Genomic DNA, 64,881 nt, shown 5'->3' on the forward strand with positions numbered 1-64,881 from the left:
AAAAAAAAAAAAGCATGGGTATTGGAACCATGCAGAATCTAGGTTTTATTCTGACACTCTAACTCTTTTTTTTACCGCTAGCTATTGCCTTCTTAACACCTCTGAACTTCAGTTTTTTCATCTCCACAATAGCGTTAGTGATAGCCTTTCACAGTAGCTGCTATGATAAATAAATAAGGTGACCCGTGAAAGTGCCTTGCACGTGCTTACCATGTAGTAACCACTCAACCCATCTCTCGTTCCCCAGCAGGAAGTAAAGAGACTGATTTTGAGGTGATAATTTTGGAAGTTATCCTCATGAACTTATTGTTCCCTATAAATCTAACACTTTAAATTTATCTAATTAACCTTTAAGTAAACAAGAGACTTTCTGATTCAAATATTATTTGTCAAGCTCTTCTTTGTGTTTTTTTAAATCTAGATAGCTAGGTAAAGCTTTTAAAATAGAAACATTAGTTAAAAATGAGGTTAGAATTTTGTCTCACAGTTAGCAATTCATTTTTATTGTTTCCAAAACTGTTGTCCTATAAATACTCCCAAGTGGAGCCTAGGAGACAAAATGGGGAAACAATGTTTCCATGACATTTCATATCCTCTAAAGTGTGAAATGTACATTAAAATTATTGCAAATGTAGAAGAAAGTGGAAGGGAAAAGAAGACAAGCTTTAATATTAAATAATATAAACATCATTGATTCTTGAGGTCATTAATGTTGTAGAGACAGATACTTTTCTATTAGATGAAGGTGGACAGAGAATTGCATATGAAGAAACAAATTCCAAATTCTAGAATTTTAAAAAAAAGGAATGAAACAGTTGAGTAGCTATGGAAATGTGGCCAACACAGAGCTTGCTGCTACCTCAGTTGACCAATAAAATGATAACTAATAGGAAAAGAACTGGGAACATTTCTGTTCACCTCCCCAGAAGAGTGGAGTGAGAGGTGTGTGTGTGTGTGTGTGTGTGTGTGTGTGTGTGTGTGTGTGTGTGTGTGTGTTGCACAGGGTGAGGGGAGAACAAGTGTAGTAACTAGAAGAGGACAAAGGGTTTGATATCGGGAGCAAAAAACATGGCCAGCTGTGAGAGCTCTTCCTCCTCAAAGATGGCAGTTTAGGGGCAAGCAGATGTGTAATAACCAGTTATACCTTTTCCCACCTGTCAGCATCACTGACTTTAGGGCACTTTTTCCAAACTGGAGCACCTATCGTCAAAATACTACTGGCACTACTGATAAGGTGCAACCGGGCAGGTGATGAGATCAACAAACTAGGGTATGACAACCTCTGAAGGCTGTCATGAAAAATATTTCCCATGAAAATAGTTCCTAAGATATAAGTGACCAAAGATGCTGATAAGCATTTGAGTAGACTTAATAGTCACTTGTTACGTACTCCACAGTGAAATTTACATGTTTGTCATAAGAATTCATTTCCCGGAAAGGCGGATGAGAAGATCATCTAAAAAGTTCACAGTGGGGTTAATAATAAGCATAATAGAAAAGTATTTTTAAAATAAATTAGCAGGAACCAAGATGCTTATTACTTTGTTTGAGGTTATTTAAGAAATCAGCACTCCCAAAGGAAAACTGGTGAAGGACCTCTGAGAACAGCCCTCCGTATCTCAGAGACCACACGAGAGTCAGCAGCTTTTCCTTCTAGCCTGGACAGCGGTGAGATTGCCCCACGGCTCAGACTATTCTGTTTGTACATGGTGAATGGAGGCCAAAGAAGGCCATTTCCTCCCTGTTTTAGGGTCTGCCCAACCCTGTGACATCTTTTTATTTTTTTTTAATTCTGACCCCACTTGATCTATAGCATAACAATAGAATCACAGAGAGAGGCAGCTTGCTCCCCAAGTCATTTGAGGAGGCAGGGGAGGTGCTATGGACTGTGAATCTGCCTCTTCTTTTTGACACTCATCTCTGTCACTCACTGACAGCCGCACGTAACCCCTGCCCTGGCATAAGAAGAGGAGGCAGGGGGTGCGGTCCCAAAACCAGACATTATGTCTACTTTCATTCCTGCTTAATGGGAGCATTGTCTCAAGACGCACCACAGGAACTCCAATCAATGTATCATTTCTTTGGGCACGTGCATCATTAAGAGATTGCCAATTCACGACTCCTTCTCACAAATATTTTAAGGTAGTATTGATTTGATCATTTATGTTCTCCCAGTGCCTCTCCTGGTGGGACTCCCCAGAAGCATGTCCTGGGATGGATTCATTAGGAGGTGTTGCCAGGAAAACTGATAGGCAAGTGGAGCTGTAGGAAGGAAGCCAGGGCAGGGTGCCTTACCAGGCTCAGTCCCTCAGAAGGTGACATTAACTCAGGGAAACAGTGACAGTGAAGACCACACCTCAGAGCTGGAGGATGTTTCCATGCACCTCCCTGTCATTGGTTATGGGCTGCCTCTGGAGACAGAAATTTCTAGGTGTTACTGTGGCCAGCAGGTAAGGCTGGTTCCAGCAACCTGAGGACAGTTCCCTTCAAAGAGATAACAGGCTGTTGGGAGAGAAAATGCATCTGGAGGCCAGTAAACAGATTTGCACTGGACAAACCTGCTGTAGACTGATGTTGTACTTGAGTGCCTTACCTCCGCTGGTGTGTTTTATTCTTGCATCAGGCCTAGGCCTAATAATCTTTCAAAGTGGAACCTACTGTTATCTTCATGATACAGATGTGGAAGCTAAGGCTTAGAAAGTTTAAGTCCTTGGTCAACAGTCATTCAAGTAGAAAATCATGGAGCTGGCATTTGAACCCAAGCGTATGTGAGCAAAGGGCCCAAATTATTATTATTATTTTGTGTGTGTGTATGTGTGTGTGTGTGTGTGTGTGTGTGTGTGTGACCAGTAAGGGGTTCGTAACCCTTGGCTTGGTGTTGCCCGCACCGCGCTCAGCCAGTGAGCGCACTGGCCATCCCTACATAGGATCTGAACCTGTGGCCTCGGCGCTCCCAGCACCGCACTCTCCCGAGTGAGCCACAGGTTCGGCCCAAAGGCCCCAAATTCTTAATCATGCTTACCTACTACATTATCTGCAAATAAATTTAGGGAATTCTAGGCTTAAAGTGATTTGTTTCTTGATCCTTGAACAAGTCACAATATGAGAACCTATATACTCATGAAAGTTACAATTATTTTCCAACAAAAATTTGTTACATAAACAACTTTTTTGAATGTGCTAAAGATGGTTAAAATGTCTGTGGCAACACTGCATGGTTTAAGAGATAAAACCAGTGTATGCACAAAATAAATTCATGACATTTTAGTCTTTGTAGTGTGATAGCAAGTTAAATCTGTATAGAGGCAGCTTCATATAAGTAGTAAAATAAATATAAAATTATATGCTGAATCTGAGAAGGACAGAATCGTTAAATTTGGAAGACATTTTCCTTTACTCATGGCGCATGAGGTGTTTTTTTTAGATTGCAATTTGTAGCTATTTAAGCTATACTCTATAATTCACTTATTTAATTCCTGTTTTCTGCCATATAAACATATTTACTGAGAACAATCAATTTGTTTTCATTTGCTATAGCACTGCACTGAGTTTTAAGAATGTGGGGGATTACTACTTTAGCAGCTTACTATGATGCTGCTAAAGGCTCCTCTGGCTTCTGGAGGAAAAATAATTTCTGTCCCTGTTTCTCATTCCAGTGACTAAGGTTTGTCTATTTGCTGGGTTAGATGTGGTTTTTGAACAGCCTGCTGGAGACATCTAATGCAATCCTGGTATGGGGACTGGAAATGTTCTGGAATTCAGGTCCTGCAGTCTGAGATCATTTTCATGAGACTGCCTCATCCAATTCTTCCTTCTCCAGAGCCGTCAGGCAAATATTGTGATATGTAGTACTTCATGGACCCAATTTTTTAGGTCCACCTATATATCTGTGCCTTTGGTATTGCACTCTGTGGCAGACACACTCCAGGGTGACCCCAGTGACCCATGCCCTAATATAATCTCCTCCCCTTGAATGTAGGCTACACCCGTGACTTGCTTATAACCACTAGAATATGGCAAAGGTGATGGGATATGGCAAAAGTGGTTATAAGACTCTGTCTTAGCAGACTGAAGAGAAAGACTCTCCCTACAGGTCTTGAAGCAGCAGGCTGCCTTGACGTGAACTATGGACAGGGCCACATGACCGGGGGCTGTAGGCAGCATCTATTTGCTGAGAACCTCAATCCTACAAACATAAGGAACTGAACTTTGCCAACAATCACATGAGTTTGAAAAACAATTCCAAGGCTCAGATGAGACCCTGGCCCCAGCCAACACTGATTCCAGTCTCTGAGATCTTCAGCAGAGGACCAGCTAAGCCATGCTCAAACTTCCAATCCACAGAAATTGTGAGAAAATAAATGTGTGTTGTTTTAAATTGCTAAGTTTACAGCAATTTATCAAACAGCAATAAAAACTTGATATACCTCCCACACCAGCACTGGGTTTGACCATGTAATGTGCTTTGGCCAACGGGATAGGAAAAACGTAGTTGCACATTCCTGCATTCTCTTCTCAACTCTTGCTACCACCACAAAAACATCTCTGGGCTAAGTGGCTGCAGAGATGTGAAAGACGCATGGAGGAGAACTAATTTCTCCTCCCTGGGTCTTTCTTAGACCAGCCAGACTTCAGCTGACCTGCCAGTTGACCATAGACCCATGAGGGAGTCTGGCAGAGACCAGTTGAGCTTGGCTCAGATCAGCAGAACAACCAGCTGACCCACAGACACATGAGAAAAAATAAATGGTTGTCATTTGAAACCACTATATTTTGAAGTGCTTTGTTATACAACACTTGTAGCAATAGAAAATTGCTACAGACACCTACCAACTAAAGCTGAGGGGTGCATTTCTGCTTCAACACATACATGATTGCCTGATTGGAATTTTTTAAAATCAATTGCTACAGGGACCTACCAATTAAAGCTGAGGGATGCATTAGACCTTACACATATACATTATTGCCTGGTTGAAATTTTTTAAATCAAATGTCTTAAAAGCATAAAAGGAGAAACTGGGTAAGTTGGTGACAGAATAGAGATGAGCATTTGCTGTAAACTCAATAAAAGAGAAATTATTTTCCAATAAAATTGAAAACACATTTTAAAAAATTTTCTTTAGCATTTTACAGAGCATATTTAATTAATAGCAAAAATAAAAGCTGCTTTTATCATTTATATGAATCTTTTATTTTTTATTTTTTGTTGTTGTTTTGTCTTGTTTTGTTTTGGGTGGCTAGCCAGTAAGGGGATCCGAACTATATGAATCTTTTAAAGAAGCATTCCTTTTTTCTTCTGTTCAGGGCCTCCAACTTCATGGTCATTTTTAAAGTCTCAGTATGCTCATGAAGAAAGTGTTTTGGAGGTTTTAGAAGGACAGAAATCCTGCACAGAGGAGTACTTCCTTCTGCCTTCCACATTGCACACCATTACAGAACTATGGAACATTCCCTCTGATAACACGCAACTCAGTACAGGAAACCTTTGTTACAATCTGTTCCTTGGGTAGGAATGGGAGGTGGGGATGATGCAGGACAGGAGAGAGACCTGTGTGGGAGGTGCTGGAACAACAACAACAACAAAATGCTATCTTAGAAACTAAGGGGGAAAAAGAACATTGAGGGTATTTTTGCATTTTGCAGGCACAGGCCTTTGTCTTGGACCTAGGACTGTCCAGAAAACAGAAGCTCTGGGCAACATGAGATTAGGGGCTTTGCTTCCTTTCAGAGGATGGTTCTGTCCTTTCTGATCTTCGCAGAGTAGAATACAGGAAGCATTTTAATTCAGTTTGGATCCACTGAATTGTCTGTAAGCAAAATGAACACAAAAGATTTTTTTTAAGTGATTTTTGTTTCCCAGTTTGGAAGAGTAAAATGATGGAATCTTTCCACAGCCTGATTATCAACTGGTTTACTTGCAAACAACTAAAATACCTTGTAGTGTTTCTTTTCTAATGTAGCTAAGTGCAAGTATATTCAAATCTGCCTGCATTTATCCATTTAAGTTCCACTTATATTTGTTGTAAAATTTGCATTATCAGACAAAGCATCTTGAGGCCATGGATGAATGATGGGGAACAAAATGATGATGGCCCCAGAGGCAGAACCACACTCACTTAATGGCATTCACATAATGAATGTGAATTAACCACATTCACTTAATGCTTATTTGAGGCGTCTAATGTCTTAGAATGCTTCATAGGGACCCTGTTCTAAGAATTCGGAGAACAGTTTAACAGAGAGCTTTTGGGGGCCTCTGCTACTGGTCTGGGTGGTCAACTTGCTGGTGACGGTGCCCAGCTAACAGTCCACCAGCAACTGCACGCTGGGAAAGGATCTCATCAGCTGCCTGCAGGAGACCCAGCAGCAGGAATCACTTGAGTTTCTGAAACTGTCCTTGCCAATCACTCACCATCCAGTGAATGGCCTGCTGGCTGACACCAGGAACTTGAGTCACTTGCCTTACATTTGCCACTGACTTCTCAAAGCACAGTTTTTATTTGGGGATTGTCCCATCTCCTTGAAAGGTCTTTTTTTTAACAAGTTGGGATTTACCTTCTGAGTACTCAGATTTATTTAACTCCCTCAGGGTAATGTTGGGCTCTTCCAAATACTTCATGGTTCCTTCATGACACAAGGTATCCCTAAACCAGCTCCATTCCCTCTGAAACTTACTGAAGTACGAGGTAAACACAGAGAAGTTGGAGGGCAAGGGTTTTAGCTAAAATTTAACAGCCATTCACAAGCCTTCTATTCTTTTTCATAATCCTGATTCAAATGGCCCTTGAAATGTGGAGCTAAATCATGGGTTAAAAATATCACGTGACCCTCACAGTCTGATTTAAAAGTGCTAAGCCCTTATAAAGCATTTGTTCCTCTTGTTTTGTTATTTCTGGCACAAACCTCTCTCTACTTCTTTTAGGGGAGCAGTTTTTCATATGTTTGCAAAAACTTTGGCTAATTTTCATTTGTAAGCTCACCATATCAATTCCAAGCATCTATCTGGACTTGCTGATTGTCTGTCAAAATGACAATCGACAGTACTTTTCCATAAAGACAAAACTATCTTTGTTCAAGGGAGACAAAGGTAAACTTCCAAATGATGGCATTTATACAGTCACATATTTGCTATAACACACTTCTGTTACCTCTAAATACAGTAGCTAGCTACAGTGCAAAGCTTCACAGTACAAAAAGAGAAAAATAAGGCAGTTTTTCACATGTAGAGGTACAACATTCAGTTTCCAATTAAGAAGAGATTTTTGTTTGTTTGCTTGCTTTTAGGATTAAAAACAATGAACTGTGTTTTAAAATGTTTATATCATTAGTCAATTGCTGCATATATGTAGTAAAAAATCTAACATACCTTGTATATCAAGAATGCAGCTGTGAGAATTGGGCATGTGATCTTCACTTAAAAACAACTATTGCCATGGACTCAGAGGACATGAAAATGGCAATATCCATCAGTCATCCCCATCAAAATCATAAAATCTTTCCTATCCTTCTTGCAAATCTTAAAACAGCAGCACAGCAGGACTATAATCAACCATAACAGTCATATTTACAATATGCAATTTAACTATAATGATACACATAAGAATTCCTTTACCTCAAAGTTGTTTCCCTGAGACATTTGTGTCTTCCTATCAACATGAAAAACAACATTCAAGGGTAAGCATACTATTAGCAGCACATTTCAATTAAAAAAACAATCTATCCAAAATAATGACAATTTCCACCAAAGGATAATTAATACAGTCTGAAATATGTCATATAGGTATATATAAAATACACTTATTATCACATTTAGTTGCTGAACATGAAGAATTTCACCCAAGAAGTCAAGGTCAATATACAGAAGCATCAAGCCTCCTTGCTTAGGAGCCCTTCATAGCTGCTTCATCTCCAAGCTGCTGAGAAGCTGTTTAAGCCCAGATTCCTTTGCACTACTTCTCCTGTTGATTTCAGTGCTCATTAATACCACCATAAAAAATGTAAAAGGCAAACAATAAAAGTCACTTAAAAAGAAGTTTTTCCTGCCTTCAGGCAGAAGCAGAAGCCATCTCTAAAGGAGCCCAGCATATTTACTGTGCATGGCTCCTTACCATTCCAAAAAAAGAGAGAATAGCAACAAACATATTTTGCAATTCAGCAAATCAAAAAGAAGAATGTGGGTTTTATGCATATTGATACTGATAAAATTGCCTAACCAATATTATTGACTTTAGACATCTTAAATATGAGTGGTGATTAATTGATGATATTGCTGGAGTTGTATATAATTAACCAGTTCTATATTTGGTTTTGAAAATCAAAATTCATAGTATTTAATGAGTCATAGATGGTATCTATAGGAAAACCTTAACTCCTACTCAGTTATATCATTTGAGTAAATTTTGTAAGTGTTTGTTAATTATGTTCTGCTTTAGAATGTCAAAACAGACTCTCTGCACACTGCCCAATGCCACACCAACGCTCATATTAAACTCAAGCAGCATTTCTCTAGGTTTCTGAAATTCATCCACAAGCAGTAAGCCCAAATGTCCATGTTACTGTTCCCTGAAAATCACCATTTAAAGATTACACATCTGGAAGAAGATAAAGTTAACAAACAGCAAGCAAATATCCTTGCTGTAATCACTTCCCTGAGAATAAAATATTTTGCTTTTAAAAAGTAACTTAAGGTTTCAAGCACACATATTCAGATAGAGCTGGTAGATCAAAACATAATTTTCTGAAGCATTTGTGCATCAAAAAGCGATCTGAAAAGATTCCTATTCTATCCCATACAAATATTTGGTCACTAGGAATTAGATGAATTCAATGAATTCAGAGCGATTTCACTATATAAACAAATGATTAAAAATTACACAAGAGAAAGAAGAAAATTTTACAAGCAATCAAGGAAAGATAATGAGGCCTATTAAGCTCAAGGAACAAATTCTTTGCACTAGAAGACAGTTCAGAGAATCAAAGCAAAATGATCATTCTTACTTTATTATGAGGGGAGCTACTCTTTGCCTGAAAGTTAGAAAGTGAGGGCTTTGGAAAACTTAACTTCACTGTTGGGATGTGACTCCTTGTATAAAACGGTGCCCTTGCCAGTGCCCAACTTTCTCCTAGAGACTTGGTCATGCACTGGGAAGACGTAAATTCAGCGATTAGGGTAGTTTAAGGGAGAATTCAAATAGAGCACTTTCGTTATTTTAGCAAAACAGAGTTGATGGGCCTGAAGCTGCTGTTGAAAAGGACATTTATTTGCTTATTTTTGTTAAATCTAACTGGCTTCTAACATAATAAATACCATTCCTATGACCTAAGAGAGAAACATTTTGCTCCCTTTCTGTTCAATAGGGTCAACTGTATGTATTTAAAAACACCTTCAAATAAATCATCTCTCACCAAGGTATGACTTCAGCATACTGTTCTTTTCTAAACTCTGTTCACTATATATTTTTCTTTTTTTTTTTTGACCGGTAAGGGGATCACAACCCTCGGCATGGTGTGGTCCACACCACGCTCAGCCAGTGAGCGCACTGGCCATCCCTATATAGGATCTGAACCCGCGGCCTTGGCGCTACCAGCACTGCACTCGCCTGAGTGAGCCACGGGGCCGGCCCCAGTATATATTTCCATTTGAGAAAGCACTTGATTGTTCATACTTTCACCCCATAGCTCAGTTTATTTCTAGGTATGGGCTTCTATCACAATAAGAATGTATGCCCCTCTAGGCCTGTGCTTCCTACGTCAGGAGGAAATATGCCCCTTCCATACATTAAAAGATATAAAGAATGAAACAGATTCAAATTAAGTTAGAATAGAAATAAAACTTTGCCTGGGTAAATCAACAATATCATAGCATTTTGATTGTGCATGTGAATTTCACATATGCATAGAATTGGTTTGAAAGCCGAAACTGAAAATTTTCATTACCGTGTTTGTGTCTACTATTTTAAATTACAGTGTATTTGTAATTATTACTTTGGCTTTGAGACAAAAAAAGATTCATTGGCATGATTAAAGGGAATGTGAATATCATTTAAGTATTAAACATACTAATTTTTAAAATAGTATAGATTCCCATTAAGTGATTTTTCATACTGTACAGAAAGGTTATTGTGTTTCGACTACTGTAAATATATTGAACTAAATGCTATTAAATCATGCTAAAAAATACATCAATGTAAATAAAGATAACAGAACTCAGTGAGAAGTAAATAAAAAGCATAATTTCAGCTTCCAGATTACTAATTATATAGAATAAATTGTTCTTTAAGTAGTTAGAAGTGAACTCTGATTTGGCAATGAGGGCATTTCTTGACATTACACCAAAGTTATAAGAAACTAGTTGGAGAGAGGGAGTTTTTAGCCCAATGAGAATCTAGAAAATTTTTTTCATAAATTCTCCCTAAATAGGGATAAGACACTATTTGGCATTCTTATTTCCCTTTCTTTGGGCAGTCTGAATGAGTAAATAAGGAATTCATGTTTTACTATATAACTTATTTTCATTTCAAATTCCCAAACAGTAAAAATTTCTAAACAATGTAGGTAATTTTAGTAAAAAGTGACTTAGAATAAGGAATATTGCATCTCTTTCATAGATTCTATGAACTCTTCAAAGTGCTCTAAAAACACTATAAGTTTGATTAGCAGCAAAGCATTAGCCTAATAAGAACCTCCCTCCCTCCCCCCATATATATGTACATGTACACATAGTATAAATCAATGTATTCTGTTAGTCTAACTTAAATCTGACAATTTGACAGCTATTCCCAGAGCCTGTGCAAGGTTACAAATACTGTCTACACTGTATCACAGTTCAACACCACTAGCACCTGAATGGTTAAGAAAGAACCAATCCTAATTCTTTCAACAAAAAAATAATAATAATAATAATAAACTTTAAAAAAAGAAAAGTAATCAATCAGATATTTTGAATTTCTTTACAACAAAAAAATGGGAGAATACAGTGCATCACCCAATATATTATTCTGGGTCCTGTAAATTTTTTCTTTATCTAAAATTACTTTTTTATACATAGAAGATTAGATACCTTTAAACATACTTTTAGCAATTCTGAGTATAAAATGTTCCTTTGAAAAATATAACAATTTTTTATATGTTGTTTTTTTAAACTTGCAGGAAAGTTCTGTGAGAGTGGTTTTTCCTTCTCCCACAGATGAATTTTGTAGCATTTTCTCCCAGGAGCAAACTGAGAGCCCTGTCAGCCTGTATATAATGCATCCTGGCAGTGGAGCCCCGAAGCACTGCAGCTGTCATATACTCCAGCACAGGACCTCCAGAAAGAGGTCCTGCAGGTCCCATGGCATCTTGGTCTTTTCTCTTTCACACCCTTGTAGTAGCACCCAAACCTTGGGCATCTTGCAGCAGTGGCTGAAGTCCAGAACTTGAACTTCACCCGGAAAACCACGTCCATTTAAAGTGCAGCACTTTCATCTTCTGGTTGGGTGATTCTTGGTCCCCCACGGATAGGAATGATACCTAGAAGATTCAAAAGTAGAAAGAGTTCTCTACAGTCACAAATATAGTTCACACATTCAATTTCAAAAGCTGTGGCTCAGGCATATAAGTAATTAAATCACAATGAATAAAAAGATGATTCTTTTTATTAGGATGGAGACATTTTTAGAGAGCTGTCTTTTGCTGAAGTTTAATACTAACAGGTCTTTCTCAAATTATGAACTCAATAGGAATTGATAACACTTTATAGTGGAAAAATAAACAACCATTTAAAGTAGCTTGTACATTTGAATGCCTATGTACATTAAAATAACTACTTTACATGTCCATTAGTCAATTAGGGAAATAAAGCAATGCAAGTCGATTCAATTTAGATTTATTTTTATCTTGTATATTGCCATTTCTTAACTTATAATTTATTATCAAAAAGTAAAATATTAATGTATACTCATAAAAATGATATGCTCACTGTCTATTCATTCACAGAACTCAGTCTTACTTTCACAAACAACAATGATAAAATTAAAGCATGTTAGGCTATATCCTTCTGATAAAAAAGCTAAATGTGTATGTATATAAAATATAATTTATCATACAACCCTGAAAATGATCAAGAATAGAGCCCACTTTTGCAACAGTTATGAGGCTGGGCAAGCCTAGTTGACCTTCTTTCATTTTCTTTACACTGCTTTCTTCCTCTCAGCTCAGTCCTAGTTCCCCTTCCCAGAAGCCTAGGAATGAGAAATCCCTTATTTTGGCCAGAGGTCCTTGCTGCTATTTCTGTTTCTGTCACCATTTTCTTTTCCTAATGCAGCATTTTGTTCCTGAGACACTCTTCCTAACCAATTGTCCAAGAAGTTTACCCATTATGTAAACAGTTCCAGAAAACTTCCCCAAAGATAGCTAATAGATAATGGCTTTATCCTGAGACTTTCGGTTTGAAAATGGCACCTCTCTATTCTCTTTCCTAACTAAATATAAATCCTACAGTCTAAGCCGAAACTGTACTGTCTCGTGACTTAATGCTTTAGTGGCTGGCTGAATGATGTGTGTATTAAGTTTGAATAGACAGTCTTAAGTTGTAAACTCGAATAACACAGGAATTAGGTATGTAATTCTCTTTGCATGGTGCTTAATCAAGATCATTTCATCATATTTCATCATGATGATGACTATGACAATGAGAACAGCGGCAGATCTGGGTAGAGCCTGGTGGAGGAGTGTTAACATTGTTTCCCATTTCCAATCTTATAGCTAGGGCGGCTTCTCTCAACTTGTGTTTCATGTGAACCATGAGGAAAACAGTGGGGTAAACAAGCAAGGTCAACAGATTTCCTTCCTATGGTATGTCTCAGATACTTTACTGTAGTAATGGGTGTCGTTATTCTCCAGTAACGAAAAATTGTACATTCAGAGTGTCCCAAATATATTTGGTCATGAAATCTTATTTGTCAGGGAACATCTATTAACATCTTTGATAATATTTGCCATTCTATGAACCTATTTGGGAAAAATACACTCTACTGATCCTGCATACTGATGCTAACTACCTCTACATATCCTGTGATATTTTGCATCCTCATCCTTTGTGGAAAAATTGTGACAGTACCAGCTGATCTGTTTGTATTTGGAGTTATGTGTACTTCCACCTTGTGTAGTATTAGGAGCTTCTGAATGAAGCCTGACTTATTTCTTGGGAATTAATTTGGAAAATTTGTAAACAAGTAGTGGCTTTAGGCACAACCAAGGATTAATTTTACTAGTAAACTGTGAAGAGTCTTTCTCCCAAGATATGTTCCATCATTATTAGAAGCTGAAAAGGAAATACTGTGGATATATGAATTGATATATCAATTTTTAAACACGATTCATTTTAATTTGGAGCATTTTTTTGAAAAATTGATGTCATATCCAACTTATGTTGCTTGAACTTAACTATTCAAACCATGCCTTCATATTTTACTCACAATTCTGAATATATCTATGAATAAATTTTTGCCTTTGTTATTAGGCATCTTATCATATGTCTATCATAATTACAATTTTTCCATTGTCTCCTAAAAAAGGAATATGTCTTTGGAACAAGAGTTTAAAAAGCTTAATGATAGTTCAACTGAAAAAGAACAACCATAAATTCCAAAATAAGACAAATATTTTTTAAAAACAAGAAAAAGAAGAGCTCTTGTAAGAGCTTCCCTAAGCTCCTTACATGCCTAGTTTTTCATTGATATTTTATTGATTTTCCATAAAAATATGAAGATACTGATTGTCCATGATCCTGAGTCTCTGAGGAAATGCAGATAAAATGACAAGAGTGAACGTTGCCCCAGTACAAGCCAAGGGTACTTGAAATAATAAGATATTGAGAGTCAAGAACAGAGACATTCATGCTATACTCAGCCCTCAAGGAGAAAATGAAAATTCAAAAATGTCTCCAGGGATGGTGGGAGGAGAGTGGTTGTGGAGATGGTAATTTCTATTAATGATGTATCTTTGGAAAATAAGGATTACTCATCACTTCTCCGCAGTTACAAATCACAACAGAAATAAATGTACAAAGGTAATATTTTGGAACTATATTATGAAGACAAAAGAGCAAGTAGTTGAATAATTTTATGTGTGATTCATAAGAAAAACTTGTTGAAATAGGATAAGAAGGAAAAAAAATTGAAGACTGAACTAAACAAAAAAAGGAATCTAGTTTCCATACAATGATCTTAACAGGATGTTCTTGAGCCTTCTTTCTCCCACCATGGCTACTAGTTATCTTTGGGGAAGACTTCTGGAATAATTTAAATAGTGATCACAAAACAACTTCAGTAGCTGGAAAGGAAAGCAGTTCCTCCAGGCATAAAAGGCCACTTTGAAAGAATATAATCCAAAGGATTATGCATCCTGAAACAACCTTGAGCCATACAGAATGTGGATGTGGATGTTTGGAACCAATCTGATCATTCAGCTATGAGTGGGCTCCTTGGAAAAGTCAAGAAACAACTCACGTAGCAGACACCGTCCATGCCCATATCCCATTACCCATATCACCCACTTCAAAGCATGCTGGCCAGATTTTCAACTGCCAGTATCTGCATTTCTTCTTCTGAGGATTTCTCTGGCCTCTAAAGTCTTCTTTGCTCACTTTTACAAAAGGCCATAAACACCAGGGAATTAACCCTTCCCAGGGAAAGGCCTCAAGCAATGACTGACGGAAATTGGAGGATAAATACCCCAGTTTCCTCACTCTTCGAGTGGGGTAACACTGAGGTAAATGTTCTACGCTGGCTCTCAGATTTCTCCAGTGGGATCAAGCTGCAGTCACCCACAACGGTAACTTGCTTGATAATGAAAGCTTTTTGAATAACTTCTTCATTCTCCTACCAGTGTTGCCTGGAATCATCTCTCAAATAAACTAATTACACTCAAATTTTTGTGCTAATACTGTCTACAAGTACTGGATGAAATTGATGAAAAAGAATATATTTTTAATAGATACAAAATTACAGGTAGATAGAAAAATTAAGTTCTATTGGCATACAGTTGACCCAGGAATCTATAATTAACGCTTTACTGCATGTTATCAAATGACTAGAGAGGAGATGAAATGTGTGTATCAAAAAGTAATGATTAATTTATGCAATGACGAATATGCTAATTATCACACATTGTATACATGTATTGAAATATAACTCTGTACTCCATAAATATGTACAATCAATGTTTCAATAAAAAAATTAGTTTTAAAAAAGCACTAATAATGGTCATATTAGAAGATAACATATGGCTCCAGGAAACTGAGATTTCTTATTTAGGGTAAGTGAATGGCAGCACATAACAGGAAAGTCCCTTCTCCACAGACATATCTTAAATTCACTTGAAATGATTCTTCATTTAGTTGCACTTTTTTCCCTAGCATTCTATCTAAATAATGGATAGATTTCAGTGATGGAAATCTGAGTTCCCAGATCGTCTAGAATGGAAAAAATAAATATTTAATTTTAAAAAAACAATCTCGAAATGCTTTGCCACTTAATTATGTTTGTTATTTTTTATGGGAGTAAATTACTACTAAGCAATCACCATTTTTGTTTCAACAGAGAATACAGCAGCTGCATCCACACAAATGGCAGGCAACAAATATTCTACCCATGGTTGCATCTAGTATTAAGCAAAGATATTTTATAAAAGTGTTTAATATAAAAGTTGAAAGAAAAAAAATCTCTGTAATCAAGGATAGAGTAATCAGATCTAGCATAAGATGATCTCAATTCATCTTTCACATTAAAGCGAACTCTAGATCATACCTGTTAGATGTGAAATTGTAATAGCCACTTTCCTCTAGAACTTCTTCAATCACAGTCTAAAATTGAGGGGAAAAAAAATCAGGTTAGTATTGAATTAAAAGTGAAAAAAAGTTGTTCAGAGGTACTGCAAAAACCTCACCTGCATCTGTTCATATGTTATTCCCTCCTCCGAATCAAAGCTGGTGGGTAGACCTGAAATAGGTAATTGATTTGACATTTGGTTTACATTTTCTTAGTTAGACTTTACTGGTGATTATGACTTCAACTGGATCATAAGGGTCAATTTCTTAATGATAAAGATGAGACTCACAAGAAAATTCCAAAGTATCTTGACTTTGGATACTCAAACTTTTTGCTTCTTTTTTTTTTAATAACTGGCTGCTTTGGACATGGCCATCACAAAATAATATACAAAGATTTAGAGACATTGCTCTTGTTATATATTGGCCAAATAAGTAAGGGGTGTGTGCATGAATGTGTTAGGGGCAGGCAAGTAGTGGTTCTAAACACAAACTACCTGATGGGTGAGTTTTCTGATTAAGAGACTCTCCCTAACTCATAAGGCAAGAAAATTAACTCTTGTAGGGAGGCAGAAATAGATAGTGACAGACAATGAAGATCTGACTCTTCCATGTGACTGCCTAGAGGAAAATAAAATACATTTAATGCCAGAAGACTTTTTCTGATGGTTGGTCTGAATATGATATACCAGCACCTTAATCTACCCCAATGCCACCCAAAGCAATGTTGACCAGCTTCCACTCAAATCAATCAACACTGACTTATGTGGAGGCCCAGGAGTTACCCTGACACTTTGCACAGAGAAAAGAGAATGGGTTGAAGGTCAAGAGGAGGCATGAAGATGTGAGTACTGGCAGCTCGTTTGTAAAGCCAAGTTTAAAGGTGCTCCCCACAGTGCTCACAGGCTCTGTTGTCTTCACTTTTGCCCAGCCAGCTGTGACACGGGCCAAGCCTGGTCAGCTCTGGGCAGGGGGTGTCCAGCTGCCCTAGGAGGAGTTTAGGAACTCCCTCTCAGACTTTTGAGAGACTTCCAGCAGAGTTCTTCATTTCACCAGAGTTGCCATTATAAGCAGGAATATGGCCTGCAGATGAATTTACCTGTCTTGGGAGAGGCTTTTTTAAAGCAAATGACTTTAGACAACATTTTATCTTGATCTTACAGATTTCTTAGGGACTATTTTAAATAAAATTCTGCCTACACAGGGGTTAATTATCTCAGGAGTCTGAGACTTAGGGAAAGTTTGATAATTAATACATAAAGTGATTTCCTTAGGCTACAATAAAAGAAAGCATTTTTCCAAGCTGAAGAGATGGCAAGTCTTCGTATAACTAAAAGCTTCACTTCTATCCTCTCCACCAAGTGACATAAATATAGTTCATATAGGGATTCAAAAATCATTTAAGGAGGTCAAAATGACAGAATAGACAGTCCCCCCAGCGTCACTCTCTCCCACAAATCAACCAATTTACAACTATAAAAAAGCAATGACAGCCAAGCTGGGGCCACTTGAGCTCAGGGTAAGAGGAGGAGAGACCTACAGAGTGCGTGAAGGCAGGAGTAGCCACAATGAGAGAAAGAAAGAACCACTGTGGCGATCTCAAATCCCAGCTACTTCCAGGCTGGAGCTGCTGAGTGCACGGAGCAGAAGCTGGCAAAAGCCACAGCTGTGCCCTTCAGATGAAGTTGCTTGGAGGCAGCAGGGGAGAAAAGGGCCTTGGTGGCCCCCAGGCCAGCAAGACCATTAATAGGGTTCCCATGGACCCACATAGGAGTGAGGAGCCAGAACAACTGAAATAAAGAGCCAGTCAGAGGCCGGTGAGTCATTGCAAGGGACTGGAGCATGGCCTGTCCCATGGGAAGTGTTTAGAACAGGGTGGTGGGGGAGACGGGCCCACCAGGGGAACACTGGGACATAGCAAGGACAGCCAACCTGCCCCCCAATCAGTGCAGGACCACTCAGAGGAGATTGGTCAGGAATGTAGAACTGCATGGGTGCAGTTTGATGAAAAGACTCAGGCCCAGACTGGATTTTCTACACAACCCAGGTGTACCAGATCTCACGAGAGCTGGAAGTACCTATAAAGTCAACCATGAAAACCTGAGCTGCACAAAAAGCCTTCCCCAGGGAATCGGCAGCAAAGCAGAAATTTAGCTCAACCACAGAGCTCAAGTGCTGGTCACCACAGGAAGTTCCCCCATTTTCAAAGTAAGCAAAGGATGACAAATTAGTTCCAGCACAGAGTTTAAGTGGTGGGAAAAGCAAATAATCCAACACAGGACTGAAAGAAAAAACAAAGTACCCACAACCAGAGACGAAGTTTGATATAAACTAGTAAAGATCTCTTTTCACCAAAGAACACCTACAACACCTTGAAAGACCAGAAGTCCCCTGGGCTACCAAGTCAGAAAGGGGGGAAGGCTGAGGAACTCACTCAACTATGCCCCCAACACCTGCAACCAGTCTCAAGGATGGGAGCCTCGAGCCTTGGCCACACACCCCCAACACGCGCAACTACCCCAGCAACGACCACCCAGCCACCACAGAAAGCACCCCGGGCTTTCCCAAGCTGGGGCAGTGGGGGCTTCAAGCCTCAGCCAAGCCCCCCCACACCCTCAACCAGCCCAAAGAAGACAACCAAGCTGCTGCGGAAAATGCCCCAGGCTCTTCCGAGCCAGGGTGGTGGGGGACTGAGGACCTCAGACACACCCCCCACACACATGTAACCAGCCCAGTGATGACCACTGAGCCACAGCAAGAAGGGCCCCAGGTTCCCAAGCTGGGGTGGTGGGGGGGCGAGGGCTTTTGCCACATGGCCCTGACATCTGCACCCAGCCCGTCAATGACCAAACCACTGCTGGAAGCCCCCTTGTCTCCCCTGTGGGATTGAGGGGGGTGCCACAGGCCTCAATCCCACCCGTCCTTCTTCCTCCTTCCCTCCCATTTCTTTCACCTTTCTCCTCTAACCCTCCCTCCCAACTGCTCCACAACATCATAGAATGTTAAAAAAAAAAACTAAGAAAAAACATTATTTAGAAATTCTGAAACCTCAGAGTAGCTTGAAAACTTCTTAAAGTTCAGATATTCAAGATGAGTTCAGTTATGCTAGGCTCCTACTAATGGCCTGGCACTTTTTATGTTTATTCTGATCCTCATTATAACTCTATTATGCAGGTACTATTTTTATCCCAATTTTACAGGCAAGGAAATTGGGGTTCAGAGAATTTGAATAATTTGTCCAACATCAGCTACTAAATGGTTGAGCCAAGATTTTGATCTAGGCATCCAGGTTTCCAGAACTGTGCCTTTAATCCCCATACTATACTGTCCCCCTAATGTTAAATTTATGCAAAAAAAGAAAAAAAAATTAAATGTGTCTGATGCAGATTCTCAGGTAAATTTCAAGTTTTCTTCATTTTGAATATTTAAGCTTTTCATCTCTGCCTTTTATCTCCCTAAATGTTTTTGGGCATTTGATTTCCGATCATCAGATAAGCAGGAAGAAATAAAAGGAAATACAGTTCACCCACACAAATTCTACTGTTTCTTCATAGTATTAATAAATGATCAAGGAAGCTGTCACAATTGGGTAAGAGAAATCTCAGGGAATTTCTAAGTTTCTATCATACGTCCCTTCCAATTATTGCCATAGATAATCAAAATAAACTCGATTTTTCTTTTAAATTGAAGATAATCTTTTAAGGATAGCTGTTGATCCAAACAATATACTTCTTTGTGAAAGCCAGATAATCCATGTTGATGACCATTACCTGTCTGGTCATTTGGGGACAGGCTGTTTTCACCTGATGAATGTTGTAATAACTGATAATCTGCTGTAAAAAAGTTGGGTTCAATCGGCTCTGGAGATCCCTGAGATAGCTGAAACAGAAAAAGCAAAACGACATCTTAGTTTACACTCAGAAGGAAATGACAGGAGACCTCTGTGTGGGGTTTCCCATTTCCCTGTCTTTGCACACACACACACACACACACATACACACACAATAGTGCTCTGTGGTTCTCAATCCCTTGTAAATAGATAAAGAAATATCTTCTTACTTCCAAAAGAACTTATAAATTGGAAGCAGGCAAATTGCAGTCAAAGCAAGTTAAACAATTTTTTGGTCACATGAAAAAGAAATACACTTTTTAGCTTTATGGGTACAAAATAAAAATTAATAGAAAATAATAATGGCATGGGCCTGGGACATCAAGACTTTATTTTTATCAGACATGGGATAATAAACTCCAATTATTCAACAGAACATTATGTTTGGTGCAAATTATGGTCCTTTTTCATATATCTGCTTTGAACAATGCCTTCTTGTTTGAGCAAGACAAACAAGTTTCTTAATACATTTTTCTAAATTACTACTAATTAATTTTAATCTCCAAACATTAATTCCTAACATTCTAAAGGAAAGAGTAATTCACCAAATGACAGAATTTATTAAACTTCCAATTGTTTAACGCTCTTCTATAAAGCTGAATTTTTAATGGAATTTTTCAACCTCCTTTCCCCTTTAATTCCAACCAGCACTTGGGCTGGCCAAGTTTCCGTGTCTTAGTTAATATAATGTCCTTTAAAATGTCAATTCATGTTAACAAACCAGAAACAAATGGCACAATTTGTACTATGCAATAATAGTTTCCTTGGGTTCACATGTTCATAGCATCTTTAGTCATATTAACTAAAAACTAGAAAAACTCCAAATGTCCACAGACAGGAGAATGGTTAGAGGTGTATCGTGGTGTGCTCATACAATGGAATTCTGCAGAGCAATAAAAAACACCAAAGGTGAAGCGTGACCACCTACACTATGAAGACTCCCCAGGCATGAGTGACTTAGGGATACAAGAAATAAAGTGGAGCGGTTGAAAGTGACTGTGAGGTTTAGACTGAGCAGAAGGAAAACTGTTTCCAGGGATACCGATGTGGACACAGGAAGAGAGGAGAAGGTGGTGAGTCTAATTCTGGACATGCCAGATGGCAAAATGAACGTTCACCAGCAGGTGGAAATGTGGAGGAGACGACAGATCGTCTCCTGCGGCAGGACGACGCTACGCGGTGCTTCAGCAGCCCAGGGCCGGGACTGCCCCGTGCTCCGAGCCTCGTGCACACCCACCTTGCAGGTGCGCCTCGGTTCTCAGCACGCATGCTCCCTTCAGAAGAAAGTATAAGACCCTCCTTCTGAACTGACATGACATTCTTTTAATAAATATCTGCAGTTCTGAACGGCAAATGGTATACACTTTTGAACTAAACAAGTAAGTAAATATATTAAGGAGAACTGACTGTATCTCTGTTATCCTTCCCCCCACGCCCCACCCCCCCCCCAAAAAAAACTCTGAATTTGAGCAAGTACTGCACAATTTGAGTACTTAATTGGCCAATTGAGAATACAGTAGTTTTTAGGCACAACTTAAATAGAAGAAAACCATGAGAAACTATAAATTGATTATTTATTACATTTCCCAAACTACATCTTCTTTTCCATATCATAAAATAGAGCCATCTTTGCTGTAGAGCAACTACACAAATTATTTGGAATCCAATCAACTAAGGTAGGACAGAAGGAAACTGAGCCAAACATAAATGAAATTAGGTGCCAGGAGTGAGAAAGTGTTCGGCACGTTCCATCACACGGCACCCACCAATCCTCTGGTCGTATTTCCTTTAGATGTTCCTTGTCCTTTTTGACTGAACTACACCACTATAAGATATAACATATTGCCTGACTTTTCATCTTTTCTAACCAACAGCTCCTTTCTATTAGCTTTTTATTAGCTTTTGATAGGACACTTCGTTAACAGAAATGCTCAGCATTTATATTCGCTGCTTTCTTACACACACACGCAGTCTAGAGTCAACTCCACTCCAGGGTGTGCACCCCATACTCACCCCCACTTCCACCGAAAGTAACCCTGCTGCTGTGGTGTTTACATTTCTACCAAGGATTGTGTTCCTAACAGAGAAATCCAAAACTAAAAGAAGGCTGGAAAACCACCGTTCTACATTAATTACAAACAGGAGCTCATTCTTCCAGGACACTGAAGGTGATGTCAAGGCCAGGAGTCAATGGTGGCCTGACCCACCTGGGCAGGAGAGCCCTGCAACAGCAACTTTTCTACTTGGTCAAAACAGGTGGGTCCTGGGCACTGCTGATTTGTGGTGCCTCCATAGGGCCCTGAAGAGGGCTAGGCAGACATAAGACATGGCTATTAGAAGTATAAAGAGCCTTTAATTAAAGTCTGAGGAGTAAAGCAACCAGCCTGCCTGGAAAAGAGCCAGAAACCCAGAGTTAGAAATTAAAGAGACTGCCAGGTGTCAAAAAAGGTAAACTTGACCTTACTGATCTGTGTTGAAGTGGAGATTAGGAACTGAAGAGAAGTGCCAGGAAGGTTGATGCCTACAGGAAGCAGTTCTGGGTAATCGAGAGGGCACAGGGAACATGTCACTGGCCTTTGCCTAGTCCTTCTTACTTAAATGTGGTGTATAGAATGGCAGCATAAGTAGCATCTGGGAACAGGGTAGAAGGCAGAGTCTTGAGTCCAGGATGTGAGTGCATCTAGATAAACACTTTGGCCTACTTTTTAATAAAAGACAATCTTCTTTCTAATAAAAAGTCTCAAGTCTATTAGATATACCACAAGTTCACAGTGGGCAGTTACTACACTCTGTAGCCTTGCTACTCAAAGTGCGTCCCTGGATCAGCAGCAGCACCCCTCACCTGGGAGATGGTTGGAAGGGCGCAATCTCCACCCTTCCCCAGACCCACTCAATCAGGATCCACGTGTTAACAAGATCCTCAGGTGATTGATATGCACCATAAAATGTGAGAAATGCTGATCCTGCCAGGCCACTAATTCTCAACCTTTTCTGCACATTGAAATCACCTGGAAGCTTTAAAAAACCTGATACCAGTGATCCAATTCCTGGAGATTAATGGATGTGCTGTGTGGCCAGAGCATCAAGATGTTTAAAATCTCAGGTGATTTCACTGTGCAGCAAACTTTAAGAACGGCTGGGCATGTCCTTATGCTTAAAAAGCCAACTGCTTCCCACCTGGGCCTAGATTCTTTTGTTTGTTTTCATCCTCGGTCCAAATGACATTTATAATTTACAATGCAATGATTCTCAGCCCTGACGATATGCTAGAATCACTTGGGGCCAGGGCTCCAAAACCTCATACTGTGCCTTTGTGAAAATTAGAAAGTCACTCCCTTCCCCCAGAGGATGCAGCCCCCGTGAGTCCCTTCATCCAGGTGCTCTTGGACAGAACCTAACCTGTCCAATCCTAAGTGGCAGCTTTGCCAGGACAGCTGTTTTCAGAATGCTAATGTCCAGGCATTCATCTGAGATGAGGCTGGCATCAATACTAAAAAAGCAAACAAACCAAAAAAAACCCCACAACTCCTCTTATGATAAAAAATTTCAAACATTTACAAAAGTGGAGAGAGCAATACAAACAACACTCCGTGCACCCATCACCCAGCTTAAGCATGGCCAATCCTGCTTCATGTATCTCTTCTCCTCTTCCTTCCCTACCTCTCCTTACTGCCAGGAATTGGAAAGCAAATCCTGTGCAACATATCATGCCATCCACAGTATTTCAGTATGGCTCTATAAAGAAAGATGGATTTCTTTTTTTAAAACAGAGCCACAATACAATTATCCCACCTAAAAGAAAATTAGTGACTCCTTAATTATAACAAATATACAATCGGGGTTTGATTTTTCCTGATTTCTCATACAAATATATTTTAAACTTTTTTGAGGTTTTTTAATTCAGGAAGAAATAAGTCCATGTATTACGAGTAGTTAATATTTTCTCTAAATGCTTAAATCTTTAATCTGTAGGCAATTCCTCTCCTTGCTTCCCCTCCTCACCTCACTCTTCTCCCCCCTTCCTTCCCTTCTCTCCCCTCCTCTCCTACCCTTGCAATTTATTTGTTAAAGAAAACAGGTCAGATTTTTATAGAATTTCCCAGTCTGGGTTTTTGCTGATCTTCCCCATGGTGTCATTTACATGTTTTCTTGTCCCCTGTATTTGCTGTAAGTGGATAGCTAGATGCAGAGCAGGGATTGGCACCCTTTTTCCGTAAAGGGTCAGTAAATATTTTCAGCTTTGTGGGCCATATGGTCTCTGACACAGATACTCAATATTGCCTGTAACCCAAAAGCAGCCATAAACAATATGTAAGTGAATGCATGTGGTTGTCTTCTAATAAAACTTTACTTAGAAAAACAGGCAGGAGGCCAGAATGGCACGAGGCTACAGTTTGCTGATTTCTAATCTAGATTCTTAATCAGATGTAGATTCAAGCTTTTAGCAAGAACACTTTATAGACAGTGCTGTGCACTTCCATCAGGTGGCACATAATGTCAGGTTGTCTCTCTTTTGTGATGTCAGCAGCCATTGATGCTCATGTCTGAACCCATTACTTGATTAGGGACTGCAAAATGGTCATATTCTTTATTCCTCCAGCACTTATCAGCTTAAGTACTTCTGTAATAAGAAACTTGTCCTCATCAACAAATTTAGTTACCCTGAGATAGCAGTCATAAAAGGCAAACTAAATGCTTAATTTTTTTCTTTATAAACAATTTTGAAAATAATAAAAGTTAGTTACTTAGCATCCTCTAAAGGTAAACAATGAGGGATTCTTTCTTTTTTTTTTTTTTTTAGTATCACTATGATAAAGTATCATTTTCTTTAGTATCATTATCTTGGATTTAAACACTATTTAATGCTTTAAATCCATTGTGGTTATTACTCTTATTGATGCTCCAGTTATCCCATAGATAGCCGGTGGGAGCCTCTTCAAGTCGACTCCTAAGTCCCTTTGATACATCCTCAGTAGTCCTTGATAGCATCCCTGCTATGTATCTGTTATGTTGAGATATTCCAATCTAATCTTGTACAGTCCTTATCTAGACCTTCGGTCAACTATATCTCCAAAGAGCCATGGGTAGGGGAGTTCACTGCTGCTTGATTCGTTTCTAGACCATTTTAGTAAAAATATTAGGAAATGTGTATATTTTTAATAGATAAGTTTTACCCTGAATTCATACTCATCCATATTAATACTTCCAATTCTTTTTTTTTTTTAAAGATGACCGGTAAGGGGATCTTAACCCTTGACTTGGTGTCAGCACCACGCTCTCCCAAGTGAGCTAACCGGCCATCCCTATATGGGATCCGAACCCGTGGCCTTGGTGTCATCAGCTCCGCACTCTCCCAAGTGAGCCACGGGCCGGCCCTGATACTTCCAATTCTAATTTGAATTAATCTCTTCTATCTCGTTTCTGTTTCTTTTTTACTTCCCCTCTGAAAGTCCTAGCTCCTGAAGACACCTATGCAATTACTCAGTCGCTTTATTCCCCCTTCAGTTCTAGCCAAGACCAAGCAGACGGGGCTGAAGACCAGTGTAGGTGAGTTTTAATTTCTTGGAAAAGGGCTTTCCCATTTTTTGATTCCTCTATGTATCCTGCTGGATCTTAGGCCATTAATAAGTACGCACAATCATCCCACAATGACTCTTTCAAACTGCAGACATGGGGTCCCTGGATTTCAGGAAAAGTTTCAGAGAGAACTGTTCAGGTCGAGTGCATTTTATGTGCTACCACCACTCACTGCTTCTGCAGCCCTCCTGGGGGGTGACTGTCAGTCAAAGGCCAATTGGCCACTCCTCTATGACTATACAGGAGATGAAAACTCATTTCTGAACAAAAATTATTGCTAGAAAAAGATCACACTAGGAAGGGAGAAAACAGAGGTCACAAGTTCTTCTCATTTAGGTTTAAAAGGGGGCAGGAGAGCTTCTCTCTACGTTCATGTAGAAATGTATGAATATACTATATCAATATCAATTAATAAAGAACAGAACAAACATAAAATATACAAAATATATATTAATATAGAATACATTCTTATTCAATCATCCATTTAGCACCTCCACGTACTAGGATTGTGCAAGACCCTGCGGAATCAAAGATGAATAAGGCACACTCATTGCTTTTGGGGCAAACAGAAATGCAAGGTAGAAGAAAAGCTATCTAAAACCCAACAATAGGATTGAAAAAGTGATTCAAGCGTAGAGAAAGGGACGATTAATTCTGGGCAGGGAAAATTAAGGAAGGTTTTACGGAGGAGCTGGCTTCTCAGTTCAGTGATGAAGAGCAGGTGTTTTGATATCTGCACCTTAAGTCCACATCAGGTGTCCCATAGACCACCATGTGCTTGTAATAACAGAGAAGAGGACCGTGGCATTTTTCACAGGAGAGCTTAATCTGCCTCTTATCCAAGTTGAAAATTAAGATGAGTCTATCCCTCCCTAGGTTCCCTCACCTGTGCTCCCCACACATCCCTCCCACCCCCATCAATGCCTGTTTTTATTTCCCCAGGCCCAGAAGAGCAGAAGGTAAGGGCTCTAAGGAGAGATGCTACCACGATACAGAGGAAGGCAGACAAAGGCAGGATGGGGGAATTTCACAAGAGAATTCCCTTTTCTATCAGGGGAGGAAAGAAAGACAGTGAGGAAGGGATGCAAAAGTGAAAACCTAAGAAATGAAAGAAAATGATTTGCTTGAAGGAAAATCACTTCACTGATTTCATTTCTCTTCACTCCACTGATGTCATTTTCCCTGATGGAAAATCACTAAGTCAGGGAGAGTCACAGCCACCTCTGTGCATCAGTTTGCAGCCAGTGATCTCAGTTCCTAAAACTAGGATTTCTGTTAAAATAAGTTTATGTACAAATGGGATTATTCTGAATATCGTTTTGATAAAAATATGAAAACCAAGCAAAATGTAATCTTTTCATGGGAGATTTAAAAAATATACCTATTGGTATTCATATTACAGTGTGTAAACATCATAAAATAAATATCTGAGGTATCCTCTACTTCCGTTTTGATCTGTTCTAGCTTTGTTCCTTGGCCATATTTGCCAACACAACCCATGAAAGAAACCTTGCTCTCTGATCTCTGATGAGGTAGGGTTGATGTTTTGTTTATCTGCAACTGTGTCTGTTTTTCCTCCATCTCCTCTGCGTGTGTATATGTGCAAACACCCCTGATGTAAGGCAACAAAGCAAAAGCATACTGCTTGCCTTTCTTATCAAAGAGCCTGTCATATTTCCTGAATAGTAAGTAAGTTTATGCTGAAGATTGAATTCATTAAAGGAAAGAGACCTTAAGGAAAAGTTTATTGGCAGCATGACTATGCCAAGGTTTAAGTACATGATGAAACTTTTTAAAAATATGAAATTGGAGTGGGATGAAGCATCTTTACCCAGGTGTGCCCAAACTGCTTGAGCCTGGGGCCTTTCAGGGACAGGAGAATGGAGAGCTTATGGACACTTCCACGGACCATATCAAAGTAGCTACCAACTAGGACAATGGGCTTTCCTGTCACCAAGTTGAGTTAATCAGAGGTAAACAATTTTCTTTCTGCCTGGCTGATTTAGCCTTTTTGTGATTTAGTTTCTATATGTATGAATAGAAATATATGCTGGCACCTGAAGTCTAGGAGATTGCAGAATGTTGAAGATGAAAAGAGCCTTAGAAATAGTTTATTCAACCCTTATAGATAATAAAAATCATGGCCCAGATGATTAAAGAACTTTTTCAGAGTGGCAAGGCTCAGTTGAGGGGCTCATTGAAGATTATTCTAACAAAATATTGGAATATTTGATTACATGAGATGTAAAAAAGAACCTAAAATAGACTCAAATATACACACTTCAAATTAAAGATATGTAATAACATTTATTCTTAGGAAAACACACAATAATATTGAAGGAACTTTTTATTAGTCATCTGAGAATAATGGTCACAGAAATAAAGGTGAGAAAATTAGAGGCAAAGATATATCCCTGATTTAGTATCTTGAGCAGAGATGATAACCTTTAATAGAGGTTAGAGCTTAAAGTACAAAGTAAAGTAGGTATAAAATGTAACCCTAATGATGTGTTTTTGTTAGCAAAAGAATTCCTATATATAGAATACCATACCTTTTTAATTTCAGATTTCAAATTACAAGGGTTACTCTGTTGGCTGAAAAGGGATTTCTTGAATCTCTCTATAACCCTTCTTTTCAAATTGTGGTGCAAAGCCGGAGGAAGCTGCATAAAATGAGAAAATAATCATTATAACCAAATTGTTAACACTGCAAAGCTGACTACCAAGAACATTTACTAAGGGTCAATGTAACAATATTCACTCAACGGGACTAAATAAGAATTTAAATTTTACTGCAAATAGCATGACTATGTGCTATAATTTTTCACCCTATGATCCAGAATGAATAAAATATATTACTCTGCTCTCTTTGAAAGGGCTGCTTCCATTTATCTTATCGTTCTTTGACTTACTGTTATATTTTTCACACTACAACTAAATGATGTATTAATCACACACAGGTATTGAATTTTCTAAAGAACAGCCTTGACAAGGAAGAGTGCATTTCATCAGAGGTTTAGGTGCTTATGGCATGCCCAGAACCATGCTAAACCCCCCAGCCATGACCCTGTTCCTGAAGGATCTGATATTTTGGACCAGGAAACACATATCTGCATTAGTATGCAGTCAGATACCTGCCTGTGAGTGCTCCTGAAAATTCAGCTGGAGAGAGATTGAATTTTAGGGACCCATCTTATCCAGAAAAAAGAGAGAATGGATTAGTATAAATTAGGGCCAAGCCAGGATGAGTTAGATGTAATAAGTGAGTAATAGGAAGTCACTGTAGAATCTTAGAAAATATGGTAATTGGATGAAAATGGGGATTTCCAAAAACTAATTTGTAGCACTTTGAAGGCTGGATCTATACAAGGAAATCAAAGGTCCTGAAAAGCACAGAGGGATGAAGTGAAATTTGGGAAAAGAATAACAGGAAAGAAATAGGGTTCAAATTATAAGGTTCTCGGAGTTGAAATAATATTTGGTTTTGTTTAAATCATGAAGGGAACCTGAAAAGAAAGAAGGAGAAACTGGGAAGAAAGAAGATGGCTAGGTGGGAAGGCAAATGTAATAGTCGGAGCCCTCAAGATGTAAGAAACAAAAACATATTTCAAAACTCAGATCAAAAGAAAGAGGAATGTGGCAGAGAAGATTACGACCCGACCCCTGCTCTATTTCCTAGGCTCCCTGACAGTTTGGGTTGGTGCCATGTGACTACTTTCAGCCAATAAAAATGCAGTGTGTCTCTCCGAGGATGAGGCCATTCAAAGCCAGCATGCTTCCTTCATCTCTGTCCTTCCCCACTGCAAGGAGCTCAGAGTCCATCTATTCCATATGGCATAGCCACAAGATTCAGCAGGGCCACCTGACCAGCCCAACTTTAGCTGAATGAGAAATACACCTCTATGGCGATATGCCAAAGGATTTCAGGGTGTATCTGTTAGTGCAGCATAACCTACCTTATCCTGACCAACACAAGGAACATCTATTCACTCAAGTTCCATGAAAGAGGGAGATATAAAAGGTAATAGTAGAGCAAAGAATAGGGTCTATGAGGGCTCACAACGGCTGACTGTATAACCAAAAAAAAAACCTGCTTATTATCTTAAACACAATAGAATGTAGGACCCATTGTGAAGTACTATAATTACACAAAAGAGAGAAACAATGCAATTGAAAAATGTTTTCAAAATGCATCTTTAATCCTAGCGCTTGAATCAAAGTAGGTTTAACTAGGAAAGAAATAAGACTGTCTGGAGATACTGAATCCCTTCAGTATAATTTGAAGAGTTTTGTAGGTTGGCAGCACTGATATCAGCATTATAGCTTTCTTTTACTTTGATGCAGATGTAATTCCTCTCCCTACCCCCAGAAAATCGTCATAATTATTGTTGTCCCTTTACAAAGAATGAAAGGAAGAAATCAAGAAATGTGGAAGTGGGGAGAGAGGGAGGGAGAAAGGGAGAGAGAGATTTCCCAGTATTAACGAGCCTATATTTGGAAGACAGATGGAAAGGGAAATGAGTATAAATGATATATGTGTGCATGAGAGAATAGCAAAAGAGGAATGAATCTAACTTAGAGTGGAAATAGACAATGTAGGGGAGGGACAGGTGCATACTTCCCTGGCAAAGAGATGGTTTGGAGTGGTGAGGGGACAGGAAGTGCTTGGAGAGACACCTGAGAGACATGGATGTGATAATTCCCTATTGGCATGCACCAGGAGTGGCCGCTTCTCCAAATCAAACACCAGAGGGCAGTGTTGGCCCAGGACTGTCGAGCTGCAGTCCAGCGGAGGGCATGTGGCTGTCAAAGGGAAAGGCAACAAGCCTTGCCTGCCACAACAAAAAGTGTGAAGCACCAGTGGGCTCATAGGTTCCTTCAAAGGGGTCTTAGCCCAGTACTGGCAGCTATCAGCATCAGATTATTAATTCAGGTGTTCTGAAAATGCCTTCTACTTATTTAACTTACTAAGCCTCTAGCTAAGCTAGAATTTCTTTTACTGCTCCTGATGGCCTGAATTACTCAAACACATTTGAGTAAGTTAACATTCAGTCAACATAAGGTTCATACACAGGGCAGCATTAGAAAGGAATTGTATCTCATTGAAATTATCACAGTGGACAGCACCCTATCTTTAAATGTTTCATGCAAAGCTTTAAAATTTTACACAGAATGATGACTCATGCAGTTTTATTGCAGATGATATGAGTATAATAATATATAATATATAAGGACTACAATACTAAGAATAGAACATTAATACCTATGACTCATATGTGCCCGGGCACCGCAATTACTCCTTTATGTGCTTTTTTTCACTTTAGTCCCCACAAACAATTTATAAAGCACGTATTATTTTATAGGAGAGGAAATGAGAGCTTAGAGATATAATGTAACATGTGAGGATACTTTCTGAAGTAGCGAGTCTTCTAGCACAACCATTATCCTGGAGCAAACACCACCACCACTAGCATTACTCTAGTATAGCACTTTATAGTTTATAAACATTTTCACATACATTTCCTTAGAGGTTCACCATAGTCCTATAAGCTGCCCCATTTTACTGATCATGAAACTGATCCTAGGAGAGATAACAACTTCCTCAAAGTCACATATCTAAAAGCTTGTTTATTGTTTTTAACGATACTACACAAAGTAACAAAAGAAAAAAATGGAATCTGATCTCTATGTTTTTTACTAGGTTTTCTCGAACTTGCCTCATATATGGATTTTTTTTCGAAAGAACTGCCTGTATTTTCTAGTATCTTCAAGAACATATCAAGGCCAACCATAGCTCACAGGGTTCCATTTGATGAATAGTATCTTATTCTATTCAAAAAAAGAATTATTTTGGCATACTACAGTGTAAGAGAAGATTTCTCTAAATGCAAAAACAAAATTTTCACAGAAAATCATCAAAAGAAACACACAAAATGTAGCACTTCTCTTACAAACCCTGGAAACATGAGTCAATTTGAGAAACACAGCTTTACCCTAAATATCCTATTCTGTTTAATCTCTGTCACTCTTGCCATTAGTAACCAGGAGATCCAGATGAGCAGGTATGGATGGTTCTGTGTTTTCCTGCTGAGAAGACACAGTGTGCTTCACTGATGACAGCCAGTAGTATACTTTTCACCTGAGGACAGCACATTGCTATTCTCAATGACATTTTTATGTGACTGCCCATCTTCGGGCAATCCAAAGTAGCTCCAACCAAGCTGCCTGCTGTCACTAGGAGACAGATGTTTAATTTTTTTAAGTTGCTACATGCTGATTTTCAATGCACTTATTTAACAAAACAATAAAAACATAAGTATAGAGTTAAGCCCAATGCTTAATTTGGCTGTGTAGGTCTTACCTAAGCAATAAACACATGAAGACTCATAATAAAAGGTACCATATGTACTTTAGTCACCTTATATGCCCAAAGATAGATTGTGGTTTCCAGCCAGCAATGAAGTGAACCACTGATTTCATTCTTAGCTTGCTGGTCTTAAAATCATCATTTTAGTTTTAATGAAAACAGATGTCAAATTAGTGAAGGCAGGGTAAGGATTTTAACATCCTGCCTTGTAAAATAGTTTCTTTTAGATGATTTTCACACGTCTGTCTCTATGGAAACTAGACAGGAAAGGCCACCACCAGCCAAAAGTATGAAGTTTTCCATGTAAGTTCATCTGTTGATTGTCAGGAGGTGTTTGGCTCCACAGTTCAGGGCAGTCACCAGATGTAAGCCTGTGAGTTTGACTAGTACATAAATATGTGAGCAAGAGGGGTTTTTTGGTTTGTTTGTTAGTTTTGCAGATTTGGTCTTACTTTCAGCAGTTTTCCTTTGCAGTTAGCAAAAGGTCTTTAACCTATGGCAAATACACTAGTACAATGTTTAGAGGTGTATTTTTCTCCTTTACTTGAAAAGCATTGACTTTGTTTCACACTGTAAGTTAGAGTTCTCCAGAGGGGAATCATTCCTTACTATCTGCAATGTCACAAACTTGACAGTATTCTGAAAATACATCTTAAAAACCACAATAGTCATATCTGCACTTGTAGCAAGGAATGCCATCTTGCAAAAAAATATATGAAATCATTTCTTATACAGGCAGTTTTAAGAGCATAATAATAAGATATTTATAACCATTTTATTCTTGCTTTAAAATACTTGGATATTCAATAAAGAACTGTAATACACCATTAAAAAGGCTTTTATTACATAAAGATTAGCAAGACAGGCATATGGAAACTATATTTAAATTTCAAAGAATATTTCTCTCAATTTAATAGTTAATAGTTGAGGTAACTAAAAAGCTATTTAAAGCTATTTCTATAACACTGAAGTAAAGAATGTTTTCCCATATTTCTATACCAGTTTTAATGGAAATGCATCTTGGATTTAATATCTTTACTCAGTACCTACATGGCAGATTATATTTTGATTTATTAACCAGGCTTCCCCTTCCATATTTCCTTGAACCCCCCCTTCACCCTTTTTCATTTAATCATTTAGACAATTCTGGGTGATTGCCTAAGAGAAAGGTTGACAGCAGAAAATAGAAAAGTAATTCATTTAAGACTCTTGTGTCTTGAAAAGTCAGCCATCAGGGTGACCGAAAACAACACCAGATTTTGGACAAAAGTTGAAAGACAGAGCCAGGCTACTCAGCCTCAGGATTAATAAAGACTCCCCAGATCACAGGGAGCAGTCAAAGGGAAACCAACGAGAAGTCAGAGGTGGGCAGGTATGAAAGGAGGGAGCTCCTTGCCTAGTCCTCCAGGCTAAATGTGCCAGTTATCAATGCCTCTTGGCTCCAAGTCCACACTTAAATGCCCTGCTTGTGATACCGGAACCTTTCTCCCTTGCCAGCTGGCAGGATGCTAAGCTCCATCAGTGGTGGGTGCTGAAGGGACCCTGGAGGAGGATGGAGCACATTTTTCTGGTTCCAGAGATGCTCCTGTAGTGCACAGTGGTCCTCACATGGGAGATCCCTAGTGGTTAATGCTCACCCCCAGTCAGGTTCAGTGTCATCAGCCCCTCCAGCGGCTTCCCAGAGAGTTCCATGGAGCAACACCTACCCGTGAGAGGACTTTCCTCTCCTAGAGGACTTTCCTCTCCTAGGTCCCATAGATGGTGTTTCCCAGCATACCACGCTCAAGTGCTGATTTCCAGCAAATTCCACACATGGTATCTCACTGTGGATGGCTTGCCTTGGTCTCCCAGAGAGAGGCTTTGCCTCAGGTTTCTCCAGCAGAGCATAATGGCAAATTTCTCTGACCTTTCCGGTGAAATCTGGACCTCAGTCCAGGGGTGAGGGAAGGGGTGGAGGGGAGGGACACGGTGGAGTCCACTTCCTTGTTTGTTCCTTTCTTGGGTGCCCTGCCTCAGCCCCAGAAGTCCGGACTTCTCTATCTGCTCTTTCTGTATCCTTCAGATGTCTCTTCCCTCCTTAATAGACAATACCCTCTCATAGCTAGCAATTCATTATATTGAAACTTCCCTGCTGAAATGACTCTGTTGTTTTTGGCTGGACCTTCACTGATCCAGATACAGGTTTCAGGAATGTCACAGGAGATTCAGATGAGATTTGGGAATTGGTTTGATTGTGCTGTTGGAACTGAGCCCAGTGCTGAGTTTTGTTTTGTTTTGCTTTGTTTTGTTTTTTGCCGATAGGCTCTGGCACACCAGGAATCCATGGCATGCAGGGGCATCACAATTAACCAGGGCATCACCCTGATGAAGTTCCAGCTGAAGCCAGTGCCTTGGAAGCCCAAATGGCTGCTGTTCCTGACTGTCACAGTAATGACGACTACAAGGACTGTGGCATGGAATGGATTCTTCTGAGTGCACTGGAGAACTGGCGGAAAAAAAGTGACAGGCTTAGGTCTTTTAACTCTCAGCTCAAGGCATGGTCTGAGACCCAGAAAGATTCCATGACAGCCCTAAAAGAATCTGTTGCTTTGTGCTGCCACAGCACTGATATGGCTGATAATCAAATGCAAATTTTAACTGCACAGATTGTTAAATTACAGTGTCAGTTGAATTCACACCTCATCAAGTTTCTCATGTGAAAGTTAGAAAAAAGAATAGTTCCTAAAACTTGGAATAGAAACATCTTGCTGGACCCAGATAAAACTGACAGTCTAGAAGCCCAAGTCACACTGAGCCTTCATTGCTAGTGGAAGTAGCTTGTCACCCTATGTCTGAGAAGATTAGCTTTCTTTTACTTGAATACTCTATGATAACCTCATCTGGGACAGAGGTCTTAAAAAGGGATGCTCACTCCTCAAAAGACCCACAACAATGAAGGTCAAATCCATAATAAGGGTATATCTCAGTTGACCCAGGGGAAAAAGGAGCCCAGCTCTGTACCCACTTTTAGCCCCATACTGAAGGGCCATTTGTGTTGAAGTTTGTTTTTGGTTGGGCACTAACAGCGAGAGAACAGGTTAGGAGTCACAGGAGAAATTTGATGTATTCGTTTTTTTACTTTACTACCTTCCCAGCTCGGCTGCTAAACCGAAGAGCACATGTGGTTGGAGAAAATAAGAGCAAGTATTTTCTCTAATTTAAAGTCCCACAAAGTATTTCTTCAGCAATACTAGCCCCAAACTCTCATTTAAGATGAAAAGCTGACCTGTGTGATGTAGATGATTTTGTGCAGTTGAATTAATATCTGCTGAATAGGATCACTGATCTGACGTACTTTCCTCTGGGACACAGCAATTCCTGCAGATGCTGTGGGTGATAAATTCTGCAGTTAGTCAAGTTCTCTTTCAAAATTGATATTAGTGGAAAAGGGAGTAAAATTCTGAAAAATAATTTTTAAAGCAAAGACCCTCACCCTACCAATAAGACAGTATGCAGAAACCTTGTAATACTTCACTATTTTATGATATAGAATAAACAATTCCTTCCATTTATTTTTCAGACATCTAAGTAACATAATGATGTTACCTGTCATAACATCTGGAAGACTGCCTATCTCTTGGATGGCAATCACAGCAGGCTGCCATCAAGAGTCAGCAGTGCCTTGGATAATGTGGCCACTGAAAGGCCTGGCTGCAGATATGTGTAGTTAAGAGGCTGTCATGCTTCTAAATTTTCAATTCATTATGCCCTCAATAACATATTTTTAAACTAATTTTATCAAAACTACTAAGTGCAAACACTAGGCAATCTTAGCAGAAAATAAAAATTAAAGCTAGAGTTAAGTAACTTTCAAATCCTTGATTATTATAAATCATAATTTTCACCTGGATTTCTCTCCAGGTCTAAGCAAGACCCATTTGTAATTTATCCTGAATTCTCATCTCCACACCACCTTCACAGTTTCAGGCTAATTTGGTGTAAAATTATAAATGAGTGGCTTCGCCAGCTTTGCCTGTCACATCTACAAATGGCCCATTCTTAGCCTTGAGCTATTTAAAGGTATGGCCTTAATCCCTAGATTATCCACAAGACCTCCTCTCACCCAGAGATCCACACTGGAGACAATGAAGAGAGACTTCAGATATGTGGACATATACATTCCCTCCCTCCCCTGACCTACAGCATGCTTTCTACAATAATTCTTATCTTAACAATTTTCCTTTATTCAAAGAAAGTCTAAAAGACCCTCTTTTCTTTCCTCCACACAACATTGAGCCTCTATAAAATTAAATTTGAATATAATCATTACTTTAGCAACAGCTAAGGTTTTTGGAAAATGATTCTTATATAAGGGCTTTCTGAGAAAGCTTGCATATTTTACCATGAACAGTTGATTTTCAAAACATTTAAAAAGAAAACATAACGTGGTTGTTTAAAAGAGTCAACTTGTTTTATTATGAGCATATGAAAATTGATATTTAAGACACAAAACACAAAAAAGAAAATAAAATATGAACATTTAAAAAAATATTTTCCTTATAGATATTTTTACTGAGTTAGTTGAGAAATTAGCACAAGAAATAACCTACTTCTAGTTCATCTGCAGTTAATATCTTGTTTAAATGTCTGGAATTTAAAGGATCTATTTCCCCTAACTCCTTTGAAGTGTCAATTATTTGATCATTAAGATGAGGTTTAATAAATTACCCTTAGGGTAAAAATGTGAAGATAAATCAGAAAGAATTAATGTAGCTCAAAAATAGAAAACAGAAGAGTTGTCTGCCCCAGCTTGTAAAGATAGCTAAGTGTGCTAGGCCATATTTTCTGCAGTGGTGATGCTTGCAGAAATAATTCTTAAAATGTAACTATTTGTTTGTCTAGACCCATATCAAAAACTGGAGAATACGTAATATGGCCAAGTTGATGTTCTACAGAAACATTAACATTTTCTGAAAATGGAGGGCTAGCTTTCTGATCATTTTTATACTGACTTCTTTATGTTTTTGATTTGTAGACATAATACTCATAGGTAATGAGTTAAAATCTCACAGCATGGCAGAGAGTTCTTAGTTTGTGATGACATTCTGAGTGCGATATCACACAGGTTTAACTCTACCTTGCCACAAGAATGTGCTCATCTGTGGCCCTAAATACAAAAACAGAGAAAGTTAGCTAGAATGTCTGCCTTCCGAACTATGCAACTATGCAATTTAATTTAAAAATTATTTTTCTTAAGACTTTTTGACCACTACCCTCTCATTCCCAGTAAATCCTTGACTTTTGAAAACAGTTTTCATTACTTACTACTCTCTAAAAAATAAATTTGAAAATGTTTAATCACACATACCCCTGAAAAACACAAGCAAACAAAAACAACGTATTAACGGTATTAACCCATCACAGCCACCTCCCCGGAAGTAACCCCTTATATCAGCTTTGTCTGTTGCCTTCCAGTCACTTTTCTATCCATTTATACACATATGTGTTTCCCTCACAACAGAATTTTTTGAACTGTGGTTGAGTCCTGAAATCAACTTAATGGGTCATAACCAGCATTCTGAAAACTAGAATAGAATGAATTAGAACAGGACAGAAAATTTTTAGAGTGCTTTGCAAGGGTCCACTCAGTCAAGGTACAAAGTGTGCTTCTTATTGAGGGTCATTTCCAAGAGTTTTAAAGCTACTATCATATAAAATCTACAGTCTTTTTCTTTCTTTCCTTCCTTCTTCCTTTTTTCTTTCTTTTTCTCTCTCTCTCTTTTTCTTCTTCTTGACCTCTTTCTGCCTTCCTTCCTCTCTGCCTTTCTTTTTTAAAAAGTGGTGACACACCACACCATATAGACTGTTTTACAATTTGTTTTTACTCAGCCTATCATAGATCCTTTCTTTTTTTTTTTTTTTAGATCCTTTCTTTTTTGTGTGTGTCAACACACGCAGTGCCAGCTCATTTTTTATAACCATTGAATCGTACTGCATGTTCTGAATGCATCAGAGCTTTCTTAGCCACTTCCTCCTTGATAGGCACTTCGGTTTCAATCTCTCATGATTATAAGTGATGCTGTGGTGAATATACATGTGCATGCCTCACTGTGCATAAATACAAGAGTTCTTTTAGAACAGACAAGGAGAAGTGAAATAGCTGGGCCCAAGTTGTATTCACATTTCTTATTGTAATAAATACAAGGGTATTTCGAAAAGTTTACAGAAAGATTCATATTATCTTTCAATTCTATTTTTCCACGAGTTTTTTAAAGCCTCATACATTTTAAAGTGGCTGAATCACTTTACACTCTGACCAGAAGAGAAGGGAATTCATTTTTCTACACCTTGATCAACAGTATATATTATCAAACTTTTGCCAATCTAATATTTTTTTCTATTTTGTATGTATCTGAATGCTAGTGAGGTTATTGTACTTCTTTGGTGAATTTCTTGCTTGTATCCCATGCTTCTTTTCATTGATTTGTAAATGCTCTTTACATATTCTGAATACTAATTCTTTTATTGTATTTTTACATTAAAAGTATTTTCAGCTAATCTGTTACTTCTCTTCAATTTAAAGGGCATTTTCCACCCCCATGACCTAGGCAAAAGTTAGTTTTTAGTCTCAGGTACTACCAGAACAGTTTCTCAGGTAACTGCCACTAATATATCCTAGCAAGCTAGTATCTCATCACCAGTTCAGCATTACTGAGTGCTCTGGCAAGATTATTAAACTGTAGCATGAGCTAGGATTGGGGAGAGAAAGAACACTTGAGACTGAAAATAATGTACAGTCAGTCTAACTATAACATTTGCAAACTCTCTTGATTTCCCAACAACTTCAGCTAGTCCTGGATATGAGAACTGTTATGCCTCATACTCTACCTGATCAAATCCTCACAATTTTCTTATATTCTGCTACCCTAAAAATGTATATTTAGGGCCGGCCCGTGGCTCACTTGGGAGAGTGTGGTGCTGATAACACCAAGGCCACAGGTTCAGATCCCATATAGGGATGGCCGGTTAGCTCACCGGGTGAGCGTGGTGCTGACAACACCAAGTCAAGGGTTAAGATCCCCTTACCGGTCATCTTTAAAAAAAAAAAAAAAATGTATATTTATTTAGCCCTTAATAATTCTAGGAAAACACAAATGATAAAATCCAAATTTTTTTTTATTTTTATTCATTGCCTAAAGATTAATATTTACCAAGTTCATGGCAAATGTTAGCCATATCATTTTATCTAGTTTTAAAGCCATCTCTCTCAAATGGCCGGTTTGCTCACTGGGTGAGCGTGGTGCTGACAACACCAAGTCAAGGGTTAAGATCCCCTTACCGGTCATCTTTAAAAAAAAAAAAAAAATGTATATTTATTTAGCCCTTAATAATTCTAGGAAAACACAAATGATAAAATCCAAATTTTTTTTTATTTTTATTCATTGCCTAAAGATTAATATTTACCAAGTTCATGGCAAATGTTAGCCATATCATTTTATCTAGTTTTAAAGCCATCTCTCTCAATAAATCTTTCAGATTAGCTCACTGAATATACCACACTTCATAACTACTCATAAAAAACTGCAGCATATATTTATATTGACAATTTTGTTCTCAGAATATTTTTCTTAAAACAATTTTTCCTTAAAAAGACATCAGTAAGGCTGATCGTGTGCAATGTCAGTCATACATAATATGCATGATTCATATCTATGTGGTGTTTCCTACTGCAAAATACGTACTATATTTGGTGTTCTTAAAGTTTAAATAAATCAAAGTTTAAAATATTAGAATACTTTGTATTCAAATTTTTTTATTAAAATAGTAGATTTAATTAGTGTTTTAACCCTTACAAGGAAACTATGAAACTCCTTAAAAGAGACAACTTATTTAAAAGTGTCAAAAATCAAAAATAATTATATTGGCTAGCTTACACTAATCACCTAATGACTCTAAACAGCTTTTTTTTTTTTTTCCTCTGGAGTGTGAGGTAGGAGGACCGGGGAGGAAGAGCAGTGTTTTCTTAGCCTGCACTTGGGCAAGACTGGGAAGCATTTTACACATTTAGTCTCATCTAATCCACAGAATCATTTTGAAGTGTAGCTGTTTTTATCTCCATTTTACAGATGAGGAGACTAAGTGCTATGGTCTAAATGCTTCTATTCCACTGAAATTCATATGTTGAAATCCTAACCCCCACGGTGATGGCGGTTAGGCAGTGACTTTGGGAGGTAATTAGGTCATGAACGGGATTAGTGCCCTTATAAAAAAAGGCCCAAGGGAGCTTGGTCACTCCTTCCACCATGTGAGGACTCAGCCAGAAGGAGCCATCTATGAACCAGGAAGCAGGTCCTCACAGACCTCAGACTTGCCAATGCTTTCATATTGGACTTCTAGTCTCCAGAACTGTGAAAAATAAATTTCTGCTGTTTATAAGCCACACAATTTTTGGTATTTTGTTATAACAGCTTGAACTAAGACACTGAGCCTTAGCGAGATTAAAAAAAAAAAATCGTCCAGCCAAGATCACAGAGCAAGTGAGTACTGTAACATGAAACCAGGTGGGCCCTAAAACACTACTACACCGACTTAGACTAGATGGGAATTAAGAGGCTTCCAGTTCTCCTTCTAAACTATTACTCCACTCAGAGGCTGGGTGATCATGGGCAATCCCTCTAGTCACTGCAAATGTAAAATAATATCTACACTCCTTCCCAGTGTGTAATACTATTTCTCTTCATAAAAGGGTTGTTACTTTTAACATGGTGCTACACTTATACCTTTGAACATTTAATTGACTAAATATTTTTGGAAAGCATATACATACAATAAACTGGAAGCATTAGGTCTTTGTAGCCTGCACAGTACACTATATTCTACTTTACTATCTCATACCACTTTAAAATAGCCTAGTTAGTTGCCTATCACTGCTGCTTTGCAGCTATTGAAACTACAATGCAAAACAGACAACATGAAGCTGCTAATTACTAGAAATGGAACAAAAAGTGGATTACACTGTATTCCCCAGTTGACCAAGATATAGTATCAACCTATTATTTTTCTGAATTCTCTCTGCTAAGAATCAAGAATTTGGGGACAACTGGAGAAAACAAATATTAGGGAAGGGGAGCTCCCTGAAGAAGGAAAAAATATTTTTCCTTAATGAATGAGGCCAAAACACATATGAGCTTCTCTATATTGGACCAATTGTCCTGTTGGAAGACAACACAGGTACACTCTCACCTCTTTCCTTTACTTTTATAACAATGAAATAAAAAATTGCAGTTCAAATGTACAAATGTTCAGCAATCAACCCCTGCATCCTTGGTCAGACAAATGAACTTGCTTGTATTCACTAAGGTTTCATGGGAGGTTCTCACTCAGAGAACCACAGGATGGGAGACAGACAGTGGAAACACATGTTACATTTGAGAAGACCATGAAGAATTAGTAGACCTTCAATAGGCATAGAACATGGATTTGGCATAGGGAAAGTGTATTTGAGTGGTGGCTTCCAAGTAGAAGGAACTGTGCCAGCAAAGGATGGAGTGGGCTAAGTGAGGGCCGCATCTGGAGAACAGCCAAGTGTGCAGCACAGCTGGTGTGCAGTACGATAAGAAGGTACAGTGTGTGTGCGGCTGAAGAGGTAGGTGGGCATCATGCACGAGGGTGAGGAGCCTGAGACTGACTCTATTTCAGGAAAGGTGACCTCATGAGAAGAGGCCTAGAGCCTCAGCCAGAGGGCCTCAGCCAGAGGGCCCGGCTTGAATATTCCCTCTCTGCTAGGTACCAGCAATATGGTTTCAGGCAAGTCACAACTTCTCTGGGCTTGGTTTCTTCTCTATTATGGGAGCATGGTGAAAATGGGAATAAAACAAAGAGGGATGAGGTCATATGCACTGTGGGGAATCTGAGGGGTCCAAGGAGGCCTCGGAAGCTTGGGCCTGAGTGCTGGCGAGAATGACGCTCCATCAAAGGACAGGCAAATGACAGAGAAGATGATGACTGCGGGGCTTGGTCATGGGCTACATCCCAACATAGACCAACAGACAGATCCACAGTAGTCAGGATGAAATTGTCAGGAAGGGACTTGACAGTCTGGGCCCAGCATCCCCGCTGCCCCCACCCCAGTGGAATTTCCCACAGGAAGGTAGAATCTGCCTCAGGGCGTTCGCTTCCTTCAGCCCCTGGGTGACCAGGCAACAAACTTCCTTTTTGTTTGAAACTTCAGAAACAGCTGTTAAGAGGCCACAGAAGCAAGGCTGCTTTGAAGTCCTTTACTCTTGAATTCTGGATGAATCTCTTTCATGTAATGCATCTTTCATCCTATTTGGGTTTAATCGTGTGGGGGGGGGGGGTTAGGGTTCCCCCAAGTTGGAAACTGCTATCACTTTAGTTATTTTTTCAGAATACGAAATATAACCTCAGGATTTTTGAAGTCGAAGTTCCCGAAAGAGTCTACATAGTACACATGGCGAGATGCTGTGTGGAGAAGTTCCTGCTGCGTTACTTCCCGCACTTGCCTCTCACCAGGAGCCTCCCCAGCCGAGCAGCAGAGTGTGAGGCTAGCACTGCCCTGAGACGGGGTGGCAGAAAGGAAGCAGGGAACAGAGAGAGCAGGTGCCTGGGCTTTAAAAAGCAATTGTCTAAGCAGAAGGCAGAAAGATTCAAAAGAACTTCTGCTCAGCAAGCTCTTCTTCTTGCCCCTCCTGGGTGAGACAAAGCTTCTCTGAGTAGGGCGCATGAAGAGATAAGAAGAAAAGAAAGCTTCAGGGAAGACCCAAATTCTAGCTCACTTTGGGCAAAGTCTGGGGTAAGGTCAAGGAGGGGAGAACTGGATGACAGAACTCTCTTTAAATTTGAGGATTCGAGAGTGGTAAGGCCGTCTGTCTTGATCCCATGGGGAACTCTGAGAGGCCTTAGTCATGCTGATGTTCCCTGCACCACTACGGCATGGGGCTGAGGGGGAGGAGAAATAGTTTCCTGCGGTGTCAGAGCAGAGAACTTCTGATGAGTTCTCAAGTCTCCATGACCAGAGAAGTGGAAAGAGCAGGCCGACCTTCCAATGTCTCTGAGAAGGTGAGCTGACAGAGCGAGAGAGCTTGCCCTGCAGAGCTCTTGCCTTCATGTCAAGGGGACACAGCTGCAGTTGGAAGCATGGAACTTGAAGTCAGGTAGGGCTGCACCATTTCTTTGAATAACAGTGTGGAAGGGTGACCACACTCGATAATTAGATCCATGCCAGCACAGGCAGTCTCAGAGCTCCGGTAGCATAATGCTGACTAAGTCCTTGGAACAAAAATTCCCCTTAAGGAAGAACAGAGAGAAGGGCAATCCTCGATTTGTCTGGTATCACACTTTAAATCTAATATGATAAAGAAATCACTAAGACATTGAAATTTACCTGTAGGCTAATTGATTAGATTTCTGATATTCAGTTTTGGGAAAATACAGGATGTTACATTTTTAATTCCTGAATTTGTGGCCTTTAAAGAACATACGCACTTGATCTAGTCCATGGAGCTTGACTCTTCTCCACTGACTCAGTTATTTCTTACACGATGCTACAATCACTAACCAAGTCACACTGGCTCCCTTTATTCCTACCAGAGGGATTTTTTTTTTTCTTTCTTAAAGTCAATTCTATGAATGACTATGATGAAGCCCAGAATTATCAAGGAAAAAAACATAGTGGTGTGAAAACCACACTATGTTCAACACTATGGATGCAGAGGATAACCAATCAAACTAAAAGGAATGATTGCAACAACAAAAAGATGGGATTCCTTCCCTCTCCCCAGTCCAATTACCTGGTCGAGAAAAATTTATCCCAAATGCGGAAAATAGGCAAAGTGGTAACTGCTTGATTCTCTGATATCATGGTAGAGCATTTTCTAATAAACCTACTTGATCCTAATCGAATACTCTTGAATAAGGTCACAATATATTTAATTAACAGTATATTTATCTGCACCAATAAAGGTGCAGGAAATTTACAAGCCTGCAGTGTTAGAGGTTACCCTGCAGAAACTGATGACATGTTGTTATAACTTTATACCCGATCAAGAAGTTGATCACAAAAATGATTGTTCTGTAGAAATTTCACCAGATTGATGATTAATTTAGCAATCTTGTATCAGCTTTTCTTTCTTTCCCAACTATATAAATCCCTGTTTTTCAAATGCTCTTGGAATCAGCTCTTTTGTCCTTCACCTGAATCTATCATTAATGGGTTAAAGAAAACTTGGACACTTACTAAAGAATGACTTCAAGAATTGTACTTTGCAATCCAATACTATAAAAATAATAAATAGTTATATAAATAAAAAAATTTAATTGGAACATTATCTAAAACATCACAAGTAATCTGTTAAATCTACACTGAGTAGTGTCAGTTAGAGTCAGAATGAACAAGTCTCAGCATTTGTGGAAGGTGGGCTGGTGGCCCAGACAGACGATAGACACCTCTAGCTTTCAGGAGAGTGGACTGCTTCAGCAGAATGGTTTGGCCACAACCTTAGTTGTTTTATCATTTTTCCTGAAGAAAGGGAATTAACAGAAGATTAATAATTTATTCAATGATTAATACTTTCTTATGGGTTATATGTACTATGCAGCCCTAAAGAATTAAACTACTCCCCAGCCCCTAAATAGATTCTTGGCTGTTGATACCTACATTTCTTTAAAGGCGTATATTGGATAGATGTCCATATGTATAAAATGCCATGAATGCAAGGTCCTTGATGTCTAGGTTTCTCACTAGTATTGGCTCATCTGTCACCATCCTCAATACTCAAACTGGTCTGTGCAACAAACCAGTTCAAGAAGTATTTGTAAATACTCTGAAATTTTTTTAAATCCATTAAAAATCATTAATAATGACAACTTGGAATTTGAGAACCATGCTTTTCTCCATTAATTCAATTATTTTGTACACTATGCTATAATCATCACCCAAGTCAACTGACCTCCCTTTATTCCTACCAGACAGTGGTGTAGCTTTCAACCCTCCTTCCTTTTAGTCTTTCTTCACAGGCAGAAGCCCCGAGAGTAGAAGTGTGACCTGCCATTTAACCACTGATATGCAGGTTGCACTTGGTCTTAGATTGGGACCATCAATAACTTTTTGTGACATTACCTCTTTGAAAAAACATGACCCAAAAAAGACTATGAAAAAACCTGCATCTCTGGACAGCATCCTCCTGGGACCTGGGACCTATTCCCCCAGTGCCTCCTTTGGCATGAAGAGTTAGGAAGCAAATCATCATTGTTAAAGAAAACTTGTCTCAAATTCCTATCCCAATCTAAAGTCTAATGTAAAATACATAATATTAAAATAATCTAATATATAAATCATTGTTTCCCACTTTTTCAACTCACTTGTGCAGTTGCTTTTAATACAATAGCAAAGATAAACAAGATTGTATACAGTGGTGGGTCTGCACCAGTTACTCAATAAACAGTTTTCAAGGACCTGATCTCAGAGGACACAGTCAAGATATATGAGGCTATGTCAGAAAGTTCATGGAAAAATGGAATTAAAAGATAATATGAATCCTTCCATGAACTTTTTGAAGACCCTGCATGTGTGTGCATGCACACATGTGCACATGTTTATAAGTATTTACTGACAGTTTAATTTTGTGCTTGGCTTGAAATCGAATTGTGGAGATGGGCCAGACATTCGTTGCTGAAGATGCTTACAATCTCTTTGTAAAATATAATTAATGCATCCCAAATCCCAACAAACAATGTAGAAAAATATAATTATATGTCAAAGTACATGGTATACACTAGTATTATAGGAGTTCTGCCTAAAATCTGGTGGTCAAATTTTTATTTGCTAAAAAAGTGTTATGCAATAAATGAGAAGGCATTTATTAAATTCACTTTGACAATTGTGAAAATTAATTTTAAATACTTTAGGTCAATAACTAACTTAAAATAACTTAAAAGTAAGCTACTAAAGGTTGCTCATATAAGGACAACTAGAATATTGGCTGTGCTCTCTAGAATATTTGGATGAAACATTGACTATTGTATTTAGATCTGACCCTTGTAAACAAAAGACAAATGTAAAAATAGATTTGCAGTCATCTAATAAGAAAACATAATCAAGCACCCAGAAATCATGAAGTGGCAATTACTATCCAAAATGCAGAGCATAAGAATTCCCATACATCAGTTCACTGCCTGGGTGTCAGGTGCTATCTAAATGAAAAACTGAGCAAGGGAGGGAAAAATGTCAGTGTTAATCCAGTCAAATTAGGCCACACTCTTAGCTGACATTACATTTGCACTTTAAAATTTGGGTTTGACCCAGACACCCAAAAATTTACACTTGGCCCAGTGATACTAACAGCATTTATAATATTACTTGACAAAAAACACATTTCTTGCATTACCTTTTGGTATGATTTAGTTTTCACAAATATATGCCCCTTCCCCTGCCTCAAGAGGAAAGGATTATTTCTTTTTTATATACAACAGAATCTAGACTTCTTTTCTCATTCAAAATAGTAATATCTAGTTGTTTGATTAATTGATTTGAATCTATACACAACAGAATCAATCAATTATTTTTTAAAAATTGAGTGTCCTAAGGCAGGGAGCACTCATACGGCCTAGTTTTATGTAGTAAGTAGATTGAGTATGAAATAGCTTAATGGTAGAGGTATTCCTTTTCCAATTTTCTTTCCTTTTTACTGATTATATCAAGGATTAAGTTTCAGTATGGTGCAAGTATGACCTCACTATTTCTCAAATACAGCTAACGTTCTTTCATAACAAAGACAACAGACCTCAGAGTAAGAGGACAACAATATTTACTCAGAATTTAATGTTGTCTTTCTTAGATTTGTATTTATTTTTACAACTGCCATCTATTTATGACAAGTGATACTATACTGATTTCCTGTTGATAGAAATAATATAAACTTCCTCTGTAAATAAGCTTAAATTGAGAAAGTGAGCCAAGTTAAATAAAAATATTAGGAATATAGTCATACTTAATAGTACTCAGATATGGCCAAATTTGTGCAATGGTAATTCACAACTGACTAAAGTTGGAGAAATAGAGCTAGAATAATTCACTTGTTAGAATTGTTTATTATTTGTTCATTGATTCCATGTTAATTACTGTTAATATTTTCATCCATGCAGTATAGGAATTCCTAAATTTTCATTTCTGTTGGCAGGGAATTACAATCTATTATTTAACCCAAAGAATATATATAAAATAAATTATTGGTTCAATTTAGTTAGTATTAAAAAATAGAACAAGGGGACTTATAATGGCCTTATCTTGAAAGAGTTTCATGGTTACTTGTTCTACAGGCATTTGGAAGTGCCATTAAATACAGCTGTATCATCACAATGTGAACCCAGAAGTCCATATTTTAGGAGTACCATATAGGAAAGGTCATATTGCAGTACAGCTACTCAGCACTCTAATTTGATAGCTCGCACCCTTTGTTCTGTCATAACATGTGGAAAATAATGTTCATATACTAAATATATTCCTGGGGGCATGTCCAGATTTTAACAAAATTCTCCCCTTCCTGCCAGTCTCCCCACCCCCCAACATTTAGGCAACACAGGGCTGCAGATGTTGGTTGCATCATTCCAACATATTACTTTCCATCCAATAAAGGTAAATTAAATGTTAAGTAAATGAAAATACACTAATATAATTTACTTATTTTTTTTAGGTAAATCACTCACACATTTTAGTGTTTTATCTATTCTTAGTGAGAAATAAGTTACAACTCATAACTGACTGTACCAATATGTCTCATAGCACCTTAGTCCAAACTCACTTCCTTACTGTTGGAGTGCTGTGTCAATGTCACCTCTTTATACTCTTAGTTAGGATAGAGGTACTGAGGTAATGACTAGAATAGAGCATGATTTGATCAGTTGACCTAAGTAAATGAGGCTGGTACCAGTTGTTTGAAATCGGATAAAGACCAATAGTCCAAATTTACCTGCAACACTTCAAAAAGTATGACTTTTATAATAAGCAAAAAAAACAATTTTGTATTAAGATGGAGAATAATAAAGATTTAACATTTTGATTGAAAAGCAGAATACCTAATAGGTGGTAACCCAAATTTTCCCATGTGCGTTAATGTTTTCTATAATAGTAAAAACTAATCACTTCTTTTATGGGCAAATTCAGCATTCACTGACAACACTTAAAATGCTTTAGTGTATTCTCATTCAAATTTTTAAAATAGATAAATCAATAAATTTTTAAAAATTAGATGGTATTAAAAACTATAGGAATAAAGAACATTGTATATGCAACTTTGCTATAATGTAAATAGATTGTTTAAAGGTCCAGAAGTCTGATCAATATCACTGACATAAAATCAAATCTTACACTGAACTAACTCAACATGCTCTTTAGGAAAAAGAATCCCTGTTATAAATTACAGCAGAACTGTGAATTGCTTTCATATATATGTGTATTCACTCTTGCTGTTACAAAATCAATCAACAACAACCATTTTAACTTCATGACTATGTTATGAACTCACCTTTGCCAAAATTACAGGAAAAGATCAGGGTCAACATGATAGTTTTGGGCATCTTAACAATAAAACCATCTTGTTTTGCATCTTTGCTGATAGTCCCAAACTGTCAATAATTCTCCCAAAGCAAATTTAATAAACGTGGAGACATGGGCTAATAGTAGAGCAAATCAATTTATATTGCTTAAGTTCACTATACATGTCGACTCCACAGAAGAATGTGAATTTAGGAAGCTAAAGTGAAAATAGCATTAAACAATAATCCCAATTTAACCATAATAGTAAAATAGAACTTGATGCTCGAGTCATACACTCACACATACGTTAAAAGAACAACAAATTAAACTATTTTTCTGAATTGTCCAGATTTAGCTAATAATTTTACTGTTACTGTTGGACTTTGGTCCTCTTTAACAGAAATGAAAAACAGATTAATTAACACATTCTTTTCTTCCCAAACTATTATTATAATCCTTTATGTTTAAAGGATTCATAAATTTTAAGAATTGTTTAGAGAAATAATGTAATATAATGTCATTTTAATTAAATACAAATAAAAATAACTAAAAAAGATTTATTTGTGTCAGAGTAAAGAGAGAAAAAAATATGATTCACTGTCTTGTATCACATAGGTGTGAAGTTTATAGAAACACCTATGTAAAACACCATCACTATTTTGTCAGTTGGTACACCCTTTAAGCACCGAAAGTTCAACTGTTTAACATTCCCACTAAGGCAGAAATGCAAATTTGGGAAGAACAGCCTATAATATTTCAATGAATAAGTGAACACAGAAAACACTTTGATATCATCAAATTGCCAAACAAATCGTGGTAGACAAATGAAACAGAATTCTCCTGCTATTTGTGTTAAAAGTACCTCCCAAACATTATTTAGACATTTTAGGCCCAACAACAACTCTGTGTGTGCCCATTGTGTGCTTAACATCAAAGTGACCCAATAAGTACTACCATGATCTTTGAGATTGCGAAGAATCACAGCAGGAAGGCTATGGGACTGCCACCCTGTCACTAACTCGGCCTCTAGTTCCTTAACGTGGGCCCTGAGCATGAGGGGTGGCACTTTCAGAAGCAGGTCAAGAGGCAGCAAAGCTGAAGAAATAAAAAGGGGAAAGATATGAAACTGTAACATAAATCACATTGAGTTTCAGGGAGATATGTCTGATTTTATTACTGCCAGCACTAAGTTACCTGGTCTTGGTCTTGATCCTATTCCACCAGTGAAGTCCCTGAAAACAGAATTAGAGGTCATTAGGATGATTTATTCAACTTGGATTTGACAACATTTACTGAGAGCCTATGCTCTGCTACAGTCTACATTAGAAACATAAATAAAGGTTACTTTCCCTCAAGACACTCTCAAGAGTTTAATAAAGAGAAAAATAAATATATTTCAACACAGAGTAGAATTGACATTCTACTGGCAAATGGAAGAAACTTATTCCACCACAGTTGCTTATAAGCTCTAAGCATGATTAAGAGCCTAAATCTGAGTGTAATAAATGATTTCCTTATTACACTTAAAATCAAAATACTGATTTTGTATTAAAAAGAAATAACATTAAAAATTTTATATATGGCATTTCCCATGATTTGTTTTTGCTGTCTTAAAAAAAATAAGAATAAAAATGCCCCCATAGCTCTTCCTATGAAATGAGATGATTTTTGCATTTAAAAAGATTATTTTTCCTAGAGCTTCCAATATTATTAACTTCTCTTATTTGTCTTGCCCAAATTCTAGATTGCCTGATCATTTTGAAAGTTGGTCTCAGAAACTACTACCCTCTGGAGGTAGACTTAGACCCCACCAGGGATATCTAAAAATAACCTTCAGCCTTATTTTTCTCACTGTAACCTAGAGCCAATTTCATAATAGTTTTCTGGAATCAAATGAGAAACATCTATGTTCTGAGGAGTTATGAGAACTATACTTCAACTTAATGCAATCCAACAAAAATACATGGAACATCTGCAATGTACAGGCACATGACAGGTACTTGCTCAGTAGGAGTGAATATAGGAATTCAAATGCAAGTAAACCTGGCTTGCCTCAACCCTTTCATTTTAATCTCAGAATTTTTTTGATACATACATGCAACAGATGCCTAAGTCATTAAGCATAAAAAAATTGACACTCATTTACCTACCACCCAACTTAGGTACTAGAATAATACCAAAATCTTTGCATCCACCTATGAGTCCTTGCCCTATGCTTTCCATCCCCCCTTGACCCTCACCAAGCAAGCCAGACATCTCTTGATCCCAGTATTTTTTCTATCCCATTCTCACCCCAAGTTTCCAGAGTTTTGAAAAGTAAATGAAACTTTCCAGCTTCAGACAGTTTATAAGCTCTCCCTATCCCTGGTATAAGGGGGATGTTTAAAGAAAGAAAAGCAATGGACCCACCCTCAGAGAGTTCAAAAAGAGGCATGATCCCAGCAGTGCCCATGTGTGGGTGGGACAGGCTCAGGGCTGAGCTGAAGAGCAGAGCATCTGTTCTAACACCTCATATCCTTGCACACACACCATACCCCAGCAGATGCCTTCTGAACAACTTTGTCCCTTAGCCTTCTAGATGAGTCCAGTGCTGCCCAATAGAAATATAATGCAAGCTAACATAATTTTTAATTTTCTGGTAGCCACATCAAAAAAAAAGCAAAAAGTAAAACTAATCTTAATATTTTATTCAATTAACTACATCCAAAATACCATCATTTCAACATATATGGAATATTTTACATTGTTTCATATTTAAATTCATATTAAATTAAATTAAAAATCCAGTTCCTCAGCTGCCCTAGCCACATATCAATTGCTCAAGAGGCACCTGCACCTGGTGGCCTTCATATTTAACAGTGCCTTCCAGAACCTTCTGTAGAAGGTGTTGGTCATTGTCTTCATACACACAACAATACAGTCATGCCACATAGCTGCTAAACCTGCAATACCTCACAGACCCCACTATTTTAAAAGGTGAGTGAAAATACAATCTTTATTGTGGAAAACTTTTACCCATAGATTTGGGTGTGCTCTTGAAAAGCTGATAACACTCACATGCTGAGTTAGCTAGATGACTATTTCAGATGTCCTGAAGAATCCAACATTTCGAACATTTTTATGTATTAAAAAGTGTTATGTATAGTGTATGCTAGTGGCATATGTGAAATAAACCACCTTGACAACGGTGAGTTGCTGCTCTTTGATATAATTCTAAATTCTTTAATAAACTTTAGGGAATTTTTTAAAAGAACCATTGCATATTCATTCATTCATATGCTTAACAAATATTTATAAAGTGCCCACTATGTGTAGGCACTGTGCTGGACACTGGAGATGGAATGGTAAAAAGACAGTCTTCACAGTCTTGGACCTTACAAGATTGCATAGGTAGAGCAGAAAAGAAATGTCAGTTTCTCTGGATATTATATCACTAACCACAAGAAAATATAGTCATCTGAAATTTCAAAATAAAACAGATTCATTGTGATCAGAAGTGACAGCTTTTAACTACGCAATTGTTGGGTCCACAGATGGACAAATGACGAAATCATGCAGAGCCTAGGGAAGTCTACCTCTAGATTGAATCACATTGAATGCTCATGTCCAGTGACTACAGAAGGTGGTCTTCCCATGATAGCTTAAGCTAGAAAATGGTTTAACACAAAGAGAATGTTCCAGAAGTATTTTCTGGTAAAAAGGCTTAACATAATGAAGTTTGTATTCTCTAAATGTTTTGAAATGGTCATTGACCAGTAGCACTTCAAGCTGATAAAAGAATTTCAGAGAAATGGAAGGTTGAAAGAATTCTAAAAGGTCATCACTTCCAGCTCCCCTCAGATCTCGTGTGACCTCATCCAGATAAGTCAAAAGAAAAACTGAAGTGCTAAAAAGGAGCGTTAGCCTACAACTTCCACCCCAAACCACTAACAGGTAAGGTAACAATGCAAGTATTAGCTTTGTGATTTTTTTAATAGAATTTTTACTGAATTAATTAAATCACAGCATGAATTATTTGGACAATTATTTTGTCAGAAGAGTCCTGGCCATAAAGGAGATAAAGCTCTAGAATTTTATCTCTCACTGGAATTCTTTTTACATATCTCTGAATGAAGGAAATATTTTACAGGCATTATAAGGGCATCACATAATTTAATTCAATTGCTTAAAGTGGACAATACTAAACTGATGTTGACCAAAAAATATATATATATATATTTAACATTATAAAACAAGAGGCTTAGCTTATAATGTTAAGATAATGCTTTCTGAGACTACCGTGACCACACCATATGAGCTAAGTGGCATTTTACAGCTGAAAGTCTCATGCAGCAAGACTCATAAACATGTCCTATGTGAATAAGCAACATTACATGGGGTAGAGTTCTCATATTTAGTAAGGACTGTCATCTATTCATAATGTTAATGGAGTTGGTATCATAACAAGAAAATGGTATAAAGCTTCTGTGGTTTGCCACTTGTACTCCAAATAATAGCTAGAAACAAGTGAGCAATAAGCCAGGAAAGTTTAGAACTGTCACAGAAGAGGAATAAAGTTCTTATAATGTATTTTTTTTTGTAAGACTGCTGGATTGTGACACTGGCAGATATGCCAGATTGATTCTGGCAAGTAGAGATCAAGCAGTTCAGGCATTTATTCAATCAAAGTAAAACTAGACACAGATTATGAAAAAGAAGTAGGGGAAGAATAGCCACAGATGAAAATTAGCAAAACTTCTGCTAAAAGAAGGCAAGATCCCAGGTCCTAAAATTACACAAGGCTCTTTCCAGTCACATCTGTGACCCTGTATGGTCACAAACACCCACAATCATCTTTATATACAAAGACTAAAGTCAGGAGCACACTCTAAAATACAATTATGCATACACTGATTTCTCAAAGCAATTGTGAACCACAGGCATCTCTGACAGTGCGAACATCCGATGCTCAAACCAGCCTGCCACTATATCCTGTTGCCTTGGCAACAGGATGCAAGCAGGCATGAAGAAATCTTGTTGCCTGAGCAACAGGATCTTTTTTCTTAAAAAAAAAAAAAAAAGAGCCTTAAGCTGTGGCTATGTCAAAGGCTATAGTTAAAGCCAGTAGGCAATATTTCAGTCCTTTATAGTGAGAGACAGAATTTACACAAATATAACAGTCATTCATCTCACTCATCTATTAATAAGTATTTGTGGATTGGCATCTATGTGCAATACACTGTGCTCTGAAGAATGTAAAGATGAACCAAGCATAATATGATAGTATGGCACATGTCTAGCACACAGTAATAAATATCCATCAATTGAATAAATGAATAAATATTCTTCAGGAAATCATAATACAATAGCCAAAGCTTACTAGAACCTGAGTGTAAGTGATAGTTAAAGAGGCTGAAGCCCTTGAGTGCCTTATCAAATTCTGCTATGCAAAATAATTTATTTATAAGTTGAAATAAAATTCTATGACTTCCTGGATTAGAAGAACTGTCTACGTATATATACTGGGTGAACCTATAAAACCCACATAAAACTGGTAAAAGTCAAGCCCATTAATTCTTTCCCAGCAAATAGTAATGGAGGCAGGAGATATTAGATCAAATCTAAAAGTGACTGAAAAGTTGGAAATTTTAATGAAATTGACAACTGGTCCTGTCTTGATCTTGCCATGAGTTATATTCCTGAAAAAAGTTTCATCATCTGATGATGGCTTGGCTCACCAGGGTGCCTTCCTGCTCTAATATTATGTTTCCTTTCTCCAGCCTTGAGACTTGGATACGTCTCTGAGGTGGCAGGAGCTGCCCTTCTTAGTTCCCTTTGCTCATGTTATATCCATTTGCCTGGCCCATTTGCCCAAGAAAGCCTCTCCCAAGTTATTAGGGAGGTACTTTAGTTCTTTAGCAGGCAATTGGCTTAATTGGTTAATTGGCTCTTGATATCTCGGGTGACCAAAGTCGAGAATTTATGCTTCAGCTTTTTCTCTGTACTGTTTAGCCAGGGCCAAGTCTGATTTCTAAACTCTGGAAGCTGTGCTCAGATCAGGTATGCACTTCTCTGTGACTTCTTCTCACTGGGACCAACTCCCTTTTTTAAGAGCCAGTAAGAGTCCCTACGTGGGAGAGCTGCCCAGGGTCTCAGTGTAACTGTATACCAATTCATTCATTGCACAGAATAGTTAAAAAACTCTACAGGCTTGATTTTCAATTTATTTTTTTTTATTATGTAGCCTTGCTATCTTCTTTTATATTCAAACTTCTCATTTAGCTTCTAAATATTTTTTACGATGGCTTCACTTTTCACATTAATAAACCAAAAGACCCAGGAAAATCCTAAATAAATTAGATCGCAAATAGCTTTAGCTTTATTTAATGCCTTTTAAAGAATTATAAATACATTCTAGAGTTGTCTCCTTTTAAGTCAGAGAAGGCTTGGGGATTACCTGAAAGGAATAACTGAAGAAAGTTATTAATTTTCTCTCCTTTTATTTGGCATAAATCAGAGGCTATCTTTTATCCTTTGTTTTCTTCTGAAGTTTGCTCTTGTCTTTCTGTAACACTGTGAGTTCCTTGAGGAAAGAGAGCTTGTCTTAAACCAGCCTATGTTCCCTGTTGTCACAGCACACTGTATCTACCACATACAGGGCACAGCTTTGCAAATTTTACTTTAGGTCAAGTCTTATTCACCTTAAAATGCACCTTCCAAAGCATCAACCTCAATGGACGGGCCATTTTCCATTTTCCATCTGTTGACTTGGTCATAACCCCAAGCTTGCTCTATAATATCCCTGTTTCAAAGAGCTTCAGATTGAATTTCCCCTTTCTGCTGACTGTCATTTACCCAATTTGTTATAAAATGTTTAGCTAATGACTAACTCTTTAAAAACCATCTCAAGATCTGAAATATATAACACACGTTTCTTTCACTTGTGAAGGGTTGGATATTAACTGAATTCTTGCAAATAAGACAATTTTCCATGTATCTTTCTAGGAAAAAAGGAGTAGAATTATTTGGCAGTGTCAAGAATCCTAAATTCATCTGACTGGAAATTTCCATTTAACTATAAAATTCTCTTAACTGGGGAGAACATCCATATGTCAGAATTTATTTTTGTACTAAAATACTTGTTTTGTGTCTTTCCTATAAATTTAAGCAACTTTACAGTATATCACTGAATAAAGTGTGCAATAATAGAAAAAAAAGCCTTTTGACTATGTTCATAAAAACGTACATAATCACATACCTTAAAGGGGGATGGTTATTTTCCAAAGCACATTTTCTAGTTATTTTGGAACATTTTCTTATGCAAACACTCTTCCAGGCAGTGGATAAATTTCCAGATAAGCTCATAAAAGTCTATCAAACTTATTATGTGGTTAATGTAGAAACTATGATGCCAGAAATGAGAACACACCCACTTCTTGGTACCATGTGTTCAGATCCCCAGCTCCAAGGCCAGATGCACATCTCCCACCCTTGCCCCCCTCCCTTGTTGCTCCAAGGGAAACAAGAGCTCCCACAGATCCAGGCTCCTGTGTGTGGCTTCCTTGTCTGCGCAAAGTGGGGCAGAGTTGGTGGGTTAGTGATGGGAAGTCAGAAGGTGGGAAATGTTGGGGACCAGCAAATTCTGTTGATGCCTTGGGGGATCTCCTAATTCAGGTCCCCAGTCCCCACAGTCATCCATTTCAGTTTTCCTTAGGGTCTTGGATGGTTCTCCTTCCCCTGCCCTCTGTGTTACTTCTGACCATGGCTTCTCTGCACTTTGGCCCACAAAAGAACACAATGAGGTCGTATGGGTTTTCCTCAAAGGCCTTTCTGTTAGATCATATACCTGATAGGTTTTCCTTGGGTTTTTATTACCAGAAACACTGGAAAAGAGTTAGGAAGTTAAACGGCTCCACCCTAATCCTTTCTGACTCCATTGGAAAAGATAAGTTTATAAGTGATGTTATATCTTTGACTAAACAAAAAATGACTGGCCTATATAAACATTCCTTTGCCACCTAACTGAACCCCCCAGGAATTTGCTAAGCAGGTTCTTCATTCTGAAATTTATTTTGGTTATGCTCTTCCCAGCACCCTCAAACCCAGATGTGGATAGTGGTTCCATTTAGGCTGCCCAGCACCCACACCTACTCCCTTCAGCAAGGACCCCCAATGGACTTAAAAGACCATCAGTCAAAGATCAGAGCTCTCCCCACAGCAATAAATAGAGACCTGACCCAAGCCAGGCTAATCTGACTCTGTCCTAGGACTTGGAATCTTAAGAAAGGTAATATTTTTTTTTCTGGCAAGATTACTGACTAGAGGCAGCCAGCCCTCACTTTTAATGCATAAAAAGCCCAAAGCAACAAACAGATGGTCACCTGTAGAATGTCTAGGAAAAATAATGAATTTCAGATAAACAGGGAGAAAAACACTCCAAGATCTGCGAACTCAAGACAGCAACATAGACAGGGGAAGCACCCAACCAGGACCAGTGCAGAGACTGGACAAACTGCACTGCTGGGACAAGACAGGGAGGAACAGGTGGCCAGTGATCCCACCACAGTCACCTGCAAATCAGGCCACAAAGTAACCACACAGCCCTTGCAGACAGTGAGCCCAGTGTTTGGAGAGGCTAAGAGCCCACATGACTGTATTTTTCCAGAGGGGAACTACACATGGATACACCCCCAACTCCCTCTGTCCCAGGCTGCCAGTGGATGTCATCATTTTGAGGTAGGAGCCCAAGGAGCTGAGAATCCCACTGACCCATTGGACCCTCATACCCCATCAGAGAGCATGGGGGGAGTGCACCGGCTGCCTGGATACATACCCTCCTTCCCCCTGGGAACTCAGAGACCCACCTGACTCAACAGCACCCTGCCCCAATGGACATCAAGCAGAGACTGTGGTGGTCCCTTGTGCTGGTCACTTGGCTCCATGCCCTCCTTCCCTGGGAGCTCAGAGTCCCACCTGACATAGGGGAACCACCTAAACCAACAGAGAGTGGGGGAAGTATGCAGGCGACTTGGACCCATGCCCTCCTTACCCTAGGAGTTCATGGAGCCCTGCCCAACTCAAGCCCACCCCCAGTGGACAACAAGCAAGGACTGTGCCACTCTCTTGCACCAATCCATGCCCTCCTTTCCCAAGAGCTCAGAGGTCTGCTTGATTCTATAAGCCTGCCAGCACCAGTGCAGAACATGTGGGGGATACGCAAGACACTTATATCCACACTTACCTTCCCCAGAAGCCCAGAGACCCACCTGGCACAGTGGCCCATCTGCACCAGCAGAGAAGGTGCAGAGATAGAGCCAACACTTATTACTGTGCTTACCCAGAACCAAACCTAGGACACCCAACCCAACTATCAATACAGAATACTACTACAGGTGAATGTCTCTCCCCTCAAGAACTGCTCCAAAAATTAAAAGAAGTAACTACACCACCAGATGCTCAGACATCAATGCAGAGATAAGAGAAGCAAGAAAAAACAGGGAAACATGATTCTCCCAAAAGAAGACTACAATTCTCCAATATCAGATCCCAAGCAATAGGAAACTGGTGAATGGCCTGAAGAGGAGTCCTAAAGGCAATATTAAGGAAACTCAAAATGATGCAAGAAAAAATAGACAGAAATCCCATAACAAAGTCAAAAACACAATCCAGAACATGTATAAGAAATTCAACAAAGAGATGGAAACAATAAAAAAAAGAAACAAGCAGAAATCCTGGTACTTAAGAATTTCACTCAACAAATTAAAAATACAACCAAGAGCATAAGCAGCATACTAAAACAAGCAGAAGAAGTAATTTCTGAACTAGAAGAAAGGCTTTTTTAATTAACACATTTGGATAAAAAAAAGAACAAAAGAAAAAAGAATTTTAAAGAAATAAAGAAAGCGTAAGAGATCTATCATACAACCAAGAGCATAAGCAGCATACTAAAACAAGCAGAAGAAGTAATTTCTGAACTAGAAAAAAGGCTTTTTTAATTAACACAGTTGGATAAAAAAAAGAAAAAAAGAAAAAGAATTTTAAAGAAATAAAGCGTAAGAGATCTATATGACAACCTTAAGTCTACAAAGATATCTATTATGGGTGTACTAGATGGAGAAGAGAAAGGAAAGGCATTGAAAGCCTATTTAATGAAATAATAGCCAAAAACTTCCCAAGTACTGGCACAGATACAGTCTCTCAGATCCAAGAAGCTCAAAGATTCCCAAACCAATTCAACCCATAAAGGACCTTCCCAAGACACATTATAGTCAAATTATCAAAAGTCAAAGACAAAGAATTATAAAAATAGGAAGAGAAAAGTATCAAATCACCTATAAGAGAATCCTCATCAGGCTAACAGCAGACTTCTTAACAGAAACCCTAGCCAGGAGAGAGTGGGATAACATATTTAAAGTGCTAAAAGAAAAAAACTATCAACCAACAATACTATACCCAGCAAAGCTTTCCTTCAGAAATGAAGGAGAAATAATATATTTCCCAGACAAACAAATACTGGAGTAATTCACCACCACAAGACTGGCCCTTCAACAAATCCTCAAGGGGGGTCCTACATCTAGAATCAAAAGAGAGATATATGTCACCATAAATACACTTAGGATTAAAACCACTAGTAGAACAGATATGCAAATGAGAAAGAGAAAGAAAATGTTTCTCATCACTACAAAAAGAAAAAAAAAACCAGCAAGGACAAACAATCCTTTTCCCTAAAAGGGAAAGAAAGGAACAGAAGAAATATAAAACAACCATAAAATTTTTAATAAATTAGCAGAAACAAGGCAATAATTTGCAATAACAGTCCTGAATATAAATGGATTAGTCCGGTACGGGCGCGACACTGAGGGTTGCGATCCGTTGCCGGACACACACACAAAAAAATGTCTACATCAAGATTGTTCAAAAAAAAGCCATGACCATCTTATTAAAATGTACTGAAAATATCCTGAGGATTCAAAACATATATAAATAACAACACTAGGATTTGTTTATTGAGTGATGTTGAAAAATTATTGGTGAATTTTACTTATAATTTCTAAAATATGAAGTTTTCAAATTCCCCAAATCATGTGTGGATGCTGCAATTTGTATTATCAGGAGCAAGAAAGCTGGAAAAATCATAAAAAATGAATGTCCACATAAGTGTATTAATTCCTACCATGAACTTTTATAATTTATCTTTAGATGCACAAAAAGCTCCAATAAAATCAATATATGTTGATTTGAAAATAAAGCCAATTACTTTTTTGCATGATTCTAAAAGCTAAAAATCCCAGACTAGTCACAAAGCATCTATAAGCTGAGGTATCTTCATACAACTATATACTTTTCTCATGGTTATAATTCAATTTTGATTTTCAATATTGCAAAACATTTTTAATTTTAATATTACAGGACTCCTTTTCTGGAATGTAATCCCTTTAAAAAGGCTCTTTGCAGTTTTCTCTTCACTGACAATGGTCTTTTCACAGCCTTCACTGATATTACTATCATTACATACTTTTTTCCTTTAAATTGTTCATTGAAAAATGCATGAGATTATATGTTGTATTCATACAGTTTCCATTCAAGAAGTTCTGTAACCAGTTGTGTATCTGAATAGCATGAATTTGAGTGAACTTAAAAAGTTGCTAAAAAGTACATTTTGTCAGGAAACTGAAAGATGTAAATGCTTTTTTTAATCTCATGAATCCTATAAGCTGTCCAAAAGGGAACCAAGACATGACAGAGTAAGAGATTAGAGCACAAAAGAGGTACAGTCTTTATTTTAAGGAGGTTATTTTGATCCATTTTGTAGTAATCTTTTGAGAGCTTTAATTTTATTTTCTATTTTAGTGAGGATGAATTTGTCTAACGTACTGGGCAAAATGACAGTACAAGTAAATGTAAAAGTAATGATAACAAAAAACCAATGGTGAACCTGGGGACAGAATAAATTACAGAAAAAGAGAATGTCGAAGACACCCAATGTATTCTTATCTCAGAACTGAGCAAAAGTCAGAGTCACATATAAGTGACAATAAGAGCGTTATTAACAGCTACATTGCTTACATTCATTTTAACGTCAGTTTCTACAAATATCAAGAAAGACTTTAAGAAGCACTTCTTAAGTTTTTGGAAGCAAGATAATAGCCGTTAGAAGTAAGAAAATGACCAAAAAGAAATGTTATTATTTAAGGAATGAATAAATATAAAATAAATGATATTAAAGTGAAAAACTTTCATTCTGGTCACAGTGAAATGCATACCTAAAACTGGAAGAATGAAAATGATCATAAGCTTTAAGCCTTAATGAAGAGAGTGTATTGAAAACAATAATAATTTTAAAAACCTCATAAAATGTAAACATGCATTTTACAATTATTTTTATGAATTATGGTTCATGAACTTTAGCAATGTTCAAATGTTTATATTTTCTAAAATCTAGGAAGGTTTTGGGCAAAAGTAGGGAAGATCTATTTTTTTTTTTTTAGAAACGTATAAACAAAAACAAGTAACAAGAATTTACTACTAACAGTGTCTTTAGAGTAACAGGTATAACAAATGAAATAATGACATATTTGTATAATGCTTTGAAATTCCCAAAGTGCATTCATGTATAATTCTAAATTAGTATTTTAGCTAGGATACATGGGTATCATTATTGACATTTTATCAATAATGAAACTGAGAATAAAAGAATAATTATTACTTAGATATTTCCAATTGTAGTGTATGAGCCAGAAAATGGATGAAAAACATAATCCATTGTGAAAATAAAAATATTAAAATTTTCATTAAAATGTACAATCTTTCTAATTTCTTATTTTTTTGCTTTATAATAGGCATTTCATATTTCAATGAATAAAAATGTTATAAAATATTGCCTGTTTGTAATTTAAGAGAAAAATGCATATCTTGGGAAAATATACTCTATTTGTCCATGGGCGTATGAGGGAAAAAATTTTAAAAAGACCAAGAGGGGAGGAAGAATATAAAATCCAATTATTGTTGCTGTTGAGTTTGCTGTTTAATTTATTTTTTTTATTGAATGAATGGCAATTGGTTTTTTGGTCACCCTTGATGATGCAATTTGCAATGATTTCCTTTTTCTTTCTGAATGATACAGTTAAAGGGAGTACTGGCCAGACACTGGAAACCCGGCGGCGCTCCCATCCGAGGGTTCGGATCCCACATACAGACCAGCTCCCGCTCACTGGCTGAGCGAGGCACGGGAGCAGCACCAAGGCTTGCGATCTCGTTGCCGGTCCCCGGTCCGGTACGGGGGCAACACTGAGGGTTGCGATCCGTTGCCGGACACGGAAAAAAGAGACAAAAGACAAAAAAAAAAAAAAAAATAGACTATTTTTTAAGGGCAATTTTAGGCTTACAGAAAACACGAGAAGAAAGTAAAGAAAGTTCCACACACCCCGTATACCCTTCAGCCCTCTCTGCTAGTTTATTCTCCTGTTAACATCTCGCATTCCTGTGGTACATTTGTTACAATTGATGAGTCAATACTGCACATTATTAATTAAGGCCCATCCTGTACATTAGAGCTCATTCTTTGTATTGTACATTCTATGGGTTTTGAGAAATGTATAATGATGCGTCCACCATGACAGTATCGTGTGGAATATTTTCAGTATCTGAATCCTGTATGTATGTGTATATATAACAAAAAAACCCATATATCTGTGTGTGTATGTGTTTGAGTGTGTGTGTGCATCTGTAAGCTCATGGTTGTGGGTATATATTAAAATTTGTTAATTGAATTATGTCCTTATTTTTATACCTCTTAATCATTTTCTGGGAGAGACATTTTTTTAATTCACATTTTTATTTGAGCTCCAAATTTAGCAAAGTCGTTAAAACAGATGATAAAAGGGGCAGAAAAATCGAGAATCAAACATCATTCTGGCTCATGGGAACCCTGTACAGAAATGGCAGTGGAGACCCTAGTATACAGCTAGCCTAAGAAGGCTTAGTAAGAAAATTAACTCTAGCAGAATTAGTTATTCTAAACTTTCCATAATATGAAATGAAGTGTCATATATTTGGAGGTGAACAGGTAAGAAACATATTCTAGGCTCGAGAATGGAGGCTAGACCCCAAGTTCAGAATGATACATACCATCTACTGTACAAATTAATTACAGCAGACATTACAGCATATTACCTCCGACTGGACACACATGCACAGGCCTGAAACCCTCTAAGAGCACCATGGGAATGATGCCCTTTACCTTGTCTAGACAGACAAAGGATGAAAAAAATGTATATATTGGAGATGGGGTGGAGAGGGGCAAACAATTACATCAAAAGTTTATTAAAAACAGACCAGCTTAAAGTGAGTTTTTTCTTCCTCTTATAGTCACAAAAGTTATTTCCAANTCGCAGAGTGCTATTTCCTGTCCTGGCAAGTGGGTTTCTTCTGTTGAGAAATGTAAAGGCTGCAGTTTGGTCTATACTGGATGAATACTGTGATTACACTTTATTCTCAATATTTCTGCATTTTTTAAATCATGAAACATTAACTATTAAAAAAATTCTCTTTAAGTAGTATTTTGCTGACCTAGTGTAGTTTCTAATTCAACTGGCTCTTTCTACTATATTTTGCTATTTTTTGTTAATTTGGGGGGATCCTAGGGAAAATATCACAAAACATAAATTTAATTTGTCAAATTTAAGGTAATTTCCAAGTCTATAAGAAACAGGTGATCTTGGAAAAAAAGCTTTTCTAATATAACATAGCAAGGAAAGGTGAGGAATCCTTAGTAATGATAGTTGTTTTTTAAAGTAGTACAATGTTTTGTTTTGTTTTGTTTTTCTAAATTATGTATTATCTTAGAGTATGCCTTCTGTAATGCAAGGAGATTCTCATAATCTAGCAAAAGCTCTTACTATTAAGATTATGTCCTTGTTAATACAAATATCTTATCTCTTTGTTCCTTGGTTGTGTCTTTTAGAATCTAATAGATGAAATTACATTTTAGGATGTATAATAAGCCTTAATATTCATAGTAATTTTTATTAGTTTTATTTCAGTACATTTCAGGGAACTCTTTAAGTCTACACTAATTTAGCAGGTACTCAATGAATGCTTGTAAAGCATAAATGGATGAATCGTTGTTTTTTTTACTCTGTAGCCACAAACGTCTTTAGCTAATCCAGATGTCCTGTTTCACAGTGGCTCACCATCTGGCTTAGATAAAGCCCAACAGCAGAAAGCTGCCTGCCCAGCCTTTCTGCCCACCAGATACAAACAGGGACAAGATTAATTGACTATATTATTATAATTTTTGAGAAATTTTCCTTAAAGTTTAAATACACCAATATAACAAATCACAAAGTTTTTAGCTTTACTTTGGTGATGTACAAAGCCGTACAAATCCAAATCAGCAATATTTTAAGCAGAGTCACTATGAAATCCATCACAGAAAATGAATTTTCTAGAAATTGGTAAATAAGAGTAATTAGGCACCTGCCAGAATTTTAAAAACTATGTCCCCACCGAANCTACAACAGAAACATGAAAAGACATGCATATAACAAATTTGAATTAAACTTGTTTTTTCTTATTTTTACACTGATTTTACATTTTGATGAATATTAGAATGCAGTTACACAAAAATGTGGAAAAACAGATTGATTTAGTTAGCAAATTTCCAAGTTTCCAAATTTCATGGGGTTGGAGAAATGCAGCTGGAAGGGAAGATACAGAAATTCTGCCAGACTGATTCTCTTATTTGCTTTCAATAATAAAATATGTACCAATATAGGAGTTTAAAATTTTTGGTTATTAAATTATTTATTCTTATTCAATTCTAATATAAAATTCCCTTTTCATAAGAGCAAAACAAAATGACAACTCATAAGGAACCTTAAAACATGTATACAAGTTAGACAAATTTACATTATTGTACCTCATTTAACTAGTAGCTAAATAGTTGTTTCTCCATTTATAGCAAAGGTAAATGGACATGGGCCTTTTTTTATAAGAATATTAAAGATTTGTGGGCCGGCCCGGTGGCGCACTGCTACAGTGCGCCGCTTGGGAGCGCGGCGGCACTCCNTATAACATCATTTCTAAAAATATTTTTCAAGGCTCTCAAGTACAGTAATTTATTCTCTTCATGTTCTACAAGGTATCATTGCATGATGAACTTTTCATTATTTAAATGATTCAAGTTCTGAGGTAATGTTTTTAAGAGAATGTTTTAAAATATTTTGGACTTAAGTTCACTTTATAAGACTGTCCAACAGTACTGTTAAACTTATTTTTATTGATCTCTGTCTACAAAGCTAATCTAAACATCCATCATGATTATATGTACATCACCAGGTGGAGCTTTCTCTGTCTTAGAACCCTTTGAAATTTTACTCCATGTCATGTCTTTATCACAGCTTTCCAAGTTTTGAAATTAATTCTCAATCTACTTGGAGATTATACAATATGCATAGAAAAAGAGTTAAATAAAATACTAAGCTATTCATTTGGGAAGTCAAAAAGTATGGCTGGCTTTATGAATCTATTAGTGCACTGGTTTTTGAAAAACGAGTATTATCAAATATAGTAAGTTTCATAGAAATATAATTCAGTGTTTCAGTACTGACTTCATTTCTACAACAGAAACATGAAAAGACATGCATATAACAAATTTGAATTAAACTTGTTTTTTCTTATTTTTACACTGATTTTACATTTTGATGAATATTAGAATGCAGTTACACAAAAAT

At 37.7% G+C, this 64,881-nt stretch overlaps 1 protein-coding gene across 1 annotated transcript; it reads right to left on the reverse strand.

Moving 5' to 3' along the window:
• Positions 1-10,935: 10,935 nt before the first annotated feature.
• Positions 10,936-49,424, reverse strand: LOC103597401 (serine/threonine-protein kinase Nek10-like). Its single transcript, XM_008581236.1, has 9 exons — positions 49,364-49,424; positions 49,124-49,264; positions 36,755-36,784; positions 34,904-35,004; positions 27,824-27,934; positions 19,576-19,684; positions 15,925-15,977; positions 15,786-15,841; positions 10,936-11,508 (listed from the first exon to the last, which is right to left on the reverse strand). Exons 1-9 carry the CDS (start codon positions 49,422-49,424, stop codon positions 11,460-11,462), a joined length of 711 nt encoding a protein of 236 aa, XP_008579458.1. The 3' UTR covers positions 10,936-11,459.
• Positions 49,425-64,881: the final 15,457 nt, after the last annotated feature.

The sequence above is a fragment of the Galeopterus variegatus genome, unplaced genomic scaffold (assembly GCF_000696425.1).
Source record: "Galeopterus variegatus unplaced genomic scaffold, G_variegatus-3.0.2 Scaffold2304, whole genome shotgun sequence".
NCBI classification, from domain to species: Eukaryota; Metazoa; Chordata; class Mammalia; order Dermoptera; family Cynocephalidae; genus Galeopterus; species Galeopterus variegatus.

Bases quoted from the DNA above. Each gene is read 5' to 3' on its own strand.
- LOC103597401 (XM_008581236.1), bottom strand. From the start codon at position 49,424: ATGACCTCTAATTCTGTTTTCAGGGACTTCACTGGTGGAATAGGATCA. The intron at 15,978-19,575 runs GTAATGGTCATC...TACCTATTTCAG, and splicing joins GTCCCCAAATGACCAGACAG to GTCTACCCACCAGCTTTGAT. The intron at 11,509-15,785 runs GTATGATCTAGA...TGAATCTTCTAG, and splicing joins TACAATTTCACATCTAACAG to GTATCATTCCTATCCGTGGG.